General features: G+C 47.3%; 2 protein-coding genes across 5 annotated transcripts; one reads left to right on the top strand and one right to left on the bottom strand.

Annotated features, from left to right (window-relative positions):
- The first annotated feature begins 24849 nt into the window (after nt 1-24849).
- Nucleotides 24850-30557, top strand: ZDHHC22 (zinc finger DHHC-type palmitoyltransferase 22). The gene is made up of 2 exons (XM_063088449.1): nt 24850-25375; nt 30292-30557. Exons 1-2 carry the CDS (start codon nt 24850-24852, stop codon nt 30555-30557), a joined length of 792 nt encoding a protein of 263 aa, XP_062944519.1.
- Nucleotides 30558-52445: 21888 nt separating this feature from the next.
- Nucleotides 52446-69797, bottom strand: CIPC (CLOCK interacting pacemaker). Of its 4 annotated transcripts, none has more exons than XM_063091458.1 (4): nt 69687-69776; nt 62829-63016; nt 58445-58614; nt 52446-54603 (listed from the first exon to the last, which is right to left on the bottom strand). In XM_063091458.1, exons 2-4 carry the CDS (start codon nt 62962-62964, stop codon nt 53710-53712), a joined length of 1200 nt encoding a protein of 399 aa, XP_062947528.1. In that variant the 5' UTR covers nt 62965-63016; nt 69687-69776; the 3' UTR covers nt 52446-53709. The 4 variants fall into 4 exon arrangements, with proteins under 4 accessions (XP_062947528.1, XP_062947527.1, XP_062947529.1 ...); XM_063091457.1 differs by lacking the exon at nt 69687-69776 and adding an exon at nt 69574-69593; XM_063091459.1 differs by lacking the exon at nt 69687-69776 and adding an exon at nt 69308-69344.
- Nucleotides 69798-71026: the final 1229 nt, after the last annotated feature.

Below are 71026 nucleotides of genomic sequence, written 5' to 3'. Positions count from 1 at the left end.
GCCAGACACAAAAGGTCACATATTGTATGATTCCATTTATACAAAATGTCCAAAATAGGCAAATCCACAGAGATAGATAGTGGGTTATTCATTGACAGGGGTTGGGGTATTGGGTAGAGGTGATGGTGGTGGTGGTGGTGGTGGTGGTGGTGGTGGTGGAGGAAATGAGGGTACTTGATGGGTACAAGGTCTCTTTTGGGAGTAATGAAAATGTTCTGTAATTAGATAGTAGAAATGGATGCACAACTCTGAGAATATACTAAAAACCACTGAATTGTACTCTTTAAAATGGTTTAAGTGGTGAATTTTATGTTAATTTTATCTTAATAAAAAAAATCCACCTGGAATTGATTTTTGTGTATATGAAAGATAGGGATCCAATCTCATTTTTTGCCTGTGGATAACTAGCATCAATTACTGAAAAAACCCGTCCTTTCCTGACTTCTCTGCGGTGCCACCTCTGTCACAAGTTAAATGTCTGAATAAGTGGGGTCTGCTTTGGGGCTCTCTGTTCTGTTCTGTTGGTCTATTTGTCTATGCCTGTAACCACTATTACTAAAACTGTTGTAAAACTTAAAATCTGAGGGAACAAGTTCTGCCTTGTTCTACTTCAAGAGTGTTCTGTCCTTTCTTGGCCCTTTGCATTTAGAATCAGCTTATCAAGTTCTGAAAACAAACCTGGTAATACTTTGACTCACATTGGATTAAATCTGTAGTTAATTCTTGGTGAACTGACATCTTTAAATTATTGAATCTTCCAATCCAAGAATATGGTATATTGATTTGCCAAGGATATGGTAAAGTTTTATAATTTTTTCTATAAAGATCTTGTATACCCTTTAAAAAAAAAAAAAAGGTTTCCTGATAACAGCAAGGGCAAGAGTTTGGATTCCAGTACTGACCAGCTGCCAAAAAAATTTTTTTAAAAAGATTTATTTCCAGATTCTGATATTTTTACACCATCTAAATTATACATGAAGAAATTTTCATTTTCAAAATATTTGTTGCTGCTATGTAGAATATAATTGATTTTCACATACTGTTTTTTTATTCAGCAATCTTGCTACACTCTCTTATTAACTGTTATTAATTCTAATAATTCCGAGATTATTTTGGATTTTCTATGTACATGTGTACATAAGCATATAATCTGTATGATAGTTTTGTTTCTTACTTTCCTGTCCTTATAGCTTTTTATTGCCTTTCTGAGCTGGCTAGGATGTTGAGAAAATATGGTAGTGTCTTTGTCTTGTTCCCGAGCTCAAGTGAAAACTTTTATTATTTCACCAATATGCATGATCTTTTCTATTATTTTGTGGATAGCCTTTATCAAATTTAAGATGTATCCTTCTAGTTCTAATCTGGATCATAAATGGATGTTAAATTTTATCACACACTTCTGCCTCCAATAAAATGATCGTTTTTCTCTTTTAGACTGTTAACACAGCAACTTATGTTGACTGCTGTCATTCTTCATAGATTTTAATACTTTTTGTTCCATGCAGATATTTCACACTGGACTTGCACTTCTTTAAAAACAGTATGTATTTCATAGACTGTGATTGAGAATTCTAATGCCTCAAGCCTTTGAATCTGTTTCTGTTGGCTGTTGTTTCTGCTGGTTCTTGCTTACAGTGTCTTGTTTCCTTGTGTGCTTAGTTATCTTTAACTTATTTGTGTGCTATGCAACTGGACATTGCATTTGAAAAAGCATTTGTTGAAATAATTTAAGACCGAAGATGACAAATAATAATTTAATACCTAGGATGACAGTACCTTCCCCCCAAAAGAATTTCCATTTGTTTCTGCCAGATGCTGGGGACTACCAGACTGGAAACACCTTAAATCAAATTAAAGCTTTGAGGTTCTTTTGATCAACCATGTAACAAGACCTCTAACTGCAAATTTATGCAAGAGCTGATTTATTTCTAAATCACTGTTACACTAGAGGACTCGTCCTTCAGGGCCTCAGCTTAAAGTAGGGGAACTCTCAAATTCACTGCCTTCAGTGGCCTGTCAGCCAAAACCACAGCCCAAGTTTGCAGCTTTTTCTTCTAGTCTGGCAGGGTCTGTGGAGCTAAACCAGCGTCTTCACCCTCTTATTAGCTCTTTGATGCCTTTAATTAGAAGGTTTCATTCATTTTCTGTTTTGGGGGTGGGTGGCTACTATGGGGATCCAAACCCTTGACCTTGGTGTTACAACACCCTGCTCCAACCAACTGAGCTAAATGACCATCCCTCATTCATTTACTTTTAAAAAACACCTTTACTGCAACATAATTCACATACCATTACCCATTTAAAGTGTCCAATTCAATTGTTTGTAGTATATTCAAAGAGTTGTGCAATCATCACCATAATCTAATTTTAGAACATTTTTGTCATACGAAAATGAAACCCCATGTGAATTAGCAGTCACTTCAGTTCCCCCACCCCACCTCTCCCCTAGTCCTAGGAAATCACTTCCTGTTTTTACAGGTTTGCGTTTTCTGGACATTTTATATGAATGGAGTTATACAATATGTGGTCTTTTAAGACTTGCTTCTTTTGCTTAGCATAATATTTTCAAGGTTCATCCATGTAATCCATTTACTTTTAATTATTTATATGGCTGGGTTCAAGTCTGCTATCTTGCTATTTTTGTCCTATCTGTCTGATATGTTCTTTGTTCTCTTTTCCTCCTTTCCTGCCTCTCTTGGATTAATTGAGTATTTTTTAAGCATTCCATTTTATCTATGTTTGCTTATTAGTTATTTTTCTCTTTTTCTTTAGTGGTTGCTCTAAAATTTACAATACACATCTTTATCTTCTTACCGTCTACCTTCCAATAATGTTATATACCACTTCATGTCTAACAGAAGAAACTTACAACACTGTAGTTCCTTTTTTTCCCCTCTCATCCTTTATGATTTTGTTGCCATGCATTTTACTTCTTGCATTTGTTATAAATTCCAAAGTACATTGTTATTATTGCTGCACCAAACTCTTATATCAAATTGAGGGGAAAACATCTTTTATTTTTACCGTTTCCAGTATTTATTCCTTCCACTTATTTCTTCTTGGAGATCCAGGTTCCACCTGGTATCATTTTCCTGAAGCCATCAACATTTCTTGTAATGGAGGTCTGCTGGTGATAAATTCTCCCAACTTGATACAGAATTCTTTTTTTACAAGTTTTCTTTTCCTTGTAGTATGCTAAAGATGTAATTCCATTGTCTTCTGACTGACTTGTATTATTTTTAATGAGAAGTCAGAGAATAATCTTTCTTTCTGTATGTCACGTATTTTTCCCCCCCTGGATCCTTTAAATTTTTTCTTTTTATCATTGGTTTTCAGCAAGTTAAATATTATGTGCTTTGGTGTGATTTTCTTTGTGCCTGGCATTCATTCAGATTTTGGATCTGTGGGTTTATATTTTTCATAAAATTAGGAAAAATTTAGCCATTATGTTTTCATATATGTTCCTGCATCCCCTATAGTCTAATTATGTATATATTATTCCAGTTAATATTGTCACAGGTTATCAAGACTGCTCCTTTTTTCAGCCTTTTTATTTTCTTCTTGGTTCTCCTGTAGTTTATTTAGAAGCCATCTACATCCTGCCAGAGAACCCCAAAGTCCTTCACGTCTCTATAAAGCAACCCATCTTTTCTATCAGATTTATTTATGTATTTGAAAAGTAAAGAGTACACGGGCATAATCAACACCAGGATTCAGGAGGGTGGTTACCTGTCATGGGAAGGTAGGAGGAGGTGACAGGAAGTCCACCGGAGACAGTTGCACTGCATTGGCAATGTTTTATTTCTTCAGCTGGTGGCAAGAGCATGGGTTTTGCTGTTTTTAAATATCTTTTGTTTAACTCTTACATATTTTTTAAAAAACACAAGGACATGGATTGCTACATGTTAGTATCTCTGAAAGTGAAAAACAAAAGAATTCGAATAAGATATTTGGGGTCAGAAAAGCTTCAGGGTCTAGATTTGAGCTCCCTGGTACTGTTTCTCCTGTCCCTTGGTTTCCTGAAGTAGCTGAGGGTGGCTCCTGTGGCACAGTGAGCAGGAATAAAGGCTGTGGACACCCATGGGCCACTTGTTAATTCTGGTGTCCCTAAGGTGGCACTACTGGCTTTTGAGCATATTTTACCCCGACTTTATTACCAGCATGTTATTAGTATGTAGAAAAATATGGCTAACAGTAAGTGTCTTTACGCTGCAGTGCATTGACGCATCCCCTCTACCGTCATTTCCTCTTTGGCTGAGCTCTGTTAGGATTAATATTCTCAGCTCTGTCACTGTGTACTCTCATATCTTTCTATTCTCAGCAGAAATCCTCCCTCCCTCTGGTGCCTCGTGTGACGCGCTGGACTCCAGCCAGCTCCCTGTCCCAGCAATTCCCCCACTAGCCTTGCCCCTTGACAAGCTACTTCCAAATAATAACACAACAGTCATGGTGACAGCTAACATTTGTTATACAGGACCTGCGTGAACTTGTCCATTCCTCACTGTGATCCTACAAGGTAAATACTAATACTATAGTTCTTTTTAATCTTCAAAGTGTCTTAGGTAAGGGAGACATCACTGTTATCATCTGGAACACTTTACAGGTGAGGAAACTGATTTTCAATAAGTTGGCCCATGGTCACACGGCAGGAAGTGGCTCAGCTACGACTGAAACCCAGTTTTTCTCTCCCTAGATGCTGCATTTCTTGGGAGTGGTCAGAAGAACTGCCTGGTCAACCCATAGAACAGTGAGAAATACTAAATCATTATTGGTTTAAGCCACTGTGTCTTGGGGTGGTTTGTTACACAGCAGTATGTACCTGATGTAGATGCTGAAAATTAGATAATAGATGAATATTTTCAAGATGATAATATGGTTACAATATTGTGAAGTGTAAAAAAGGAAGCTATAAAGCAATACGTGCAAGAAGATTTCATTGTTGTAAAAAACAAAAGCCCATGATCTAAATCACTCAGTTCCCATTTTGGATCGTGAGTGTTTGGATGTCGAAGGATGCTTATATTTGTAGCAGTAGCTGATTTGTTCAGATTCTATTGCCTGGAAGTTGATGACTGGAAACCAAAGTGGGGTGTGGGGTGTTAGGCATCTTCTGCTCTAAAGAGAGGTGAAAATCACTGTGGAGTGCGGCACCTCCTGGGGCACTGCCAGGCTCCAGAACCAGCTCTGCTACTCACACCGTCACCAGAGCCCCTCCTCTCCTCTCTACAAGCACATGAGGATGGTCAGTGCAGTCAATCACAGGAAAGACCAGCTACATAATTTGAGGGGTCCAGTGTAAAATGAAAATGAGTGGCCAAAATTCAAAAATTTTATTCAAAATTTATGATTTTGAGACAGACCGAGCGTGGGATACTTCTGGGAGTAGAGCCCTGTGCACCTGCACAGGTCACGAGCCATGATGCTGCCCTGTTCTCCAGCTGGGGCAGGAGTGGTCTGGCTCCCCCCACCTCTGTGGAAGTAGGGGATGGGCTTCTGCAGACTTGCTCACAAAGAGTGGGGTGCATCCCATGGCTGACCTCTCCCATGGCCCACGGGAGGCAGGCATGGGAAGGAGAATGGACGGAGGTGGCCTGCATCCCACTTTGTGGCCAGGCGAGGGTGCAGGAGTTTCCCAAGGGTTGAGTAAACAGAGGGGAGGCAGCTGGGGAGGGATTTCAGTAGCCGGCCTCCAGGGGCTAGAGCCATTGGAAGAAATCTAAGTAGAGCAGCCCTCTCCCCAGACAACTCAACCACGCACCCCACTTGGAAGCCTGACCCCAGAAGGTACTGATCAGAGTGCAGTGTTGGCCAAGAGAACAAGACCTGTAGCTGTTCCCCTCCTGCTCTCAGCCCCCACCCCCATCACACGCCCCTTTCAGATCCTGGAGACGAAAGGATGCCCATGAGGGAGGAAAAAAAGAGAAGCCCCTGCCCCCATTCCCAGCCTTGCTCAGCACTGATGGGCACGGGGCGAGGGGGTCATCCTGTAATTGCATGTGATGTGTAACTTTTAGATTGGACTAGGTTAACCTGGATTTTTAATAACTGAAGGTGACCAGAAAGTTAGGAGTCTGCCGGGAATATTGTTCAGTGGCAGCAGAGATTTGACCAAGCAAGTGTGGCTGAAGACTGCGATTAGGGACAAAGCAAAAACGTTTCTTGTTTGAAACTTGTCCAATTTAGAGTTTTCCATAAGCCAGGCCCATGTGAATAGAAATACAGCTGGAAGGGTAGAGAGCAGGCATAGTTGGGTGCTGAGATTTTGTACTAAGACAAAAAATAGCTTTTAATGAAAGGAAGGATGACGTGCCCCATCCAGCCTGCCCCCGAGTCTCTAGCCTCACTCAGCCCTGTCCCCAACCGCTAGGGGACGCGTCTCATAAAAGTCTGTTACATCAAAACACCACGTCAGAGCCAGGAAAGAGTCTATTCCCCTAGAGGGGCCAGGTTGGTGTCACTGGCAGGGGAACAGAGGTGAGGGGGTGGGGGGGACCAGGAGGGAGGTGCTGGGTGAGGATGGGCATGGAGGGGGGAGCATGCAGGTGACCCACTTGTCCCTGAGACCACCTGTCATCCTGGGAAGCCCCTCAGTCCTGGGCCATCCGGGTTGGCTGGCACCCTGGGGGCAGGATTGAGGCTGGACAGAGGAGAAGGAGGCTGGTGGAAATGGGGTGAGGACCAAGAGAGAGGGGTGAGAAATGGCAGCTGGGGATGGGGGTACCAGGAGCTGCCTTTCCTTTGTCTCCACAGCTTTTACATCTTGTGGGGAACAGAGCTTCTCTCAGCAGAAGGGGCTCCTTCTGTGTGTGTGTGTGTGTGAGAGAGAGCCTGTGTGTGTGAGCCTGTGTGTGTGAGCCTGTGTGTGTGTGTGAGCCTCTGTGTGTGAGCCTGTGTGTGTGTGAGCTTGTGTGTGTGTGTGTGTGAGAGCCTGTGTGTGTGAGCCTGTGTGTGTGTGTGAGCCTCTGTGTGTGAGCCTGTGTGTGTGTGAGCCTGTGTGTGTGTGTGTGAGAGAGCCTGTGTGTGTGAGCCTGTGTGTATGAGAGCCTGTGTGTGTGAGCCTGTGTGTGTGAGCCTGTGTGTGTGTGAGCCTCTGTGTGTGAGCCTGTGTGTGTGTGAGCCTGTGTGTGTGTGTGTGAGAGCCTGTGTGTGTGAGCCTGTGTGTGTGTGTGAGCCTCTGTGTGTGAGCCTGTGTGTGTGTGAGCCTGTGTGTGTGTGTGTGAGAGCCTGTGTGTGTGAGCCTGTGTGTGTGTGTGAGCCTCTGTGTGTGTGAGCCTGTGTGTGTGTGTGTGGCATGTGTGTGTGGGAGGGAACCCGTGTGTGTGTGTGGTGTGTGTGTGGGGGGAGCCTGCGTGTGTGTGTGCGTGCGTGTGTGTGTGGGAGCCAGCGTATGTGTATGGGGGGGAGCCTGTGTGTGTGTGTGTATGTGTGTGTGTGTGGGAGCCTCTGTGTGTGTGTGAGCCTGTGTGTGTGTGTGTGTGGTGTGTGTGTGTGTGTGGTGTGTGGTGTGTGTGTGTGTGTGTGGTGTGTGGCATGTGTTGGAGCCTCTGTGTGTGTGTGTATGTGTGTGTGTGCCTGTGTGTGCGTGAGCCTGTGTGTATGTGTGTGTGTGTGTGAGCCTGTGTGTGTGTGTGAGCCTGTGTGTGTGAGCCTGTGTGTGTGTGTGTGAGCCTGTGTGTGTCTGTGAGCCTGTGTGTGTGTAAGCCTGTGTGTGTGAGAGCCTGTGTGTGAGCCTGTGTGTGTTTGAGAGCCTGTGTGTGAGCCCATGTGTGTGTGGCATGTAAGCCTGTGTGTGTGTGTGTGTGTGTGTGTGGCGTGTGTGAGCCTGTGTGTGAGCCAGTGTGTGTGTGGCATGTGTGAGCCTGTGTGTGTGTGTGTGTGAGCCTGTGTGTGTGTGTGTGGCGTGTGTGCGGGGGAGCCTCTGTGTGTGTGTGGCGTGTGTGTGTGGGGGGAGCCTGCGTGTGTGTATGTGTGTGTGTGTGTGTGAGCCTGTGTGTGTGTTTGGCGTGTGTGTGTGGGGGGGAGCCCGCGTGTGTGTGTGTGTGGCGTGTGTGTGTGGGGGGGGGGGGAGCCTGCGTGTGTGTGTGCGTGCGTGTGTGTGGGGGAGCCAGCGTGTGTGTGTATGTGTGTGTGTGTGTGAGCCTGTGTGTGTGTGTGTGTGTGTGTGTGTGGTGTGTGGTGTGTGTTGGAGCCTCTGTGTGTGTGTGTGTGTGTGTGTGAGCCTCTGTGTGTGTGTGTGAGCCTGTGTGTGTGTGTGTGTGTGTGTGTGTGTGTGTGTGTGTGTGTGTGTGGCGTGTGTGGGAGCTCCCGCTCTCTGTCCCTCTCTCTCCCCCTCTCCCGGCTTCCAGGCCCCAGTGGGAGTGACTCAGCGTGAAAGCCAGGCCTCTCCTCTCTCTGGCTGCTCCCTGCGGCTGCTCCCCGCCCCACTTGGCTCCCTGCTTCTTCTCCCTGTGGCGCCCACACTAGCTGGCCCAGAAGCTGAGGCCCCTGCCATCTCACCTTGGTGGCCTTGAAGAGGGAGCTAGTCAGCCTCCCCCAGGCAGCACAGCCCCTCACGCCCCCCCCCCCCTCGTTCCCCAGTCCCTGCAGCGTCTGTCCTCTGTGAGCTGACACGTACACAAAGGTTCCCGCGTGCAGGGCACTGCGGTAGGCGCTCAGCACGCATGATTCATTCATCCTCACCCAGTGAGGTTAGCACAGTGGCTGTTGTCATCACAGATTCAGAAAGTGGGGGATGAGAGCCCAAGTCACTGGACCAGCCACTCATTCATACCCACTTCTGACAGATATGCACACCCACGTGCACTAACGCGTAGGGCAGAGCCACTCACTAAAGAACTGTAGGTAGGGCCGAGCCCGTGGCGCACTCGGGAGAGTGCGGCGCTGGGAGCGCAGCGACGCTCCCGCCGCGGGTTCGGATCCTACATAGGAATGGCCGGTCACTCACTGGCTGAGTGCCAGTCACGAAAAAGACAAAAATAAATAAATAAATAAATAAAAGCAATAGTGTGAAACAAGCAGCTGGGAACAACCCATGCTCACCCAGTAGGACTCATTACATCAGTTACGGTGCATCTGCATGCTGGGTTACCATCCAGCCATTAAGAAGGAGGAGGAGCTCTACTCGCATGTGTGTGCACACGTGCATGTGGAGCAACTGGCCAGGCACATCAGTCGGCAGAGAAAGCAGAGTCCGGAGCAGTGTGCCAGTGTGACACGTCTCCCTCATGTGTGTGTGCATGCACGAATGCACACGCATGCACACGCATGCATGCTGTGGCCCATAGAGGCTCTCATCTGCAGACAGACTCCAGAAGGAGATACAAGGAAATGGTGGCAACGGTCCCCACCACCCCGGGGAACAAGAGACTGGGGCCGGGAGGGGAGAGAAAACACTGCACTATGGCACCTGTGTGTGGTTCAAATCTCAGACAGTGCCTTCTGAAAATGAAAAACTGTTGTTTAAAACCTGTAATGCAGTATGTGAAAGAAAACTCTACATCTGTCTGACTTCGGAGTGCAAACTCTTCACTGTAAGAGCTACTGCCTAGAAGAATTTGGACTAAAGTATGCATGTGAGTGTTTGCGTGATGTGTGTGCATATGTGTGCATGTAGGTGTGTGTATGAGTGTGCATTTGTGTGTTGTGAGTATGAGTGTACATGTGTGTGTGTGTGTTTGTATGTAGGAGCAAGTGTGTACATATAAAATTTCAGAGCCTCCAGCTCCTGGTCCTCAAGTCCTGTTTCCGGGAGGTGGGCCGTGACAGCCTTAACCCCTAACTGTCCTCCCACTTTCTCCCCTTCCCCACTTCCTAGATGGCTGAATGGAACAGGAGGGGTGGGGTTGTGGGGGAATGCTAGCAGGCTGCCCACTCAGGCTTCCTAGGGCAGGACTCTGCAGAGCCAGCCCTGCTGAGGGAAGGCGCCCTTCCCTTTAGGACCCCAGGAAGTCCCCAGCACAACACTGCTCTAGCAGGCCAGGACTGAGGAGCAGGGAGGGGATGGAATTGGAGTAGAGAAGGTGGGGAACCAAGGAGAGGAATGGGGCAACTAAAGGCACGCATGGCCTCCTTTGCTGAGCGGAAAGATGATTTTTCTGGGCTTGGAGAGATTGCAGACGGCAGAGCCAGCATCTTCAAGATCAGGTTTCGGGGTGATGGGGAAACTGCCTGGGGAGTGTGGGGCCAGACAGGGCAGGAGGAGCGGCAGTGGTGCCCATAGCTCCTTGTCCCATAGCTCCCTGTCCCATAGCTCTTTGTCCCATGTGACCACCCAAACCATAGGCCAGGGTATGTGGCTTGCTGCTAACATTACCAGCCGGGGCAGCTTATTTCTCCTTGCTCCAAACTTACCCTTGAAAAGCTAGCGGGGACAGTCAGTGCTGTGTACATTCTCTTGCCCCCAAACATCTCCTCCACAATCTGGCAGCCTGCTTGAAATTCTGCCATTAGAATCCTACCTGGAATGGATAACCCCTGAAGGTGTTGTGGGTTTTAGAGTCAGAAAGCTGGTTCGATCCGAGCTGCCATCTGAGAGCAGGGTGACCAGGACCAACCACCTGGCAGCTCTAAGGCCTGCGGCTGGATCTGTCAAAGGGGCACAAGGGCACCTAAGGTGCAGGGCTGGCGTGAGGGTTCATGGGAAAATACCTGTAAGGCTCAATCAGTGTTAATGCCTCACCCCTCACCCACAGCCTGGGTGCCTCAGGGCTGCAGACCCCCTTCTTACAGGAAGAGGACAGGAGCAGGGAAATGAGTATTTTAAAGGAGAACAAGATGGGACTGAGGGGACTCAGCCCCTGAGAGGTGTCTCCTAAGCAAGAAAGAGAAGGCAGTAGAAGGTCAGGAAAATACATTTAGCAGTATCGTCCTAGAAATCTCTTTGCCCAGCTCACCAAGGCAACCGCTGCCTGTCCCTGCTGTGCAGCTGCCGCTGTCACAGGGCCTCCCCCTCATTCCTCCCCTGGCCTTCACTTTAGTCAAATTTACTCTAGAAAGGGAGGGAGGGAGGCAGTGATGGATGCATGGCAGGGCTTGTCTCAGGGTTGTAGGAGGGGATGCTGTAGATGGACTGGTAGGGACAGGACAGGAGCACAGGTAGTTACAGCGTTGAGTGTTGACAATGGTGATCATTACAACAGAACACGAATGTTATTTATATGCAGAGAAGAAAGTACGCCCTTTACTGTATGTGTATAGGCCTTGTTCTGTGATGTTATGGTTATTGGGTTATTGTCCTGGTTAATTTATGCTGAGGAACCTGCTAGGCAGAGGCGCTCCCTGGAGGCAGGAGGTGGAAACTCATAGACAGGATGTGGTAGGGAATTTTCATGGTTCTGTAACAGCCATTCTCTTCTTCTTCCCTAGGAATTGGACTCACAGTTTTTAGCTAGGCACAGGGCCACCTGGAGTAAAGACTCGTGTCCCAGCCTTCTTTGCCTCTGGATATGGTCATGTGACCAAGTTCTAATCTATAGGAGGCAAATAGAAGCATCACTAGTAACTTCCAGGGTGTGTCCCAAGAAGGCAAACTCTTGCTCATGTCTTCTTTCCTACTTCCTGTGAATGTTGATTTGATGGCTGGAGCTTGAGAAGCCATTCTGGACCATGAGGTGGAAGCTGCACACTAAGAAAGGGGGGGAAACAATTTAGAAGGAGCCTGGATCCTGATTTCTTGAAGGGCTTTGCCAGCCCTGAACTGACATCGCCACCATGAGGTGGACAGCCACGCCTGAGGGATGATGGAACAGAAACCTGGAAAGAGCCCATGTCCCTCCTGACAATGTAGAGTGGCCATATTAGCTCTGGAATGCCTGCTTCTGGACTTCATTTACATAAGAGGGCAATGCATGTCTACCTCATTTAAGCCACTACTACTTTGGGTTTCTTGTCCCTCCACAGCCAAATCAAATCCTAAGTGAATTTGTTCTAGGCTTCCCTGTCCCAGGCTTCTCCCAGTGAAAGAGGCAGGAAAGATCCCAGCTAAGCCTCTCTTTGTCTGGACCTTGGAGGGTATCTGCAGTGGTGGGGGCCAAAGACAGTGTCTAGTGATAAAGTAGCCTAGGAATGAGAAAGGGAGGGACGGGCAATGCCTCTTTCTCCCCAGGGTCCCAGAGGGATGGGATGAAGCCTGACCCAGAAACAAGATGGCAACTACACTAATGTTATTGCTCCTATGAGACTGTAAGCAACTGGAGGGTGGAGACTAGCACAGAGCCCAGCACATAGTAGATGTTCAATAAACATTTGTGGACTGGCGAACTGATGCACTGCACTAAGGAGTTTGGACCAGAGACTGAAGGGGCCAAAGCACCTCCTGGTGGTGGTATAGTGGTAGAGACCCAGGAGAGAAATCCCCTATGAGAAGATGACTCAGGGGTGGGGGGTGTGACAAAGCTGGAGCCACGTGGTCTGCAACTCACCCTTCTCCGATAATGTAGCACATCCTCCCCCGGGCAGCTGGGCAAGTTCTGCATTTTATTGATGGAGGACACTCATGGACAGGGTGGTTTATAGTTAGAACATGGCTATGTTCAGGGTTGTATTTGTTTCTCACAACCCTAAGGGCAGGGATTATTACTGCACTCTTTTCAGAAGAGAAGGGTAGGGCCCAGAACTTTGAGTCACTTATCTGAGACCACTCACTAGGAAATGCAGGAGCTGGGACTTGAACCCAGGGCTTCTGACCACAAACATCACCTTCTTTGGACTAAAGGCTGCAGTTGGGACTTTCTGGCTCTAATGGCACTCTCCTCTGAACTCCCCAGCCCAACGCCAGGGCCCTACGTGGAGTTCAAGAAGCCCTGAAAGGAAGAGGTGAGACAAGAGAAGGGATATCAGGCAACCTCTCAGCAGCTTGGAGGGCTGGTAGGCCGATACACTGATACACCGAGCACTTTGGATAGCCCTAGCCCAAACTGTGCATTTGCACAAACAGGACAAGGTGCCCTTAACTCAAGATGCTTTACTGCCATCTACTGGAAAATTGTCTTAATAATCATTCAAGTATATGATGACAAGTGTGAAAATGATGCCCCCTGGAATTAACTGTAAAGTGCAGAACACGATCAACTGTACAAAGCAGCCCTAAGTGCAACTTCTCTTACCTGAGGGAATGAAAAATGACAGGACCACTGCCAACACGGTGCTCAATTACTGCCCTCTTCTTTTCTGCCTGGGAGTCCCTGGCTCACACAGAGGGTCTGCAGTGGTCTGTATCCTGTAGTTTCACCATCCAGGGCCCTGTAGAATCCATTTATCCTTCTGTCCATTCTATGCACGTGCTCTGAGTATCTCTGGGCCAGATCCTTATTTGAATCCTTCACCATTTACTAGCTGTGAGCTCCTGGACATTTTCCTAAGCCTCTGGCTTCTCTTCTGTATAATGGGGATATTATCTCACCGGGAAGATTGAGACTTACATGAGATAATGTATATAAAGTCCCTGGCTTGTGGTCAATACTTACCCCTTCTCTCCCAGGTTGTCAACTGTCAACTTACTATGGTGGGGGACTCAGTGACCAACAGTCTTGACCTGCTCCTGACACTGTTAGATCTGAGTTTTCACACAGGCAGCTTACCGGGGGAAGATGGGCTCTGGCACATATAACTTCAGAAACAACCAAGGTGCTATGGCCATGAATGCACGTGGAGTCCTAGCACAGAGCCAAGCTCAGAGCAGAGCAGGTTCAGTAGGCACTGGCGTTTCACCTTCTTTTCTACCTCTAAGACCTGGCTGGAACTGATGCAGGCTAGGAGGATTCAGGGTCCCCTTTATCTCCAGGGAGGCTGAACTGTTAAGGCCATGGGGATCAGACCTTGCAGATTTAATTTACCTGTAGGAAAAGACTTGCAGATTGTTGTTTGGCCAGTTCTCTGGAGCCTTCTATTAAGGCTAAAAGCAGGGCCATCCAACTCTTTGAGCTTCAGTTTCCTCATCTATAAAATGAGGCCAGTCATATTTACTTTGTACCATCATTATGAGGATTAAAATGCCAGAAGCACCTAAAGGGTCTACCACAATGTCAGAAACAAGGTAAACACAAAAGAAATTATTGCTGCGATCACAGTGATGGAATCCAGGGGGCGTCTGGAGTGGGCTGAAGGATGCTACTCTACCATCCAACTGCCAACCACCTTAAGGGGTTGAAAATGCAGGTCTCAGAGCTGCTGAGGAGCCAGGATAAAAGTACCTCCCCCTACCCCACTCTTCGTATTGGAGGGAAGCTGGTACAAACTTTCTGGAGGGTGGTTTGGCAACAGGGATCCTTTTGACGCAGCCGCTACACATCTAGGAATTCAGCCAAGGAAGTAATCACAGGGCCCTACAGAATTGTTTGTGCTAGAACATTCATTGCAATGTTGCTAATAATAGTGGGAAATTGGAAATAATCTAAAGTTAGAGATGCACTCAATACATGTGAGGGCTGAACGCCAGATGGTGAAGTGTTAAGATCAGTGTTCGGCTGAGGCCCAGGCCAACGCTCAATATCACCCTCATGGAGCAAATGTCTCTGATAAAAGAGAACACTTAAAATTTTATCAGAGATTATTTGTGATGATAATTTGCTTACTGATGAGTTTAATTGTCAATGTTTAATAGTTTAACATTATAGTGTAAGAAAAATACTTTCTTAGTGTGAACAGTAGCTAGATTGCTCCTGTATTATGTAGTGTGCACATTTGTGCTAATGAATTGATGCTTACTTTTAACTGAAAAGGATGGAGTGTGATACCTCACTTTTTTCTAATAACTTCTTCTTTTCTTCATATTCTTTATATTCTGTATTGGTTAAATATAATTTACTATGATTTTGTCATATATGATCTTAGAGGTTTTCCTCCTTATGCAATTATGAGGTTGGTTAAATTGACATTCTGTTTTTATTTATCTTTACAAGATGTAAAGAATTACAAATAGGGCTTTTTTTTTTTTTAAAGACTCATGGTCCAAATAGAATAAAGTAACTAGAAACTGAATACAGTTTTTAAAGATTATTTTGTTTAATATCATGAATGTTAGTATCCCAAACAATTCTACAAATATTTGAACTCTGATATAATTTTATCTCTATTATTCTGCTTCATATTATTATTTTAATATTTTATTGTTGTTGCCTCAAAAGGTATCTTTTAAAAATATCTAGCTGACATGCTTTCTCAATATTTATTTGTGTTAGCTATCAATATGTCTCCTTCTATATTTAACTACTTGAAAGCTCTTAATAATTAATTCTGTATACGAAAAGGACATTGTTTATAATCATCATGAGTGATTACATCATTTTATGCTTGCAATAATAAATATACATTTTTATTTTAAATGACTGATAAAACTTCAACACATTGAGCATGAAAGAGGATATTCACTACAAGTTACATTTAGAAGATTGTCTATATTTGGGAGTGATTATTAACAGCAAATCCAAATGATATTCCATGTATGTGTAATGGAGGTTATTATGTTTATTGTATGCAAAAGCTGTATAACACAGTCACAGGATCAAGAGCATGCACAAGTCCAAGGAACCCAGAACTGATATTGAAGTCTGAACTTGTCTATTCAGCCTTTCAGAGGCCCAAGTTGAAGAACGTAATTTGACCGGATGCTAAGATCAAAGCCAAATTTTGGTGCATCCTTACTAAATAAACTGTGTCATTTCTGTAAGAGGGACATACTAGTTGTCTATTAAAAATTATATTGGAGAAATGTATTTATGAACATTGGAAGGATTGTCTTACTAATGCTGAATTTTAAAAGCTGGGTATAAAAGAGGATGAAGATGTGAGCCCAAAGTTGTAATTAAGGAGAAAAAAACCTGAATAGATGAAAGATTGAAAGACACATACAAAATGTTAATAATGATTAACTCTAGGTTTCAGATTAAAAGATTTCTGCTTTGCTTTTAACTAATACATTTTTTGGTATCATAATATTCATATAGTTTTTAAAAATAAAAAAATATTTAAGGAGGTGGCCGGTTAGCTCAGTTGGTTAGAGCATGGTGTTGATAACACCAAGGTCAAGACTTCAGATCCCCTTACCGGCCAGCTGTCAAAAAAAAATTTTTTTTTTGAAGTGTGTCTTTTCTGTCTCCCCTTCTCTTTCATCCAGGGTCAGATTTTGAGCCTATTGAGCTGGCCAGATGGTCTGGGTCACTGACCAGAGCCACCTCCAGCGCTCAGTGTTTATGTTCATTTGAGGATTAGGACTTTGGCGGACTGGAGCTGCCTTTCCTGAGCCTGCCTAGAGGAAGGCAAAGATCGGTGGGAGGGTGGGAGCAGGCAGAGGGCAGTAGCCCCATTTGACCAACTGAATGTCAGAAGCTGGAAGTGCCTGAAAAATCCTGCTTCAGTCTTGAGGCCTGGGGATAGATCATGTGAACATGTCTAAATTTTTCCACAGTAGAAGAGCTACAGGGTTGCCCCCCAAATCCATTTTCCTCTGCCTCTTCCCCAATATAACTCACAAATCTTACCTGGTTACATGGTGACCTATAGCTCGGTGTGGCCATGTGAGTAAGTTCTAGCCAACGAGAGAGGTAAGTGCATGTGTTATATGCAACTTCCAGGAAATGTCCTTAAAGAGAGGGGCATGTTCTTTCTCCTTTTCACCTTTTATTCATGGTTGGAATACGGACATGATGGCTGGGACAGAAGCAACCATTCTGGATCACGAAGCAACATGCTCGGGGTGATGGAGCAACAAGGTAGAGTCGAGGTCTGGCATAATCATGGAGCCACCACGCCATTCCTAGATCTTTCCCCTTAAACTTCATTTATGTGAGAGTGAAATAAACGTCCATCTTAGTTTAAACCAGTGTTTTCTTAGGGTTTCTATCACACACCATAAATCTAATCATGACTAATTACAATAGCTATCACTCATTTAGTGCTTACTTTACCAGCCGCTCTTCTAAGTGCTTTACAAATGTTATCTTGTTTAACCTATGCAGCAACCTTACGAGGTGGGAACTCTAATTAACCCTGCTTTATAAACCAGGAAACTGCAACACAGAGAGGTTAACCAGCTTGCTTGAGGTTGTACAACGAGTGACCGGGGACAGCGAGGAGCCAGAATACAAACCTCTCCCCCTCCCCCGCTCTTCATATGGGAGGGAAGCTGGTACAAACTTTCTGGAGGGTGGTTTGGCAATAGGGATCCTTTTGACCCAGCCACTAAAATCTGAACCTAGGTTATTTGACCCTAGAACCTGTCCTCTGAATGCTCTCTGGACCCTCTCATTTGACTTTCTTTTTATCTTCTGATTTTTACCTGACACTTCCATCCCCTACGGCAGGCCTATTTTTGTTAACTCTACTCCCCTGTCCCATCCCACGCCGCTTCTCCAGTAAAAAGCGCATTCCCTCACACCCTGTTTCCCAGGGAAAGGCTCTGACCGCCTAACTCGTGCTAAAGTGTAAGAGACAACATCAACATAATATGTTTCCTCTCCATAAGGAAAATGGGCTACTTATTTCTATGTCGGTGTGAGAGGATTGATGTGTGAGAGACACAGGACCACGCTCTATGAGCCTTGGGCTTTGCAATCAAATGATCTGAACTTTATTTCTGCTGCCAGAAAGCTTTGCAATCTTAGGAAATCTCTTAACCATTCTGAGCCTCCGTTTTTCCCTCTGTAAAAAGGTAGAGTCAGATCTTCATTAGGCAGGGCTACTGTAAGGATTAAATGAAATAACCAAGGTGTAGACACCTGGCCCCCTATCAGTCTGGCACATAGTAGGCATCAGAAAATATGAACTTTTATTTAGTTGAGTCCTGTTTATCCATTGCTCCCCCTAGTCTGTTTTTTAAAGGTAAGGTATTGAGGTACAATTTATTATTTATTTATAATTTTATGTATTAATTGTTTATTCAAATATTTATTGAGCACCCACTGTGCCAGACTCTGTCCTGGGTCTGGAATACAGAAACAAAGGTGACAGGTAAAGTCTCTGCCTGGGAATTTATAGTCTATTGGATGCAGTCAATAAACAAGTAAATAAACACACAAACAAGCAAGGTGAGTATGTGCCATGCAGAAAGCAGGATTATGCAGTTGGTAGACAGGGGCTGCATTGGGTTGAAAGGACGGGAGCTACGAAACTGACAGCCGTGTCATTTAGACGTCACAGCAAACTCTGCAAGTTAGTTAAAATTCTCATTTAATGGAGAGGGAATTTGAGGCTCAGAAGGCTAAGGAACGTGCTCAAGGTCACACAGAAAGTGCATGGGAAAACAGGGATTCAAGCCCAGGTCAAGAGATGCCAAAAGCTTGTGCTATTTTCCTCACACCATGCTGCCTCTCTGCTGGGCCCTGGGTCGTCTCTGTTGGGGCAGGGGGAGGGAGGGAGGGGCAGGAGGGGTCAGGAGTGTGAGGTTTGTGCTGCCTGTTGATCTGTGATAGTAACAACATATCAAAAAGGACTCCAAACAGCCAGGGGCACTGCGGTGACCTCCCCCCACGCCCATCTCATCTCCTTCCTCCTCTAACTGAGATGTCAACTTTCTGCCTCATTCCCTCCCATATTGGACACCTGGCATTGCAAGGCTCTAAGCTGAGACAGCTGGTCTCACCCTGTGCCTCCCGAGCTCCCTCCATCATGAAGACATAAACTGAGGTGTGTCAGACAGAGGAGTGTGCGCTCTCTCACCCCGCCCCCTGTTTCCCTCTTCTCCTTCCTGCTGCCTCCCTCCCTCCTCCTCCCCCTCCCTATCCCCCATCTTTCTCCTTCCTTCTGCCTCCTTGCATGCTCCAAGATGAAAGGCCAATTAATCTTGCTGCCACTAGCACTGCGGAGCTGTGTGCTGGTCCACAAGCATAGGCATTTCTACCAAGACTGCCTAACAGTCCCTGGCGACCATGGCTGACTGGTAAGAGACTGCATTCATTCCTCCACAGCCTGAACACTTCAAAGGGGGCTCTGCCAAGCTAAGCCAAGATTTCCACCCTGACACATCAATCACTAGGGAGACCGCTGGGGTTACCCTCTGGGTGACATTTTGCTGCTCTATCTTGACATGTGGGTTTGGACACAGAGCATCCTTGTCCCCATTATACACACCACAAATGGCAGAGTGCTTGAGAGCATTTGATTAGTGTGCGTCAGGCTTACATGTCTACTTATGCCTGGTATATTCATTCATTCAACCAATATTTATTGAGCACCTACTATGTGCAGACACTGTTATAGGCACTGGGGTTACAGGGGTGAATGAAACAGCCCAAATCCTGCTCTCATGAAGTTGGCATCCTGGTGAGGAGAGACAGATAGTAAACATACATATTATGTCAGATGGTGTTAAGTGTTTTTGAGGACAAATAAAGCAGAGTAGGTGGGATACAGAGTGAAGAGCAAAGCGGTTTTAGATAAAGGGAGATCATGCAGCTCTCTTACTCTGGGGAGTATATGATATAACTGCATCCTTTATGCAAGTAACACGTTCCCAAAAAGTCAAGTATCAATGGGGTTTTTGCATATTAAATCACATTTTAAATTGAACATAGGCAAGGCTTGTAAATTAACATGCAGCAAATCTCTCAACCTCAGTTTCCTCATAAGAAAATTTCTTTAATAATTCTTACCCCAGCTAGCTTACTGGGCTGTTGAGAGACTCATGGAATGGAATTTTAATTTTGTGGATGTACTTTGTAACCTGCAATGCACTTTATTACATTAAAGTAATGTTATTATTAAATTGAAGATGTAGTTGGCAACGTATATTACCACCTCCAAACAGAAATTCTGTGATAATCCAATTTTCATGTATTCAGTAGGCTAAAATGAAGATTACACTTATATGTTTTCCAAATTCTGGCAGGCAGGGATGGCATCTTATTAAGCCTTCTGAGGCTTGGGGAGCACTTTGTGGTTGCCCCTGGCTATGACTTGCTGTCGGCAGTAAAGAGCATCCTTTCAGAGGATGTCTGTAAAGTCTTAATTTCAGAGCACCAGTTAACCTTGAGACCTCAGCCTATCTTCAGCCTTATCTATCTGAAATAAGAGAATGAGGATGAAAGAAAGCCCCCATCAGCCTTCTTAGGTGCAGCTCTTGCATCTTGGAATAGTCTCCATTCAAAACACTTAGGGAGCTGTAGGGCCCGACAGACAACGGGGAGGGTCCTCACCCAGGGCAGAAGCTGCTTGCTTCATGAAGTTTTTCTCTTTGTATACAACATTTTGAGGCAAAGTGTAATGACTGCCATTTGGAAATGAATCCATTTTATGCAAATAACACCGCCAAATAGGAAGATTTATGGCACGTATCTCCAGGAAAGTGCTCGGCAGCAATCAGATGCTTATCTGTGTCCCTGTCCCCTTGGGACTTTCTGCAGATACAGCCATCACTTAACTATAAGAATATGTGACGAGGGCAATGGAGAGTGTGGTTTATAAGTTATTTTCTGACACTGTTTATGGAGAATGAGACATAGTCAGGGTGGGTGGTAGCAGGATGCAATGGCAAGTGTGCCCTCACCAAGCATTTCAAAGGCCTCAGAATATGGGTTTTCCTTTCAGAGAAACCAGTATCAATTCATCCATCAGTACACTTTTTCTCAGTGTCTACTCTGGGCAAATCATCCTATTAGAAGATATGGAGGAGACTCCAAAATATTTCCAACATAGACCAGGAGGTCTCATTTTAGTTGGAAAAATAAGACAGCCCTGTGGATAAAGACAGGAGCCCTCTTGAATGATTAAGAGGAGGTGGGAGAAGCTAACCTTGTTCAATCTCCTGCTGGAACTGAGGCACTTAAATTACATTATCCCATTTGACCATCATCACTACAAAGTAATATCATTACTCCCATTTTACGGATGAGAATATGGAGAACGGAGAAGTTAAATGACTTGCTCAAGTTCACACAGCTGGTACGTGGCAGTAAAATGTTCGTTCTTAGCCTGCTTAACTGATGGGGCCAGAATCAAAGTGAAGCTTCAAAATGACCTCTCTGTTGCTTTTGTCAGGGGTAAGCACCAATGTTACAAAAACAAAACACTTGGCTGTACTTCAGCTCACGCCATTCCTTAAGGAGGGGGCTGAGGAACCACTAGCTTTAGATCTGGAGCTTTAATGTCCTTTTCTTTGATAAACTATATTTCTTTTCTTTCTTTCTTTCTTTTTTTTTTTTTTTTGGTGGCCAGTACAGATAAACTATATTTCACATTTCTATATAGATAATTGTTCTTGTCCATTTGTGTTTCCATGGCCAGGTCTCCTCTTTCCCGGCTGAATACTCCCTTCCTCCACTGACATCTTCCCACGTTCACTTAGCTTCTCTCTCTCTTTCCCTCCCCTCACACACACAAATTCCGACACACACCTTCCCACCACACACCCATATGCAAAATAAAATTAGAAATACCGCCTGACTCCCAAGGTATTTAGGGAATGGAGATCTTCAATCAATATAGCCAAAACCAAGCATGCCAGGCTCCCTCCCTCCCAAGCCAGTGTGAGAGGCTGGCAGAGCTTGTGAAAAGGGCTAGATGGTCATGACTGTGCTACTCTAAGCTGCTCTGAAGGGAAAAGGACATTTGTGCTCCGCAGTGTCTGTCCTGTGGCCACGGGTACTCCCAGGGCTACCAGCTTCTCAGAGGCCACATTGTGGCAGGCTGTTCTTTCACTTGTATGTAGGATCCTTCAGGAACATGAAAAGATTTCCTGGCCACCTTTTTATTTGGATGTACGCTGATAAAATGCAGAGAAAACAGTGTCTGATGATTCAAACATAGAGGCTGAGCTGATAAATGTATGACTCTCATTTCAAGGGATTGCTCTTGTTTTAACCAACTGGTTGAGAAAGCAATAAACATTTATTTTATTTATTATGTTTGCCTTCACCCAGAGGCATGGAACAGGGCAGGTGGATGAGCTGCGACGGCCCAGGAAACTGAGGACAGCCATGGCAGCAGTGTTCCCGCAGTGCTTCGTGTTCTTAAGGCTCTCTCTGCTTCCCTCCCCCGCCCCCCACTTTGCACACACGGGTGTTACTACCCTCCTGGTGCCTCACAGTACCCACCTCGGACGAGTGGAGTCCGGGAAGGGAACAGAAATAGGAACAGGGAGATGGGAATGAGGATCGAAGCAGAAGTTTCCAGGTTCAAGCTCTGTGTCTGGATAACCCCCTCTGTTCTTTCTTCTCTCAAATCCGAGCTGCCCCTGGGTCCCAGCGTGATACTGGGTTGTGTGGAGGCCGGATTCAAATCCAGCCTTTGTCTCTTACCTGCTGTGTGACCTTGAGCACATGACTTAGCTTCTCTGAGCCTCAACCTTCTCATGCCTAGAATGCGGCTCATGGAGCTTCCCAGACCAGGCAGAGAGGACTTAATCAAGCCGTCTTATGCTAAAGGCTTAGCACAGTGCCTGGTACGTAGTAAGGGCCTAATAAGTAGTGTCAATAATTGTGAACTAAGACTCAAACGGTGCTTACCCGGGGCGGGCCCTGTTTAAGGGCTTTATATACATTGCTCTGCAACCCTCACATCTCTGTTTTAGGATGAGGACCCTGGAATCCAAGAGCACGCAGACAGGAGTCCGGGCTGTCCGCCCCTCGTACACAGCCCTACCGAGGAGATGACGCCGGTCTTCATGGGTGTTGCCCTGCAAGCTGAGCTCTCAACCCCGGGTTTCTTTGGGCCGGAGCCGCGAGCAGGGAGGGCGGCCGGAGCATCCGCACGGGGCTGAATCCCCCTCTCCAGCTGGAACGGGCGGCTCGCGGCGGGCAGGGCGCCCCAGTCCGCTCAAGAGGACCTGCGAAGGGAGCGGGGCTGTGGGGCTGTGGGCAAGACCACGACGCCGAGACCGGCGGCCCGAGCACCGCCCCCGGGAGCGGAGGGAGGGGCGGCGGAGCTGGAGGGACCCAGCTGCCACCCCCGCCGCCTCCTGGCTCGCGCTCGCCGGCGCCCAAGTGGGAGGACCGCAGCTGCCCGCTCCCTCCTCCCACAGCGCGCTACCTGCCCAGTCCCCGAGGCGCAGCGCGAGGAGGCTGCGAGCCAGCCGGGCCGAGCCCGCAACTTTGCCTCTTCGGGGCGGGCGGGCGCCGGCGGCCGGGGCCCCTCTTGTCGGCGACCAGAGCTCGGTGAGTTCGTCTCCCCCCACCCTCTGCGGCTGTGCGGCGGCGGCGGCGCGGGGGACGGTCGCCCGGGCGTCCGGGAGGCAGTGGCCGCGAAGCCCGGGGCCGCCCGCGCCGCCTGCCTGGCCAGGGCTCCGGCTGCGCCGCCCTCTGCCGCGGGCGCCGGTGCTGAACGGACAGCTCCCGCGCTCCTCCCGCCGGGGCGGTGTCCGCGGTTCCTGCGCCCGCGGAGGGCCTGGGCTGCGGCCGCCCGCCGAGGGTCCCTCACGCCCGCAGCCGCTGTCCTTCGCCTTCCCAGCGCCGCCGCGCGTCTGGAGACTGCTCCCGCGCCCCCCTGGCGACCGGCGCGGGGAAGACACTTGCTTCGCCAGAGCCCGGGGCCGAGGGCTCTCCGGGGTGGGCGGCGCCGCTGCAGCCCCTCAGCCCCCCGGGGCGCAGGGCTGCGGGCGGGGCTGGGCCCCCAGCGACCCCCCTCAGGCGTGCCCTGCGCTGCGCCCCCGGGGCAGAGGGAGGCCCGCGCTCCCCACAGCGACCGCGGATCCCCGGGGGGCACCGGCACCTACAAAGGGGATTCCAAGGTGACTAGTCGCCCAGTTGGACGGAGGCCCCGTGGCATCCGCCCATCCTGGGTGCATCCGCCTTCCCAGAACTTTCCTCGCGCCTCCGACCGCCCAATTCCTTAGCCCCGGGAAAAGTTCTCACAGGCGAACGGAATCCTGTTTCCCGGTGGCTTCCGAAGCTGGGCAGGAACCCAGGCTGTGGGGGGTGAAGTGGGGTAGAGATGTTGGGGGGCTGCCCTCGGCGGCGGGGGGATCCGGGAAAGGCCGGCCAAGCATCCACTTGTGCGCCCAAGGCGGGCTTGGCATGGAAAGGGTTTCGGCGCCAGGGGGTTGTTTGGGTTTCTCCTGCCAGGAGAGAGGGAGGCGGGAGCGAAGGGACGATTTTAATTTCATCGCCTAAAATGAAGACACTCTTTGCAAAGAAATAGCCAGGGCAGCCAGCGTTGGAGAGATGGGCTGACCGGGACCCGGTGACACAGGTATTCCGGCTGCGCCCGCCGCCCCACCGGTGTGTGAATGTATCCACCGTTTTAATTGATTTCTTTTTGAAGCCAGGTGGCAGCGGCTGCGTGTGTGTCCACACAGCTATACACACACAAAAACAGATACACACGAGGAAACACACACACACACACCACGGGTCCACACGCATGCACACATACCTTCAAAGAGCCTGGGCAACGGGTCAGGTCCCTGAGTATTACCCAACCCTGAGCACTACCCAAGGTGTATGTACGTGTGGGGGGTGAAGGGGTGGAGGACAGGAAGGCGAAGCAGGGCTCCCAGTAGGTCGAATGGTGCGGTCGTCCCCGTCCCCGACCCCAGATCCCTTGCTTTCTTCTCCTGGGGGGTGTCTGAACGAGAAATCTCAAACTTGGGCTCGTTTCCACAACCAAAGAGGAGAGGGCCCTATTCCCCAGCGCCCGCAACCCCTGCAGACTGAGAACAAGTCCCTCCCTCCCTGTGTCGGAACCGGTGGCGCCAGGGCGATCAAAACCCCGAAGGAGCGGTCACCTCGAAATAGGGCGTGGCCCCCGAGGCTGCGGCGGTGTTGTGGTCTCTCGCCTGCTTGGTCCAGGGTTACAGAGGTGGGGAGGGATAACCGAGGGCAGGGGTTGGGGGCGTGGGTTTGCTTGCAGCCATCCCGACGGGCCCTGGACACTGCAGGGAGTAAGTCTTCCTCTCACCCTGGCTCCTTAGGAATGTAATCGAGGATGCTGGCCCTGCGGCTGCTCAACGTGGTGGCCCCCGCCTACTTTCTGTGCATCTCCCTGGTGACCTTCGTGCTGCAGCTGTTCCTTTTCCTGCCCAGCATGTGCGAGGACCCCGCGGCTGCCCCTCTCTTCTCGCCGGCCGTGCTCCACGGGGCGCTCTTCCTATTCCTTTCGGCCAACGCCCTGGGCAACTACGTCCTGGTCATCCAGAACTCCCCGGACGACCTGAGCGCCTGCCAGGGAACCTCGGCCAGCAGGGCTCCGTGGCCCCCGCCCAGCACCCACTTCTGCCGAGTGTGCTCCAGAGTCACCCTGAGACATGACCACCACTGTTTCTTCACCGGCAACTGCATCGGCAGCAGGAACATGCGCAACTTCGTCCTGTTCTGCCTCTACACCTCCCTTGCCTGCCTCTACTCCATGGTGGCCGGCGTGGCCTACATCTCCGCGGTCCTTTCCATCTCCTTCGCCCACCCCCTGGCCTTCCTCACGCTCCTGCCCACCTCCATCAGCCAGTTCTTCTCCGGTGAGTGGGCCTTAGCAGGCAGATTGGCTGGACCCTACACAAAGACCCCCCCACCCAACCCCAAGAGTTGCCAGATTTAGCAAATAAAAATACAGGATGGCCAGCTAAATTAAAATTTCAGATAAACATTACATAATTTTTTAGTGTAGTTATGTCCCCAATATTGCATAAGACATATTTATACTTAAAAGATTTAATGTTGCCTATCTGAAAAAAATTAAATGGACCTGCTGTATTTATCTGGCAACCCCCTCCTCCCCGCATCCTCATTCATCTTACTGTCCATTTGCTCATAGAATTGCAGCATCAAAGCGATAGACCTGCTTTATACCAGGTAGGGCTGGGTGCTGCCATCCCTCTCTGCAGGCCTGTGAGGTACAGCCGTGCTATGGCTTTCCTCTGCCTGGACCCCAGTCCTGCTCACACATTCCCCGAGGACTTTGCCTTGCAGAGGTCTTGCCAACCAACTCGGGGCCAGGCCATTAGCAGGAGGCTAAGTCCCATCTCCTGCTCACTATGTTTGACTCCAGCAGGCTTGCCCAGCCTGTGGATGGATCAGAGCAGGGGACTCTGATGGAAGATGCAGCCATGTTTAGTGTCCCCATCTCCACATTACAGAGCCATAGGCCTGGTGTGGATCTGACCCTCCAGGAGGTCTTTATACCTGTAGAAGCCAGGCATGTAGGCCATCACATCGTGCCCTGCTGGGTGCCCTGGTAAGGACTGCACTTTAAACAGTGTGCACCCAGGAGAGCTGCCTGATACCTGGTCCTAGGGGGTCTTGGCTACTGATAGATGTTCTTATCACTTTATCTGGGCTCGAAATTTGTCCTTCCTCATTTCCTTTCCCTCCCTCCCCACCCTGGCCTTTGACTCTGACTGACTTGGTTCTCCCAGTTGGTAGAGTGCACACATGTGTATAGCATTTCTATTTCTCAGGTGAAGAAACTGAGGCTCAAGTGGGAACAGATGACTTGCCCAGGGTCTTGTTACTCCTGGGTTGCAGTCTCTGGCCTGTCTCCCAGGTCTTTAAACCACAGCCAATGCTCTTCCTCAGCAGCACAGAGAATGGAGCATGTTTCCTCATTCATTGACCTTCCAGGAACAAAGACAGAGCACAGCTACTTCCACTGAGAGCCCAAGATTGGCTTGATGTGTCTGGGTTGAACATTCATAAAAATTCTGCTCCACTCTGGGGGAAGCCATCATTTCGGTCTTTATTGTGGCTGCAGCCCAGTGCTATACAACTACTGTGCCATTTGGCAGTGGGAACACAGAGGTCCAGGGAGGACCCAGCTATGGGGGTTGCCGTGAAGGCAGGTGGCTGAGTTGGGCCCAGAACTCAGAGCTCTTGGGCCTTCTGGAATCTGGTTCTGGCATAAGAGGCTGCTGGGACTGAAATAACCAAGACGGGGGAGGGCAGGTGGGCGGGCTGCGGGGTGGAGTGTGAGCACAGGCAGGTGGGGGGATAAGGAGAGCCAAAGAGCCTGACGGCACTTTGTTTCCAAGTAGTTTCACCAACCATAAAAAATGGATGGTTCCAGAAGGAGGATCTTGAAATGGTTTGATTTGAGATAAGTCTGGGCTTGAGGACTGTCCATATGTGCTAGGTTTGGGAGACGGAAGGAAGGAAGGAAGGAAGGAAGGAAGGAAGGAAGGAAGGAAGGAAGGAAGGAAGGAAGGAAGGAAGGAAGGAAGGAAGGTCCTCCTGATTTGATGTAATGGGAGAATAGAGCCAGTCAGTGCCTTCCTAGGGGCCCAGAAACCCCTGTTCCAGCATATCGATGAACCCCACTTTCACCTCATCATACCTACTAGGAAAAGGAGGCCAAGATTTCTAATCTCCAACTCTCCCATCTCACCTTCTGCCTTTGATGACCTTTCATCTTTCCCTTTACAAACTCCTCTTCTCCCCCCTCCGCCCCCACCAACATAACACCCCACCTGTTCGACTTCCTCCTTCCTATCTCTTCTCTTCTGATTCTCAATCCAAACGATTGAGAGCACATCCTCTCTCATCTGCTCAGGAGGACAGGGAGACAGGAGGCAATAAGAAGTCACAAGTTGTTTAATAGAAGTTGAGCTGTCCCCAACTCTGATACAGATCTGAGTCAGATCTGCCACTAGAGCATGGGATGGCTGTGAGTGTGGGTCCTGAGAGGTAAAAGTGGGAGCATTCTTTTAAAGTGAAGCAGGCTGCTGACCACAGGTCCTAAGCTGATGCCAAAGAGGGCCAGCTAGTTAGGTTTTAGAAATTGTCCTTTCTTGTGGTTTTGTGAGATCAGTACAGGTTGTGCCACCTCTCTCATCTGTGAAATGGAGATGACACCATCTGACATGTATCATGGCATTTGGATAAGTACACCAGCATGGCAGGTGACACTGGAAAGTCCAGCAGGAGGGAATGGGGACTGATGTTTTTTGAGCACCTATCGTGTGCTGTCCACTGTGCACATCTCATTTCATTCAATCCTCACGACACATCTGTGCAGCAGGTGCTATTATATCCATTTTAAAGGAACCAAAAGCTCAGGAACCAAAGGCTCAGCAAGGTTAAGTTGCTTCAAAGCCACACAGCTAGTATGATTCAAACCCAAGATTTGGACTTGGGGCTGCTAGCCTCCAAAGCTCATGCTCTTTCCACTATACCACATTGTCTCTCTGGGGTTGCTTCTCTGAAGCTGTTTCTTGATAAATGAGCCACTGTGGGAGGGAGGGAGCTTCTTGTCCCTGGATGTATTCAAGAAGATGCTGGGTGATGATCTGTCAAAGGTGTTAGAGATGCTTGGTGGGAGGCAGGGGCAAGGAGACTGGATGATGTGACTGTTCAGGCCCTTCAGGAAAATTATGTGATGTTTTAAAAGAAGCATATCTATTATTAAATAGTTAAGAGGAGCTGAAGCAGCTAGGCTAGATAACTTCAAACACTTCAAGAGAAAGTAGGTCCCCAGAATAGCCTTTTGTAGCTGCTGCATGGGGCCAGGAAAAGGCCACAAGGTCTTTTCCTCATGCCTTGATTTAGTGCCAGAAAAAGGCCAATGGGAAACAGCTTCCATCCACCCAGGCTTGTCCCTGGGGCTGACTTGCAAGAAAGGCCCAAGCTTGATGGCTCTGATGTTCTCACATCCCAGCTCGAGGGCCATCTCTGCTCGCCAGCATTCCTTGAGCCCAAAGGGCACCATGGTCCCAGGATCCTCCATCCTGTCCTGTACATGGCTGCTCAAGCTAATCTGTGCTGACAAGGAAGAAGTGGGTCAGGGGATGGCCCAGTCCAATGTGAGCCTTGTCCTGCTGCTGCCCCTGTGCCAGCAGAGGGGCTGCTGTAAATGTCAGCTGGAGCAAGCTTTCTATCCCCTGGGTGGCTGGATCTATTTGTCTCCAACTCTGCAAAGGAAAACCTGCTATGAAATCTCCTAGGGATAAGGGCAAGAAAAGGATGCTAATGAGCAAATCCAGACCGGATCCACATCCTCCCTAGCTGCTGAGTCCCCCACTGCTCGGACTGGACAAGTTTTAAAAGCCAAACTCTCAGGGGTCTGTAAATTGGAGCCTGGGGAAAACCTGGGAAGAGGTGGGCTGGGGCAAGGGAGGCCGGTGGAATATGGTTGAAATTTGCATGAGCAGAACAGGTTGTAAGGTGGGGTCCCTGGAGCAGGTATCCCCACTTCACTAGAGGAGGTTGTGGTGGTGTTGCCCTACAGTGAGAGAAGGGCTAAGGAGGCCTTATAAATTCTCTCCTGGGCCCACTGCCCTGCTGCTGGGCAGGTCAAGGTAGGTGTCTTTACCAGCTGCCACAGTTGCAGCTCAGACAGGACTCTAAGCCTTGGAAAGGAGGAGAAAGCTTGATGGTCTTAGGAATTAAACTTGACCCCTTTTTGGATGTAGTCTCATCTATAAAATGACCCTCAGCAGGGAATGATGCACTACGTGTGAACCAGGATGCTTACCACTTTGTACACAATTTCCTTGAATCATGCAACCCTATGAAGTCATTATTATCACAATACCCATTTTACAGATAAACAAACTGCAGCTCAGAGAGGTTAGCAAGCTTGTGCAAGTCCACACAGCTGGGAGATTCAAACCTAGCATGGATCTACCACCCAGACTCTGAGGAAGAGTGTGTGATCTCTTACTCAGTGGATATTTAAAACCAGTAATAAGAAGTGCTTGATTTAGAGTGGTTTAGGGGAGGTCCTGCCCCATGGCCAGGGGCCCAACTGATGACCTTAGGGGCCTCTTCCAAGCTTAGCAGGCTCTGACTGACAGGATAGCTCTGGACGAATGTTCCAGTGGCCACACCATCCTCCTGCTAACATTAATGCCTGAATTATTCTCTAAGTTGGCACTCTGTGCTACCCTTGAAGCTAAGCTCGTGACTTGTTCTTCGTGATGACTGTGCCCTGTTCTTCATCATGTTGTCACTTTCCTGAGTGCTTCTGGCTCCATAGGGAGGTGGCCCTGCAGTCTAGACAGCTGCCCAGGCGCTGGCTCCCTCCTGAGGGTCCTCAGCTCACCCCTCTCTCCTCCTGAGAAAACCCCCTCCTCCCTGCTTCGATCCCAGACAGAGAAAGCAGAGAGATGGTTATCTCTGACTCTGCAGAAATGTTAACAGTGTCTAAGCACTGCCCTGAGAAGCTGAGGGCTCTCCTAGCTGAGCTCATCAGGCTTCCCCTCCCTCTCCCTCAGGTTCCCAGTTCTCCCTTTTACCCTCAGGAGCCATCAACACTAAGAAGAAGTTAGGGCAACTAGTTCATCCTTCCTCTCCCTCGCTGCAGTGCTGAGATTGCTACAAAATGTGGCTTCAGTCTCATTAATCTCCTTCCCTCCCTTCCAGCGGAAAGCGCCTGCCTGGATGGCATTTCTGTACGTGGCCTGGGTGTAAAGCTGTTCTGGTGTTTCCCCTCCCCCCACAGGAGCTGTCCTCGGTTCTGAAATGTTCGTCATCCTCATGCTGTACCTCTGGTTTGCCATCGGCCTGGCCTGTGCTGGCTTCTGCTGCCACCAGCTGCTGTTGATCCTTCGGGGGCAGACCCGCCACCAGGTGCGAAAGGGGGTGGCAGTGAGGGCCCGGCCCTGGCGCAAGAATTTACAGGAGGTCTTCGGAAAGAGGTGGCTGCTAGGCCTGCTGGTCCCTATGTTCAATGTCGGAAGTGAGAGCTCCAAGCAGCGGGACAAGTAGCAGGCACTGCCATCATTTCTTTGTGTGTGTCAACTCCTCCTGAATGTAAGAACACTGCACCCTTGTCACCACCCACGACCCACCATAACCTCGGGCTGGTAAGGTCTTAGCATGCACCCAGGTCTGCAACCCATAGAGAACAACATCGGCAGGTGACTCATGACAAGGAGGAAGAAGGGCCATCCGGGCATCGCTAGGCCCCTCACGAGCTGGCCAGGTGGCTGCTGGCTGCTAGGATACCTCTGCTTTTGTTTCTTCTCCTTGGGATGCCTGCTTCCCCTCTGCTTGGCTCATTCGCTCTCTACCAAGTCTCATGTCATCACTGCTGACTGCTAGAGCCCTTCCTCCCAGGCTCCATGTTGGGAGTGGGGAGTGGATTCTTGCTGCTGGGTTGAAGTTCCCCAGGACCTGTGGGCTGGCAAGTGATTAAAACTACCATGTGTGAGAGGCAGCCAAGTCAGCCCTGCTAGGGAAGTTGGGAAAGGGTGGGCACATGCCCTCATCTCCTCTGTAGGATTGTGGGCAGCAAAAGGAAAAATAATTCAGTAGCTTGCTGTCCACCCCCAAGGATCAAGGTCCTTTCTCAGAGATAGCAAACAATGGCCTGGTATTTTCAGCTGCTGTTCCCTGCCCACCCTGCCCAGCTGGCCACCCCTGCCCAGCCCAGGACCTGGCTGGATACTGCCTTTCCCAAGCACTCTTTCAGCCTTCCCCCTTGGTCTCCAGTCTTTGGGTCTTTGCCAGATGCTGGAAAGGCAAGGAAGAAGGGAGAGAGAAAGTGGAGTTACTGAAAAATGAGGGAGGCATGTCACTGTATCATAGTATAGAAGGGGACACGTGTGTGTGTGTGTAGCAGGACATAGGTGGAGGCGAGGAATGTTGTTATGAACACAGAGGAAGAATGCTTAGGGGAGGGGGAAATGGGCGGGGGAGGTAGTTCAGTCTATAAAGGACACTCTGGCAGCTAAAGCTGTTCGATGTTTGAATGGCTACCTGCGGAGGTAGTGAGTGCTCCACCATGGTAGGTTTTCCAGCAGGGACTGGGTAGTCATCTGCCAGGCATGCTGTGCAAGGGATTTCTACATGGACTTTCTAGATGAGCTTAGACATCCCTTCCCAAGATTCTAGTGTCCTCTGTGATTGCTGGGCCCAGAGGCAAGATCTTACAGAGATACCTGTGAGTTATTTGCTTTCATAGACAGTAGGGTGGGGATGGAACGGGTCCAAAAATCATGATACAAACTTTCACGATCCAACCAAGCCACTGGGCAGAGAGCCACTGGAGAGACAGAACTACCTGGTTGAGGGGGCTGGTATTTGAGAGCAGTGAGATGGAGCATCATAAGGGTCAGGTGCAGGCAGTGGTGGGGAGAGAAGAGCCAGAAGGTCATGCTCAGCTCTGAGGGGTGAGATTGGGGGAGTTGAGGCTGGGGAGTGGGGATGACCAGAATATAAGGTTGCAATGGCCAGATCATCCCTGGCTCCGGCTGGGGGCCCTGCTATGTGTTCTGGGACCCAGAGGACCAGACTCTTGGGACATATGAAGGAGCTGGGACAACACAAGTGCCCCTTCCTGACTGGATCCCAGGCCAATCCAACATCCATACAGGCAGGAGAGCTAAAGCCCACACCCTGCTGTGTCCAGCAGGTGGCCACAGCCACCCCAAGGGTTTCTGCACAATACCCGGAGTTCTTGAGCAGAGCTTGGGAGGACTTTACCTTGGTCCTACCTTTATGCCTCTAAAGGGCTAATGTAGTAATGGCTTGGCCTGCTCATAGTTCTCCCTCCCACATTAATTCATTAAGTCATTCATTCACCCTACATATATTTATTGAGCACCAACTATGTGCCAAGTCTCTTCCAGGCACTGGCAATACAGTGATGAACAGGACAACAAGATCCCTGCCATCAGTGGTACCTTGCCACTGCTCCCTTGTGCACTGGCTCACACTCCCTGAAAAAAGGCCACTCTGAAATCTCGGTGGTCAGCAGGGCAGGTCACTTGGAGGGAAAGGATGTGGCACAAAGGACTGAAGGACAGCCTAAGCTGCCTCGATGGAGGAATTACTGGGAGTATCTGCACCCCCAATTCTGGCCATACTACTTAAGCAGTGGAAGGGAGAGGGAAGAGGGCTAGGGCAATTCAGGCCTTGGCTCTCTCTTGACCCCAGAGCTCAAGCTTGGAAGCCAGCCCTGCCATTTCCAGTCTCCTGGAGTCTCAGCACAGTGAGAACTGACATCCACAGAGGGGCAAAGAGAGATCTGTGGGGGGAGGGACAGAGGAGGGGTGGGTCAGTTCCTGGCAGACTGGCCAATGGGGGTGATGGTTGCGAGGTTGCCAGGTGTGGGACTTGAGCAGCATTTGTACACATGGCCCTGTATTGGCAATGAAGAACATCAATACAGTATGTGGTTTTAAATTGGATTTGATATGATTGTATGTGGCGCTGTGGTTGGCGGCAGGCTGGCAGGGCTGGAATGAACTGATGCAGTCATATTAGCTTTTCAAATATTTAAATAAGTATTAAAAATATTCTGTCCAAGTTGGTAAGTAAGCATGGCCCAGATTCCCTAAGTAACCCATCCCTGCTGACCTGGCTCCTCCCTGGGGACCCCTGGCTCACTCCACAATCCAGCAACTAAAGGGGTAATACCTGGCCTTGCATGGGGCCCCCAGGACCCTGCTCCAGCCCTCAGCCAGCATCCGTTGTGATTGGCAGGGGCTGTATGGTGACAAATACGTGAATATCAGCCCTGGTTAGCAGCAGGCCTATGGAGCTGGGGTCTGTAGACTCATGGGACGAGGGATGGAATATCTTACCTGAGAACACCTTCCACCGTCTCCTCCTGCTCCTCCTCCTCCTCTCCCTTCCCTCCTCATGACAGATGGCAGGTGGGAAAGAGAATGAAGAGGATAACTCTGAGGATCAGCCAGTGCCCTCTGCCCTCTCAGCCCCTATGACACTTGGAGACCTTGGGCTGCCAGCGTGAGGGCAGCTGGGAGGGGAGTGAGCCCTGCAGGGAGTGGGCACTGAGTAGGTGAATGGCCATGGCCTCTGATGCACCCTAACTGCATGCAGCATGCAGGCCTGGACTGATGGAGGACACACTGCAAAGTGATGATTTTATTTGGGCTCTTGAAGAAACTTCAGCCTAGGCCATATGGTCTGCGTTCCCTGAACACACACCAACAAGCAACCAGCAAGGCAGCCCGCAGATGTGCTAGGGGAGCTGGATGAATGGAGCTGTGGCTAACCATCAGCACATTCAGAGCATGGGCTGTCTACACTCCACAGGGCAGACACCACACCTGCCTTGTTCACCATTGCATACTTGATGCCCAGCAGGAACTAGGCATGTAGTAGGTACTCGATAAGTTTAGGTAAATGAATGCACAGATCTTGTGCTCTTTTGCTTACTCCACATCTCTTATTCCCCTGATGTGCCCAGCACTGTGCTATGCACATTGTGGGGCTTGAAAACAGACAAGACAACTCTGTCCTGAGGAGCTCCCAGCCTCAGAGGAGTGAGAGAGCACATCCAGCTGTCAGGACTAGGGAGCTCCATTTGTGCAGGGCCTGGAAGGATGGATGAGATTTCAGCAGGTGGAGAGGGACGGAGAGGGCTTTCCAGGGAGAAGGAACAGGACTGGAGCCTCGGAGTGTAGGGGACATGATGAAGATGCCCAGGGAGTTAAGGCTGAGGGTCAGGACCCCAGCAAGAGGGCTTTGAATTCCAGGCTAAGGGATCTGGAGTGAATTTCACAGGCAGTAGGGAACCATTGAAGGTTTTGAGCAAGAGAGTGGCATGATCAGAGCTAGATTTCAGAAAAGTAGAGCCTTGGAGGATAGGCTTGAAGTGGAAGAAACTGGAGTTTGAGGGACCTGATAAAAGGCATAGATATTATATCTGAGTGACATGTGACAAGCATCTGAGTGGTAGTATCTGTGGACTGGTAAGGAGGGAAAAGGTATTAAAGACAATTCACAGACAATGGGACATGCTCAGAGGGGTACTGGGGAGAAGACTCAAGATGGCCCTGAAGGTTGAGACAGGGTGACTAGGGTGACCTCAAAGGACAGGCCATCAGGAGCACTGGGATATGGAGAAGATCATGAGGCTGAGGTTCAGGGTTGCCCAAAGCAGTAGCCTCTGTCATTGGCAGTCAATAGTGTCATTCTTAACTCACCACTCTGCAACCTTGTCTGGAGGAAGGGGTTCAGGGGACATCTGCTGGTCATAAAATGCAGCACAACACTCTGACTCCCAAAGCCACAGTAGAACCATCTGCCTGTGGCAATGATCCTCTGGCCCCTACACCCAGTGTCAGATGGAGTGAGACACTTGGCTCTCCAGTACCTCTATATTCTCATCCAGAAAGTGGGTACTCTGCTTTGGCCCATGCCCTCGTGTCAGATCAGGTGAAATAGAAACTGCTTCATTCTAGGCTTCAGGAACCCAAGGAGCTTTGGAAAGAGGACAAACTTGAGGACACTTGAACCCATGTCCCCCTCCACTATAATGTCAGTCCTTAAGTCCCAGGAATCAATCTCTTTCCCTAGGAACATGATTGTCCTTGTCACCATCCATGCATTTGGTCTCCCAAATGCCCTGGCACACTCTGTACCATGCGTCTTTCAACTGGGCTCATTCCTCCTCATGAGATTCCCCCTCAGCTTCCTCCTGCCCTGCCTTGGGGCATCCTCTCAGGGATGCTTGGGAGGCAGCCCCTCCTGCCAGGGAGAGAAGGAGGGATGGGCAGGGAGCAAGGAAGCATTGCTCCTGTCTTATCTGAGAGGCTTTAGAGATGAGACAGAACCATGAACATGCTCACCAGCTCAGATGGTGCCTGCGGGTAGCTCAGCTGTTCCTAATGTTGGCCTCTGTTTCTGCCCTCGTTCCTCTCTCTATGTGTGGTACAGGCCCAGCTACTCCTCTCATTCCTCAAACATTCACTGATGCTGACACCATGCCAGGCATGATGCCAAGAACCAGGAATGCAAAGATGAATGAGACCCAGTAGCTGACCTCAGGAAGCTCACTGGGAAGAGGACAAATTGCAGATCCATGTGATTCAGTAGTATGAGTGCTGGTGGGAGGACAGTGCACTGTGGAGCCTGGAGGAGAGCACTCACTCAGCCATGGGCAGACTAGAAGACTTCTCAGAGGAGGCAACATCCAGGTTGTGCAGGATGAATATGAGTTGGCCAGGCAGAAAAGCAGGACTGTGGGTGGGCGTGGGGGTGGGAGGGACTGTGCAGAGGTAGGGATGCGAGGTGATTTCTAGGAATTCCAAGTCTGCATTTCAGAGTGATGGGTGTAAGTAGGAATCCTGCAGCCAGAGTTGGAGATTCTGTTCTCAGGCCAGGCCACATTCCCCAAGGACCCTGCTCCTCCCTCTGATCACTTCTTATAAAACCCTGACTCATCCAAGCTCTTAGTGTCCCATTTGGATGAGTCAAGCATGAATTAATGTGTCTAGTTTTTCTAAGTGATCCACAGGGTCCTCCCAGTTGGAGACCAAAGGCAGAGGGTTGTGTATTTCCCAGGCAATCAGCCAGAAGCTGCTGGAGAGCTCAACTGGGGACATCAGCGATCTCTAGACCTCTCTCTGCACCCAAAGAAGGGCCTCTGGGAGCTCCCTATCACTCTTGCCTTCCTGCTCAGCCTCAGCACATGGGGTTGGAAGGAAACACTCCTAGTAAGATGGCTTCCAGGAGCTGTAGTAGCATTGGAAAGGCTGGAACCCTAGCATGTAGGAGTGACCTTTCGTAGCATACAATGCCCGCGTCCTGACTGGCAAGGTAGTTCCCTTCGTAGCCCTCTGCACCCAGTGGGCACTTCCTCATAACCTGGTGACCCCAGCATGCCTCCTCCATTAGCCTAGGCCTCTCCCAGCCCCTACACATTGCACTTCTCCATAGGGCCCGTCTTCAACTGTTCTAGCCCCCTGGGGAATCTTCTGTCCCAAACTCCCACTGCCCTCGGCAGCTCTCTGTCACTCTGACTCCCTCCCTGCTGTGGGTTTTGTCTTCCAGTTGTACTGCAAACCCTTGGAGGGCAGGAATGGAGATGGTGGAATCCTTTGGTGTCCCCTAGTACCTAGTATGGTGTAGGGCATGTATTGCTGATACCGTAATTCTACTGCTAGTATTAATGATATTTACCGAGCATTCACTACATGCCAGGCCCTTGTCATACAAACACTTTACCTGTATTAACTCATTTATTGCTCATAGCAACCCTAAGAGGTATGCTTTATCATAACCTCTATTCTCCAGGTAAAGAAATGGAAGCACAGAGAGGTTATGTAGCTTGCCCAACGCCTTGCAGCTAGTAAGTGGCAGAGCTGGGATTCAAACCCAGGCTCCCTGTTCCAGAGTCTATCCTTTTAACACAGACACTAGACTGTCTTTCTATTGTGGACTATTGCAGACACCCAATAAATTCCCTGCTGAAAATTAACAAGGAGTCAAGTTTTCATTCATTAATTCATCGATTCATTCATTCAGCACCTGCTATGTAATAGGCAATGGAAGATACAGAAAAAGGAACTAGGCTCAGCCTCTGCCTTCAGAGGTGACAGTCAGCTGCTTACACTGACTCTACAGGTGAAAACAGGTGTACCTGGGCCTTCCCTAGCCTGAGGATTATGGCAAGTTGCATTAGATGAAGCAGCTTCCTCCAGAGGTGGAGCGTCTGTGGAGGTCTGAGGACAGTCCAGGCTGCAGACCCTGCCCCAGGGCTCAACGATGATGCCTAGCCAGTTAAAAAGGCCTGAGCTCTTTCTGGACTGCCGCCCTCCCAGGCATTGTCAGGGTGCCTACAGGAGGGGACCAGACACTGCCAGTGCACTGAGCATCCACTTCCTGAAGATCAAGGCAGAGGAGGCATAAAAGCTTAAAATGGACTTTGAGGAGAGCATCTGCAGAAGCTCATCTATGACATATGGGAAAGGGGAAGCCTCAGGAGGGGCCGACGGCGTGGCTGGTGAAGTGGGATCACATGTCAGCGTCCTCCCATAAACGGGCAGGTTGGCACAAAGCTCTGTAGGCAGGGAGCAGGCAGGGAGCAGAGTAATGACATGTAACCCAGAGTGGAGCCCAGCCCAGCGGAGCCAAGCTGGCACTGTGCAGTCTGCAAGAGAGGAGGGAGTCCAGTGTGTGGGCTCCTCCCCAGGCTTCCTATCCCTGAATGCCCCCTTTCTGGCTTGCCTGGGACTCCTGAAATCCCCACCATTAATATCTCCTTAAAAATAGCATTTTAGGGCTGGCTGGTTAGCTCATTTGCTTAGAGCATGGTGCTGATAACATGTTTAAGGGTTCAGATCCCCATACCAGCCAGCTGGAAAAAAAAAAAAATGCATTTTGGCCCCCGAAGCCTCTCGTTTCAAATTCTGGGAGGTATTTCCCACTAAACACCTTGAAATGAGGCTACCTTCTTTTCCTGCATGACAGCTAGCTGAGAGGTGGGTGATTTTAGATGGAGGCAGGGGAGAGAGGTGTCCAAGGTACGAAGTGCTCTGTGGGGAAGGAGGTGCTCACACGTTTCTGGAAAGTGACATCCTGGAAAGATCCTTCACTATACTGTGAGTCCAGTGTGCCCAGTAGTTTTGAGTCATTTGAATGACCCCCAAAGGGGCAAGCGGGTTCTACTTTGCCACAGACTCCACCCCTCCCCCTGTCCAACACAGAGATACCCCTTGCTTCTCTTGCCTATTCGTTCCCCTGCACCTAGTATGGTGTAGGCATGAATTGCCCATACCGTAATTCTACTGCTAGCAATAATGACCAACATTTCCTGAGCATTTACTACATGCCAGGCCCCTGTCATACACACATTTTACCTGTATTAACTCATTTATTGCTCATAGCAACCCTAAGAGGTATGCTTTATCATAACCTCTATTTCCCAGGTAAGCTGCAGGAGAGCCGAGTTCTAGTGTTGACTGTGCTCTCCATGTGCTGTGTCACCTTCCGCAAGCCACCTGGCCCAGTCCCGCAAACCTTCCGCCTCTCGTGCTGTGCTGTGGCCGGTGCGGGGAGAGAGGAATAGTGCTTAGGAGAAAAGGCAGTGGGGGGTAGGATTTCAGAGTCGGAAAGACAGGGGAGGTGAAAGGACACAGATTTGATTTTGATGGAGTCCAGGCAGCAGCACGTTCTTGCATTTACTCAAGGACTGTGAGGCTTGCTCTCACCGTCCTGGTGGAAAGAGAGCTCCCGAGGAGACCCCAGCAGGGAAGCTAAGAAGGCGGCCAGTTGAGGGGCAGCGAGGCCCGTCCGTCCCCCCGAGCGCGCCGGGCAGCTGAGGCCAGAATTCGCTCGCATGTGCGGGGTGATTAATAAACAGAGGAGCAGGGGACGGGGTTCCACGGCTCGCCGGAGAGAGGATTTAATTAGCAGCGCTTTCAGGAGAGAAAATTAAATGACAGGAAAACAGTGGTGAACTCCAAGGACGGGGAAACCATTAAACTGATTCTCAGACCCCTGCGCGCGCCAGGGTAGCATTTCCACGGCCCCTGGTCCTGTCCCGTGAGCCAAGGGCCGCGCAGGGCCGGGTGACAGCCGGGGCTCGAGCTGCGCTCCCCGGTCGCGCGGGGACTCCGGGCACCCGCCGGGGCCTGCTGTCGCGGCTCGACGTCACCAGAAGGGGGCGCCACCGGGCCGCCGCGCCCCGCTCTCCCGGCGCCCGCGCCCAGGCTCCGCGGCCGAAGGGGGACGCGGCGAAGCAGCCACGCGACTGGAGCGACATCGAGCCACAGAGGGCTTCAGGGGGAAAGGGCGGGATCTGGGGCCCAGACTCGTGCTGCCAGTAGTACTGTGACCCGAGACTCACTACGCGTCAGTAAACGGGGAGAAGCGGCCTGACCCGGGGAATAGGCATCGGGGGTGCGAGGGCACGGCAGCCTTGTCCACACCCACACCCCGGCCTCCGCGCATCACTGCGTCCCCGAGAGCGCGCTCCACGCCCGAGCCCCTCCTACGTGGCTCCTAGCGCTCGCGACCGCGCTGTCATCCTGCCCCCTTCCCAGGCCCCCTTCCCAGGCGCCACGGTGGAGGCGCGGCGTTCTCCCCACCCCACCTCCTCCCTACCACCTGGTGGCTTTCCATTTGCCACAGCAGCGACCACGAGTAGGATCTGCTATGAGTAGATCCAGACCTGGGGAGTACCCGGCCTAGGGAAGCTTACTGAATCATGACCACAGCCTCGGGCCCTGCGATTATTGGCCCTATTCTGCAGAAGAGGAAAATGGAACTCAGAGAGGCTGAGGAAGGCTCCCAGAAACACACAGCTGGTAAGAGATGATGTTGAGATCCACATCCCACTGGCCTCTGAGCTCTTCCCCACACAGGAGAGCCTGTTCTGACCCCCAGTCCCTAGCACAGAGCCTCTCACACAGGCACTCCGGAAGGACGTGTTGAACAAATGGCAGGCTGTTTCCTTGTTTGTCAAAGGGGGTGCTAATAGCTGAGGGGGTGTGAGGGTTGAATGGGATGGTGTGTGTAAAACACCTAGCACTGCACTTGGACCACCATGAGCATTTAGTAAAAGCCGGTGCCATGCTTCTGAAACTTGACAGTGCTGGCAATCATGGGGGATATCTCCTTCAATTGCATATTCTGAATGAGGGGGGCCTGTGAATCTGCATTTCTAACCAGCTCCCCGGTGATGCTGCTGCTCTGCACTTTGAGGAACTGGCCCCGACTCTCCCCACCCCAACCCCAACTCCAATCCCAAGTCCACACTCGCGAGCCATTGCAGTAGTTTCCAGCTTTGTCTGCACATTGTCGAACACCTGAGGAGCTTTAGAAATTACTGATGGTGGTGTGGTGGGGGGAGATCCCCTCTCCCAGAGTCTGATAGAATTGGTCTGGGGTGTGGTCTGAGCATCAGGATTTTAAAAGTTCTCTAGAGAATTCTGTTAGGCAACCAAGGCTAGAACCACTGCAGTGGAGGGGTCTGAGGAGAGCAGTAATGTGAACAGAGGGGTTTGAGGAAGTTCACCTGATACAGGTGTGGAGGACAGATTGTGCAGGAGATTGGAAGCTGAGTCACCAGCTAGGAAGCTGGGCCAGGTGTGAGATTAATCTGGCTAGGGTGGGGCGGACAATCAATGCTTCTGATGCCTCTGTAGCTCCCCATCTGCCGGCAGTATAGTTCCCAGTATAGGCCTGGGACAGGCTGAGGAGAGCTGGAGAGCATTCTTGGCAGGTATTCTGCAAGGTGTGTACTAAGGAGGGGCTCTGCTCTGAGTGCAGCAGGGTGCCAGAGGCAGGCAGAGAGCTGGGCTGATTTGCTGGTCACTGCCTATAAACATGAAGTGGAAGGCTGGCCTTGGACTGAGGACAGCTCAGCCAGCCCAGTCTTCATTCCTCGAACAGCATTACCTGTGTAATCTATTTTATTTTATTTATTTTACCTGTAGTAATCTTGTGATTACTGTGTATTGAGCACCCAGCACGTAGTGCCACTGTACTCCACACTTGTTGGGAAAAATAGGAAAATGTCAGGGCCCCTTGGATGTTCAGAATCTTGCTGAGCATTTGCTGCAAATATCCTCAGGTGTTCCTTGTTACTACTTAATGTAAATTGTGTATGGGCACCCAGATGTCCAGGGTTGTGGACTTAAGTATAAAAGACTAACAGCTCTGATCCACAGTGCTTCTCAGAACTCTCTGAGAAGCCACTGGGATAGTTGTTCCTAGACCTGAATAAAACCCATTCGTTTTTCTATACCTACGGCTCCCAGAACTTTTTTTTTTTTTTTTTTTTTTTTGCGTAGCTCACCGACCTGCATGTGGAGGGTTTGTAATCCAATCTGTCCAACAGACTTGAGGGGTCTTTAAGCCCTAGCTTTACAATTGGTGTAGTCGGCAGGATATTTGAGCAGGTACAGGAGCCAAAAGCCCCTTGGAGAGGGAGGAAATGTGGCTACTCCTGAATATGTTGTGCCCTCTGGCCACTTTCCTATTGACCGGGATCTGGTTGCTGCTTACTGCTACAAGTCAGCATAGACCAGGCACTCCATGAAGCAGTGAGGCCTCGGAGATCCCCTTGGGAGGGGGAGGAAATGTGGCTATCCTTGAGCATATGGTGCCTAGTGGCCACTTTTCTGCTGACTGGAGCCTGGCTACTGCTCAGAAACAGATTGACATTTAAAGAAGAAAGCGAGCTGTTGGAAGCACGGATAATCTGTCTGGAGGATGATGTGCTGCAACTGGGCACCCCTGCCTCTCATACCTGGAAGAATGACAAACCTAGTGGTGAGTTGGAGGAGACTGTGCATCTCCAGGCACAACCTGTTGTGCACCAGAAACTGAAACATGAACAGCCTATAGGACCAGGTGGACAACTGGAGGGTGAGCCACAGGTGACCGAATTCACTACCTATGTCCCATATACCCAGGTTGAATTAGTTGATTTAGGGAGACAGTTCAGGCAGAAACAGGGAGCCCCTAGCTGCTTGGCTGCTGCAGTTATGGGACCTGGGGGTGGATAGTGTGATGTGCTCTGGTGAGGAGGTGGAAAAATCGGCCTCTATTACCATGCACCTGTCCCTGAGGCAGTGGCTGCAGAATAGCCAGAGGTATGCACAAGGGCAGGTAATCACTCCTTAATGGAATGGGTGAGTGCAGCTGCCCAAACCATGTGGGCAAATGCTGGAGAACTGCCCAAGACTGTGAGTAAATGGCAAACATATACTGACTTGGTTCAAATAATTCGGGAGCTGGGGATGAGACAGTCCATGTTTAATGTGAACACCGTGGCCTGGACGATGAAAATTTTACAGGCAGCATGAGAGACATAGTGTTGTAAAATGTCCCATCAACATCCTTTGGGTCACTGATGGCCATACTGGCCCCATACGTTGGTCATTCTATACATGAGGTAATGACCATGAGAGCCAGCTTGGGTGCAGTAGGGGATAGCAGACAAGCAAAAGGGGTCCGAAAGGTGGCTAAGGCCTAACTCCTAAGAAATGATCAGAATCTTATCCTGAGGGGACCAAACAAGACTAGCCGTAAGCAGATGTGGCTTGACTTGCTTGCAGCAGGGGTTGATAGCCAGAAAATTGACCGGCAGCCCAATGTGGTCCTGTTTGCCTTGTGGCAGCAATTACGCCCTGAACAGCATTTCACTAAATGTCCAGAAACAGGTAGCAAAGTGCACTTGGTGGACTTAAATGGGGAGCATATATAGAACAAAGATAGCACTGTGTCAGTGAGTCCTCTGTCTGAAGAGTTGCAAGCTGTGCTAGGCCCTGTAGAGGCTGTGGAGGAAACTTTGACACGACCCTTACCCACGGAGGTGGAGGCTACACCTTTCCATGAGGGACAGGGACCTATCACAGAACAAGCTTGGTATACAGATGGCTTTAGCATGGGACTCTCAACATCATGGACAGCTGTTGCTGTCCAACCCTTAACAGACACCATGTGGTATGAAAATGGTACAGGGCAAAGCAGTCAATTGGCAGAATTGAGAGCTGTTTGGATGGTAAAAAATGAGCCTGGGCCATTAACCATCTGTACTGACAGCTGGGCTGTGTACAAAGGTTTTAACCATTTGGATTTCTACTTGGAAATACCAACAGTGGATGGTAGGCCACCAGCCCCTGTAGGGACGAGGCATGTGGCAAGAGTTACGGGAATTGGGGCATGAGAAAGAAGTAACCCTTTTTCATGTCACAGGACATTTCCCCCCTAGCCAGTCCAGGAAGTGTTGAAGCTGATACCTTGGCATTGGTAGATACAGGTGCAGAATGTAGCCTGATATATGACAATCGAGGTAAGATGGCTGGAGAGAGCCCCAGCTACTGATGTAGCCCAGTGGTTACATCGATGAATGCAGCATGCTGGCAGCAAAACCACGTGGATGGTGGCTCAATGATGGACCCTGCCTATAAAATGGGAAGATGTAGTTAATGCCTGTCATGCTTGTCCAGTATGTGCTCAAGAGAGTCCACACCCCTGGTGGGTACCCCATATAAATGGACAAATTACTTAAGGAAGGGTGCCCCTGACTTGATGGCAAGTGGGCTTTGTCAGACCACTGCCAAGGTCAGAGAATTTCAGATACATCTTCACTGCTGTTGATACAGCTACTTGTCTTCTGTTTGTATGGCCTTGTAAGGCCCCAGACCAGGTAAACACTGTGAAGGCATTGAATAGCCTTACAGCCATGTATGGCCAGCCTACAGTCATAGAGAGTGACAATGGAACCCACTTTACTGGACATGAGGTTCAGAAGTGGGCTTCCCAGTTGTCTATTCAGTGGAAGTTACATATACCATATCATCCCGAGGCAGCAGGGATGATTGAACGATACAATGGTCTTTTAAAAAAGGGGTTAAAGCTATCTGCCCAACCCCCATCCCTGAAGGGGTGGCGGACACAGTGGTTATGGCCAACAGTCAGGATTCTAAATGAGGGACCCTGCAAGTGTGGGCCCTCTCCAGTGGAAGGTCTGTTGCATAGGGCTACAACACCTATATAACTGCAAGTCACTACTAGAGATGAGCTTTCGAAGCCAGGATATGGCAAGAATGGAAATATTCTCTTACCAGCCCCAACCTGCTTACAACAGGGACATACAGTATAATGGGAATGGCCTTGGAAAATAGAAGCCCCCCATATACACTGGGTAGGCCTAAAAGGGCCTTGGGGGAAAGGATTAGAAGAAGACTTGCAAATTTCACCTTGGGTGACAAGTACTTGGCCTCCTTGAGTAAAGGTAACATGGCCTGGAACAGATAAGTGCTCTATTCCAAAGGGCACATTTGTATTGTCATTATGGCCAGTTATGAGTTCCCCTAAACTGGTACATGTAGAACCTACAGATCCAACAGTGTTAGCAGATAATGTATGGTATCATAAACCAGGTAAGATACCTATTCCTGCAACCATCCATTTCCAGGATGGCAAATTAGCATGTATCTTACCAGAGGGGCAAGAACTCCCCCTATTGGTACCCTTCTGTCTTTTCGCCCATAGTGTTCTGGCTGCGGGCACCAGAGTCAACTGGATACAGATACACATACATTCATGTGAATGATGTGTTGGCTTATTGAATATACACTGAACTTCATACCAATGATGCTTACTAACCGGACATGTGCGGCTAATAATTGAAAGAACAAAACTACAGGACAAACCTTAAGGACAAGCCTTAAGGCATATCAGACAGATGATAGGTTGTATGAATGTAAGGGTCACTAATCCTTGCTAAGGGGACATCGCTGAAGATTCTGAACGCGTAGATTGTACGGTGAGGGACCCTGAAGGGGTGGATTGTTGGGAAAAATAGGAAAATGTCAGGGCCCCTTGGATGTTCAGAATCTTGCCGAGCATTTGCTGCAAATGTCCTCAGGTGTTCCCTGTTACAACTTAATGTAAGTTGTGTATGGGCACCCAGGTGTCCAGGGTTGTGGACTTAAGTATAAAAGACTAACAGCTCTGATCCACAGTGCTTCTCAGAACTCTCAGAGAAGCCACAGGGTAGTTGCTCCTAGATCTGAATAAAACCCATTTGTTTTTCTATATCTACGGCTCCCAGAACCTTTTTTTTTAAAAACCTAGCTCACAGACCTGCATGTGGAGGGTTTGTAACCCAATCTGTGCCACAGACTCGAGGCGTCTTTAAGCCCTAGCTTTACAACACTATACAACAGCCTTTTAAAGTTGATAGTAAGTAACTTAACGAATGAGGAAACAAGGCCCAGAGAGGCTATATAACTTGCCAGGATGACACAGAAAACAGACCAAGATCTGGAGCCATATTTCTATCTCACCATGATGCCTCTACCATGCTCTTTCCTTTGGCTAAAATGCTGTTCTCTCCCTCTCCATTTATCTAAACTCCATCATATGCCAAGGCTGAGCTCAGGTCTCAACTTGCCTTGAGTTCCTCTTGAGGCCTTGGGCAGCCCCTGCAGCTCTGTGCTGTAATTCACCTTGAGCACCAGGCACTGCCTTGCATCACCACTTTTCCTGTGGGTCACAACTCCTGGCTCAGACGCCAGGGCTCCAAAGCCAGGGACTACATATCTTTCAGTAGGCCCTGGGCCTCGGCAAGTGTTTGGTGCTGCCATGCCTGGGACTAGGGTGAGGCGAGTGAGGGGTCATATGGGTGCTTCTGCCAGCAGCAGCTGGGGGAGCCCAAGGAAAGCGGACACTGCTGCTGCTGTGGGTGAGCTCAGAAGTCTCAAAGTGAGTCGCCGAACAGGATGATCCACTTCTGAGAACTCTGTCCTAGTGTGCTTGGGTGGTGTTGGGGTGTACTTGTCAATTAATTTATTGTGCTGTAAGGAAAATGAAACAAATGGTCAGGCTCCCTCAGATGTTCGGAATCTTGCTGAGCATGACCTAGCCTGTTTAATGTAAATGTTAATTGCGCACGTGCACCAGGTGTTCCCTCGTTATTGTCTGTAACTGCACACATGCTCCCAGGTGTTCCTTGGTTATTTGACTCAACCCAGGTGTCCCTGGGTTATCTGACTTAAGTATAAAGGACAAACGGCTCTGACCCACGGTGCCCCCAGGAGGTCCCGGGAGGTCATCAGGTAGCTGCTGGATCTGCTGTAAGCTGCTGCTGGGGCAGGGGCTGAGCTCACATCTGAATGAAGCATGTTAACTTTGCCAACTGCTCCCAGGATCTTTTCCAATTACCTAGCTTGTGACCCACATATGAGCGGCCTGCGACCCAGTTTGTGCACAATAGGTTTGAAGGGTCTGTGAACCCTAGCCCAACATATGACTATCATAACACTTCTGTTCTCAACTTAATAGTTTGACATTAAAGACTCTTGTCCTAAAGCCAAGCTAAAGAGGGAGCTAAAGCCAATTATCAAAGCATTGATCTCTGAAATGAAAGTAGAAATGAGTAGGACACATCACCTTGCCCAGGCTTACACAACTAACTTTGGATATATAAGACCTAGTGAGACCCAGACCATTGTTGATTTGGGGGCTCAAAACAGTACCCCGAAGTATGGTGCTTTGGCATGCTGAGTACTTTAAAGGAGAGTGGAAGGCCTCAGAAACAAACAAACTCTCTCTCTCTGGGCTTCTCCTGCCCTGATGTCTCCCACTCCCCTTTCTTCTCCAAGGCAGGGCATAGAAACTAGAATTCCTCTTCTCCAAGGTGGGTCATAGAAACTAAAAATATTACTCTCACCTTACACTGCCTTTCTGTGTAGGAGCTGGCATAAAGAAATTTTCTGACCCACCTTGTCTGATAGATCATAAGGCCCTCATTTCAGAAGGGGTCCAGCACTATTTTCGGGGGCTGGAGGGGGTGGGGAGGAATGCCACACAGAGAGGCTAAGAAGAATCCATACAGACAGGACTTGCTGGGTTCCCCCTCAGTCTACCACCACTCGATCACACCCTTTTGTCCAATCACATTTCTACACAGCTGTTTCAGTCTTCACCAGACCCAAGCATTAAAAGTTTTCCCTGAGTCTTTGGGTCTGCATTTCTGAGGGTTCCCCTGTCACATAAATCTTTGACTAAATCAATCTATTATGTTTTTCTCTTGTTAACCTGTCTTTTGTCATAGGAGTGGTGGCTGTGACCCTTATGATAGAGAGCAAAGGTATCACACCTTTTCTGCTCCTACACTATCAAAGGGGCCATTTGACTAACTGATAACCATTGCTGTCTAGAAGCAGGGACCATGTCTGTCTCAGTCACCATTTTACACCCTATAGCTAGGTCAGCACCTGGAAAAAAAATGTGTTGACAGTTGAACGTACTTGTTACCCTGGAGAAATAAGGACAATGCTTCACAGGTAAGCTTTGGGAATCATTACAACTTTCAGAAGTGGAAATGATAAGGGTTTTAGAATACAAATTGGGGTTGGGGGGTGGAGAGAGGTGAAAAATTGAGTGACGAGGACCACATGTCTGAGGCTTTCTAAAGGTCACCAAAGTGCGCCATACCCTGGGGCTGACCTACGCTGTCTGGTGCCTGCTCATCTCCAACCCTGTGGGTCCCAAGCACTTTTTTCCCTTGATTAAAAAAAAAATCAGTGTGGCAGAGACATTTACCATTTAATGCATGCTCTCCCACATTTTCTAATCCCCCTGTAGTTGGCGGGGCCAGGAGGCCAGTCCTGACCATAGGCTGAGAAGTGACATCTTCACTGCAGTCCAACCTGACTAGTACAACCAGCAACATTAGTAATTTACAAGCTAGGGGCTTCACAGCACAAGATTCTTATAAAATGCTTCCAGAATAAAATCAGCACAGGCTGGAAAGCACAATACTTGTAAACACACCTTGATTAGGCAGTGTCGACTTGGAGATCCTTTAACAATAGACCTTCACCTTAAAGTTATCCTGGCCCTCTTGGCCTGCTGGAGTGCAGGGAGCCACTACTAAAAACATACTGTGTAAAGTATGCCTGTCACTGTGTGGTCAGGCTGCGGGCACCTTCGGCTGTTTGTGGTGGCAGCTCACTGTCCTTCCTCTGTGTGTTTTCCTTAGGTGGACACTTGTCTGCGTTTCCTGAGCTGCCCAGTGACAAGTGAGGAGAGGCCCGGAAGCCTTGCTGGAGAACAGAGGGGAATCAGAATTAAACGTTCACCAGGAGGATCACCAGGCCTCAGGAGCCAGGTTTTCCTGCATGTTTTAAAGATGATGCAGAACCTGTTGAGGGTGCCGGGTTCTATTTGTGTGTAACTTCCTGAAGCTTCTTCTCTTGCCCTGATTTTGGGGCAATGTATTCATTTGTATGAGGGGTGAGTGGAGATGGCGATTTCAACCCAGCCTCTGTGGAGATGTTACTGTGGCTTACCATCCGTGAATAGTAGCAGATCCTGATTTTCCAGGGCTTCTGGTTTTCCACTCTCACCCCCAAATGAAGGGCAGGTTCTGGGCCAAGCACTCCCATCTGCCCAGCCAGTGGGTAAATCTTGTGGGCTGTTCCCAGAGAACAGAGGCTCTGCCTCTCATCTGTTGTGTATAAAGGCATTGACCAGAAAGAATGAGCACCCTTCCACTGCAATTCCTGAGATAAAGTGAGTCTTTAGGACAATTAAAGGCAGCTATTTTTACTCTCGTGCTCTCAAGCCACTCTGAAGCCCTCATGCAAACTCTAATCATTCTACCTGACTAGGGCCCTCACGCAGGCTGGCCTCGGGATCCTACTTTGTTTTCATTCCCTTTCATTTCCTAACACCTTCCACCCACTCACTGTGTTAACTTCATACTCCATGGGCTCTTCTCTCCTTCTTACCCATCTCCAGCTGCTGTAATTGGAAGCAAGAATCACACAGACTGTTCTTTCAAGCAATTCTCTAATGTCTTGCATAACCATCCTTCAGAAAGAGACAGGAAAGCCACGTGTTCTAAGAAGGAAAGAGGGATCTGAGAGGAAGAGGCCAAAGTAGTCACATGTGAATCCACAGAACAGCTCCTTTCAGGAAGCCTGTCAAAGAATAAACGCCCTGGGTTGATATTTACAGCTAATGGGAATAAAGCAAATGAGGTTTTTGGAGAAGACAGTCTTAATTATGCCAAGCAACAAACAACCCTTAAGAGGCTGAATACCATCACTTGAATTCCATCTCTGGGTTTGTGTGCAGGGAGACTGCCTTGCTCTGTAGAGTCATTTTAAAACACTTTCGAGACATCCTTTTTTTGCACTGCACCATAATCTCAGGATGTCAAGTGTACAGCAAGACTACTTCCCTCCTCTTTTGACAAAGGAAACAGAGATAAAGAGTGACAGAGCAGGACACATCATTGCTTCTTGCTGCCTCTTTCTCTCAGCAACTCTGATCACGCTGCATCACCCAGGCAGACCTCTTCTCTCTCTCTCTTCTGGTGTGGATGAAAGGTGGCACCAAAGGCTAGGACCAGAATAAAAACCTCACAAAGTACCACCGCATCTGTGTAGTCTCTGACCATTGACAGTGAAAATAATGTTAAATCAACCCAACAGACTCCTTATAACACATGCAGAAACATCATCCCTGCTTTGGGGAGAGAAGTCTGAAAGGAAATAAAAAGCTAACTGACATACTCTCCAAAATATTAAACAGTACGTCCTTCATCTCAACTGAAAGGGAAGGGCTCTTTACAGGTGGCTGACTGGGAAAGGACATGATTTGACTTAACCCCAATTATTCTCCTTTTGGGCTAATAAGAATTCTTTGTTTGAGAGCAGTTTTTCTTGTTGTTTTTAATGGGATTTAGTGAATCCATGTTAGCTACAACCAGGTAATAAGAAAGACAGAACAACGCAGACCGGCAAAACACTTCTCCAAGTTACGTATAAGAAGTTGCAAATCCGATAGAACATTGTAATATAAAATCATCTACCAGAGCACTAGGAACCTCTTTTCTAAGTACCCCATGTTTCTTTTAAAATTTAATCTATTAATTTTATGGCTGACCTGTAACATAGCTATAGATCTTACAAAAGGTCAGCACTGGGAAGAACCTTAGAGATGAGTAGGTCAAATTCTTTACTATTCAGCTGAGAGGAGTGACATCGAGAAAGATTAAGTCACCCAGTTAATGAGTAATAGATCTGACACATGGATGCAGGTCTTTAGACCCCACCGCACCCGGCTGCAATCTGTGATGATGCCATAAAAGATGTGGATTAAACAGACATATTTGCAAACAGGCAGTCCCAGATGGGCAAGAATTTCCATACCCAGGAATCAGGCTATCAGGCGTAGAGCTACAAACTCAAATCACCGGGCTCTCCTAAGCCTTGAGTGATCTACTTTTTGTGCTCTCACACTTCTCTGGATTCCACTTCTTAAGGAAAGACTCTTTTCAGGGTTGGCCTTCTCTAGCCATCTCTACCCATTTTTATTTCATTTTTGTGGCCTTATGGCCATATTTTTAAAACTCACTTAGACAATTGTGTAGGAGAGAAATAATGTTATAAGAATTACACTGTGACAACCCTCCAGGCCTTTTAATGAGAATAAATTTTTTGTTTTTCCAATGTCTTTAAAATCCTGGGAAGGGGTCCTGATTGGTATGGGAAGCAGGTAGGACTCCTTATGTCTCCCTGTGGAGACTGTCTAGGTGAACCTTGAGGAGGAGCAGAGCTTAGGAAGCATGGAGGAAGGCCTGGAGATGTACATGCTAAGGACCTCTCTGTTGTACAAAGAACTTCACTTAGTGTGGCTTTAGTTTAGTCCAGTATACAGCTGTAGTAGTTTGTCATTTGAAAGCATCAGATCAGATGGAAGAAATCACTGTACTGTATTCTCCTCACACTCTTCCCAATCTATCCAGCATAAACCTCCAAGACTCTACAGAACAGTGGGCTACTCATTTGTCTTGAGACTGTCTGCATTTATTTCCTTTTAAGTTCACACCAGTGAAAATCTGAACAATGAATTTCTACAAGTTCAGTAGCTAACCCCAATATTCCCAAAAGACATGAGTACCTATGTTTGAAACTTAATTCAATTCAAATATTTGCTCTAGATTTCACTTAGTATTTTTAAGCAGTTATAAAGCAAAAAGGCCAAATAGTTTTCAAGTAAGTGACTTTTATTTTTCTCTGACATTTCACAGTCAATTTCTACAAAACTTCATACTTTCTCAAAAGAATTCACATTTGGTAAATAAATTTCTACCCTACAGAATTCATCTCTGGAAAACCACTTCAATATATGCACGAGATTTACTTTTCTGCTGAAGAAATCATAGTAGAGAAGAAAACTCAAATAATACTATAATCAATAAAAAGCAATGAGTGTGTAATAAATTACAAATGTCATTAAACTCCATTCCAATAACCAATCAGCAACTTTTTTTAGATATGTTTCAATTTTGCCAATAAAATCTGTCAAAAGTTCTCTAAAGGGATGTTCTGAGCTAAAAATGGCTTCTCACTTTCAGAAAGCAGTAGTAGCTCTGCCACAGTACTTCAGAGCAAATTACATCATGCATCAGTAAGATCCTTGCTACTTACAGCCTTGCACAACCAACGGAGATCTTGCTGGTCAACTCTGAGGTTCCTCCACTTGCTGATCTGGCTTCTGGCCACAAATGTCTGCTGGCCTCAATGGGTCTCTGCTTCCAAGATCCAGCTTCTCTGTTTGGGTTCATCTGCCCTCAGCTCCACAGGGGAAAGAACACCCATGCTAATGGCCTAAAGAGACTTTCAGCACTGTGACAAGATCAAAGAGCCAGGGCGTGGTGCTGCTTCTCCCTGCCACTGAGCTGTGAGGACCGATGATGGCTTTCAACATTTTTTACCATGATGGGAAGAGAAATGCAAACCTTAATCTAGGAAGAAGAGTCCAAGAGGCTTATAGCTCCACAGAGGGTTTTTCCAATGGAATGAATTTGGTTATCAGCAAGTGCTTCCAGATTTTTGACACTCAGTAAGACTCATAACTGGTGCCCAGGCTGTTCTGAATGCACCTGTCTCTATAGCTTGCTGCCAAACATATCCTGCTAAAAAGGAAGCTTCCTAGCATGGTGCACAGAGTAGAGCTGCGATCGTACCATACAGATTCAGGGGAGGCAAAGAGAGTGGGCCAAAAAAAAAAAAATAGTAAGGGAGCCGAGCCTTCTTTTAGCTCTAATTTTTGAAATTCTTTCAGAAAGCAAATGGCAAGTAATAATTCTGTTGATCAGAAGAGTCTAGCGATTATACCAAGTTGATTATTTTTAAACTGGTCATATCTAAATCATACATGTTTGTGAACAAAGTACAGGCAATCTGATGCCTTACAATTTTTAAAGTTTGTTAGAGTTACAGTTACCTAGTAATTATGATCACTAACTTCTGGTCCTGGTAAAACTTCAAGAATATTTAAAAGATAAATTCAGTCACATGGAACTTCTTATTTAGGTAATTTGTAAAACAAAGATTTTCAAGAGGATGAAATTTTTAAATAAGATAAATTTTTAAAAAAATTTACTCTTAGAAATCTAGTTACCGATACAACGAAGCTGAAACGAATGTGTATCATCTGGAAACTCACATTCTCCATTTTGAGATGAACTTCATATAACCAACGTTACACCTTTGGATTTGTTGCCAATATCCAACCCGTGAAAGAAACACAGAGGACTGTGCTCCATAATCATTCCCTGTCACCATAACATGGGAAAAATGAAAACTTGGGATGTGAAAAGAAAATGGATAAGAATGTTTTCTAATTCTTTGTGAACTTATCACAATCTCCGGATGATTTCATTTAATTCAAAGTTTATCAAGCCTAATAATCACTTCTTTCCTCTTTTATGAAAACAAAGGGGGGGGGGAGCCCAGGGTGGCTGCAGAAGGTTGACTTATACTGCACCCTCAGGAACGACTGAAGCTATCCTTAAGGTTTTTAGACATAAAACAAGTTGAACTGTTTCAAGAGAAAAAAAAAGCATAAGTTACCAGAATCTTCTGGCCCCTGGCCAAGAGATACTGGCCATGTCTATTTTCTTCAGTCTCTAAATAAAAAAAGGAATTCATCAACTACAATTCCAAAGAATACTGAATCCATGCTATACCTTAAAAATCTCATTTTGCCTAATCATTTAAGTGAAATCTGGCTTGTGATTAAAGTGAATGAGTCAAATGGTCCTACCCTTTTCCCTTAACTTTCAAGTTTAAGAAAACAAAGCTTTAAGTGATTAAGTGCTTACAATCAGGCACAACCTGTGCCCAGAGCATTTTATGTTTCACCCAACTGGCACAATGCCTTGTAGAATGCAAACACACCTCCTCCGTTTTTCTAAGATACTCAGGGGAAGGGATCCTTATGTCACCTACTCCCTGGCTCAACAGGTGTCACTCTGTACACTCATCTGTATTATTGCACCCTTGATCCCGGTGAGTGGGACATGGGAGGTGGCAGCTAGAAGAGCCCCCCACAGTCACCTTTCCTGCTTTGCCCCATGACCCATCGGAGAGCCTGCAAGCTAAGGAAGAGGAACTCAAGGACACTCTGAATCAGAGGTCCTCAGTGGAACGGAGAAATGCATAACCTGTGCACAGACCACAGGTTGAGACAGCAGCCAGCTACTGGCACGTGGCTTTATAAGTGAACTGCTAAACAGTAGAGGTTTAAAAGGAAAAGCTCTTACATAAACTTTAGGAAACAGAAATAGGTAAGAGTAAAATATTTCAAAGAACTACTCAAGTAACAGGAAAATATGCCGTCTGTGCTATATGTCTGGGCGATCAGAGAATGCTTCTAGGTCACTGCCAGTATGACTGGACCCAGATGTTAAAGATGCCTGCAGCTTGGCCCAAGCCTGAGGAGCCCTGCTCTTGGTGGCCTCTATGAACAACTGGGTTTGCTCCTTTAGCTGGTCTAGTTCCACCTGAGTCGCCTGGTTCTGACGAATCAACTCCTTGGTTTTCAAAGTGATCTCCAGCAAACCAGATCTGTGTAGCACTACCAGGGTATTCTGAAAGCGCCTATGCTTGCTCTGGCGCTGCTCTGAAAAGGAATCTGGGCTGTGGCAGAGGTGCTCTGCTGCCCATAAGGGTGACTTATGATTAGCTGACAATGGTGAGAGGGGAGAGTTGCTCTCTAACCCATGTAGAGTACTGTCTGAGGCACAGACAGGACTAGCGGGGGAAGCAAAGGTCAGACTGGGAGCTTTAGCCACGTGGCTGCTGGATACTGGCTGAAGAGTCTGTGGACTTCCCCCTGCCACTAGGGAGGGCACACCCTGCAGAGCTGAGTCCTCGGCAAGTTTGGCACTGGGTGGTGCTGCAGTCGAGGGTCTGGATGGTACAGCACCGGTCTTGGTTGGCTCACTGGAAGACAAGCTTGGCCCAAGTCTCTCAGTGCAGATTTTCTTTTGCATTCCACTTGCTCCTCTTTCTTCTGGTCTGAGGGAAAGGCCCCTTTTGCCTGGGTGTGGGGCTATTTTGGTGTAAGAATTTAGAATGGGCAGGTAGTTCCTGGCATCTGACTTTTTCTCGCCCGCATGACAGGGACTGACAGGAGATGGTACAGGTGGATGAAGGAATAAGAGCTGTGGCTGTGCTGAGATCACTTCAAAGGAGGGCTGGACAGTCCATGACTGTAGCTGGGATGAGCTGCTGCCCTGAAAACAAAGGAAGAGAGAAGCATACTACTCATTACCTGCTGAAAGGACAGATGAGTGACACTTCTGCCAAAGGGCCAAGGCAGATACTCAGATATGTGTAACCATTTCAAGTACAGAGATTCCCTCACATCCACAGTGGCTCTTATCAAGAACATGACTGGAAAAGGGGCTTGAAAATCCACTTGTGTCTGATATCACAAATTCTTTTTTAACTTTTCCTAAGGGAAAACTGGAGAAAATATCTATTTTTATTCAAGTGCTATCACTCAGAAAAAGAAATTATAGGTAGGTGAAGTAATGACATAGTTAAGGTCTCTACTGAAGAAATAAAAATATGGACAGTACAATTTCTGGGCATAGTTAAAACATGCAAATCTCAAGACTACGAATGTGACTTTACATAAAAGTCTATCTTCATTTAGTTATAATCGGAACCTCTCTTTACTTGAAAACAACTTATGATTAGAAAGTTACATATGGTCAGGAGTCTACAGGCCCCTGTTTTTAAGGCAGTGACACCTAACAATCATAAAACCATTCAAAATACAGTAATAAGAGCTACCAAGTAGTGCTGCTTACCACAGGCTGGCACTGTGCGCGATATTTTACGTGGGTTATCCCACCTAATCCCCACAACAAACCCGTGAGGTAGTTATAATTCCCTTCATAAATAGGAAAGTGGGGCTTATAAAGTTGAAATAACTTGCTTTAAGTCATCAAGTACTAAGTGCTACAGCTAGAATTTCATCCTCTCACTCTAAAACCCATCTTAACCACTCTGCTATACTGCCTTTGTTATATTACTCCTCAATTACACATTTTTATTTTTAATTAAAATACTGATTCAGATGAAATCTAATAAGGCAGGACATGGCTACTTGTCTTCAACATTTGAAAGCCTGTCCAGTTCCAACCCGGTCCCAAAGACACGAGTGTAGGTGAAGCTAGGCAGAGAGCAAGCCTGACAGAAGTGCTCATGCTTAGTGGGGTCGTGTGGGGACATTTGATTTATCTGAAGAACACATGGACTATCTTCCCACATGTTTGCACACACACCATTTTGCACACATTTGTTTCTTGGATGCCAGGCTAGGAACTTCAGGCCAACTATAATTCATCTCCTGTGCAAAGGCAGGGATGATCTAGAGAGTCCATTCTGCAGCCCTCTTGGTGTTCAGATATACTCTAGATGTACGAAGGCAAGCAATGCTAGGCCCAGAAACCACATTTCCCTGTCAGAGAAGATCCAAGATCAGGAGTCTTTCAAAGTAGAGATCAGCCTAGTCCAGCTCAGTTAGAAACAAAACTTCAGGCTATCTCCCAAACTGACCATGCCCTAAGGGTTGACCTACAAGGCAAATGGATGCAGAAAATATCTAATGTGTTGCTTTCCCAAGATCATTTTACTGGACTGTTCTTTCTAATGGTGCTGTTCTGCCCACTGTCCTAAACAGATACTTAGCTTATTTGTTCCAATTATTAGATTTTACAAATTGTATTATTTGTGTTGAAATCATCTGGGGAAATACAGAATAAAACTTTAGACTTGGACAGGATCTCAAGAATCATTTCACATAAAGCCTTCATGTTAAAGATGAAGAAAAGGAAGTCCATGGTGGTTAATTAATTGTGTGCAAGTGAAGGAAAGCAAAATATTTCAGCCCAAAATATACTTCTTTGACATATTTAAAGACAGCTCTTCAGAGGGACTAGAAAAATAAGAATGGCTAAAAAGCTGCCTTTTGTGGAGGACATCTGCATGTGTAGAAAAAAATGTGCATTGGTGAAGTAAACAGCCAGGCTTTCTCTGAGGTGCCCCTCCCTTGTCTACGTCTGTTCTGAGTGCAGCTCCGGCAATCACCTGAAATACTTTCATCTGCATACATAACAAGCCAGCTTTTGCCTGACTTGCTTTCCACGCTTCACCTGTGATGCTCCCTGCCCCAGAGTTCAGAAAAACTTGGTCCCAGGCCATTGTTCTTTGGGCTCATTGATTTCCCCTGAACATCATTTACTCCTACACCCCCCACCCCAATGAAGAAAAGTATATAAGCTTCTGTAGCCATTGGGATATTGGGCAATCACTGTCCTGTGATTTCCCTCCGCATAATCCATCCCCTACCACTGCTGAGCATGTTAAAATAAAATTTGTCATGCCCTTTCTCCTATTAATCTGCCTGTCAGTCCACTTTCAGTGAACCTTCAAGGGGTAAAGGGGAAGTATTCCCTTGGCCCCTATGCAAGATCACACTGTCTAGGGGCAGAAATGAAGTCAGACCCCCCAAAAGAAAAATACCTAAAACCAAGCAGCAATAATCAAGACATTACACAACATGCAGAGGTTTTAAAAAGCATATTATTATTTTATTAATTTTATAATGTGCTGGATTCTACCATGTTTCAAAAAACAAAACAAAACTCATAGACTACTCCAGAAGGTCAGCTTGTCCCCAAGTCTCCTATTTCCTGATCAAGCCCAGCGGCCTTCCCAGCGGGTCTCTGTCCTGAAGAATGCAACTGTGCTAGAAAAGCCTACTCACTCCTTAACTGAGGGCTGCTCTCAGCCTTCTAGAGCTGCCAGCCTACCCTACAACAAAGAAGGGATATAAATACAGGCACACAAGAAAGAGTGACAAGGAAGCCAGAGAAAAAGGCAGGGACAAAAAGAGCCAGGAGAAAGGAGGCTCAGGAGCAGCACTGGGCAGCACCGGTGGGGTCAGGACAATGTCATTTGGGCTCCATTTCCTGTCTTCATTCTCTCTCTTCATTTCAATAAGAACAGCTGTGCTTCTAGCGGAGATGTGATTCAACAAGCAAAAATTCTTTTTCAGAACTCACCAGGCTACCTTGCTGAAAATCAGTTTGTGTTCTTCAGAAATAACTAGATAATAGTTAAGACATTAAGGTCTCCTCTCAGGTTCCAGCCATGTTCTTCTAACCTTTGACCTACGGTGGGAAGGTCAACTACGAAAGCCAGATTTCAAATGTCATTATCTTCAAGTGGCCTCATTAATGAACCCATGTGGGAACTGTGATTTATTTTCAGATTAAGGTAGGGTAAGGTTAAATTTCTTTGGCTTAAATCAATCATTTCTGTTTCTCAGGCTTCTCTATTCTAACTTGACCAAGTTTCATAATTGAGTTCTCAGCTTCAAACACTGGGGCTTAATTTAGATTTTCATATAAATCTTTTCTTTCATATGTAGAAAATAATCACATAATACGTATAGTAATGTAATATAGCCCCAAACAGGATATTTTTCAACTCTGCAACAATGCTGTGTGGACTCTGTGGGTAAAGCCATACCTAAACAAAAGAGCTGCTTTGTCACTAATGACATAGCCCTGGCTGATTACTAACAAAATGCTCAGAATGATATAAGAAACATGGAAATTGCCTCTATTTGTGAAACAAATAAATGCATTCTGCATTTCTAAATTCCCAGGGCAATTCAAATCACAAAGAGATTCTTTTGTCTCTACCCTAAACTCTGCCGTGTGTTAGAATACACCACTGAAGTGATGACATTTCTGCTTAGTTCCTTTATATATGACTAAAGTAGTTCAGGGTCCCTTTGGACAAACTACAACGAATACAGAAATAAAATAGTCTGTCTCAAAAGTAAGAACCCACATCATAATTCTTGTATAGCTTTTCAAAACAGTGTCCGTGGTTGAAAGGTAACATCCTCTCCCCAGGACAGAAAGTACACTTTAGAGTGGTTCTTTCTAGTGGTCCGTTTCTAAAATCTCTTCTTGGTAGAGGGAGAGTCTTTGTACACAGGAAACTCAGACACTTTCATTTGCAAAGACTTTAGGAGATATTAGTCCACCTCACCTGTTTGACCAGCACATTCTTCATGACAACCATGGGGGACAGGGTAGGGAAGGCGTTGTTTGCAGTTTTGGAGTTCTGCCTTGGCCTGTCTTCTCTGCTCCAGCCTAAGGCGCTCAGCATGTCCTCGGACTCCATCTGCTCTGCTGAGCTCAGACATTCCGAGCTCCCATCTGGTGGGCAGAAGAATGGTCAGTTCACTCAGGCTTTAGGCTAAGGGTTCTTAACCCAGCTCCTAGGGAGCCTTGGGCCCCTTGAAATTAAATGGAACATTTGTGATAAGTGTTTTTGTGAAATTTTTTGAGAGAAGGTCTTTGGTTTTCATTGGATTTTCAATGGAATCTATAATTATCCCATCCTACCTCAAAAGATTAAGAATCACTGCCCTAGGCAGCTTGACTTCCTTTCTAAATCTCTTACAGACAAGACCTGCATAATTATCACCACTCTACAGGGGAAATGAGTTGAAGCCTTCAAAGTTGGCTCATCACTTTCAAGAATCTGTTACTGAGAAGGGAGGGGTATGTGCAGCCAGATGCAGGAGTAAGACCTTGAGAGGCTCTAGGCACCACAAGATGTAATTATAATAAGGAAAACAAAAACAATCTGTAAACCTCAAAACTTATATCCATGTTGAAATTAAAAAAGCTTCTTCCTAAATTATCTAATTGTAAAATCCTGGGTAATTTCATCAAAGCTGAGGTTTAAATGTTCCTCTTTTCGTTGGCCTCCTCTACCCTATTAAGCACTTCCCTTATTAGTGTCCTAAGTACATGCTGAGAGTGCCTATTGGGGACCCTGCACAATGAGTGTTAGAAAGATGCTCTCCAAGGCAAAGAAAATAAGGTTGCCCTATATGCATCCCACACAAAATGTATGAAATTAGATACCTGCTGGAGTAAACCAAACAGCTGTTGTGCCCTGCTACCGAGGAGTCTGGAATAGCCTAAATGTTCATCATGAATCTCAGTAATCCGGACAAGGCAGGACTGAAACGTGACTTTAATTTAAATGAATGCAAATGTCAACAACTGCATTTTCTCTAGCTTGGAGATTGTGTGACCACAAGGACATTCATCAATAGAGACAAGATATACCTGGTGCCCAGGTAGGTGTATTTTCATTAAGTACAAGTAATCCAAATGTGCGCCTCTAGTTAAGAATCATTAGGCCAGAAACAAATGATCCCAGAAGTAATGTACATATCTAGTGCCCAGATCTTATTTTCTAAATGTCATTCTGCACATATAGGAAACCAGGGCTCCTTGGACAAATAGCTGATTCCAAGTCTTTGGCAGTGAGTGTACAGCTGCTTGTCCCAGAAAACAAGGAAGTATTTAAACACTAACTGGGATGTGTCAGAAAGAGACAGGAGCTACCTAGAAGGGACCCCCAGTGGCCAAATTTGGGACAATTTGAGTATCAAAAATAATGATGTTAATGAATTGACAAACTGAATTACAAAAGGAATCCATGTAGCCACAGTGATATTCAAAAGAGGGGGTGGAACAGGGAACACGCTTCTTTACAGAAGAACGTCAGCTAAGAAGGTACAAAGAATGACAGAATTATAAGATCACCACTTTGAAACCACGAATGTAGTAACTGATAGGCAAGTATCATAAATGAATACTAACTCTGATCAAGAGTTTGTTGGGGAACAGAACAATCACATGATCTTAAAGTATCATCCCATAAATTACTTATTAATTACAAAGAGAAAAGGGTACTTTTACAGTAAAGAAATCTGGTACACACTACCCTAACCAAGTGATCGACCAGAGCATCACCAAAACTAAGACCAACTTACAAGTCTCCTTCTGTGTTGCAATGGAAAGGATACAACATCAACAATGTAGTATTTTGGTCAAAAATGTGTATCCTGATTCTAATAATGAGGAAACTACTAGAAGATCCACAATGTGGGACATCCCACAAAACAACAGGCCTAACTCATTCAAAGATATCAATGTCATCAGGAAGGAAAAGAAAGGGCTGGTCCGTGGCTCACTCGGGAGAGCGTGGTGCTGACAACACCAAGTCAAGGGTTAAGATCCCTTTACTGATCATCTTTTATTAAAAAAAAAAAGAAGGAAAAGAAAGGAGGGGAAGAGGGAAGAAGGAAGAGGGAAGAGAGGAAAGGAGAAAGGAAAGGAAAGGAAAGGAAAAGAAAGGAAAGATGGGGGAGCTGTTCTACATTAAATAAGACCAAACAGACAGGACAACTAAATGCAATGCACAATCCTCAACTGAATCCTGGATCCAAAACAAATAGACAAAAGGACAAACAGCTATAAAGGACATTAGTAGAACAATGGGGAAAATCTAAGTCTGGACTGTAGCTAATGATAACTGTATCAGTGTTAAGGGTATGACATTACAATTATATAGAAAAATGTCCTAGTTTTTAGGAGATCATTCTGAAGTATTTAGGGGTGAAATGTCAAGTGCTTACAACTCCTATTTTAAGATAGTTCAGCTAGTGTACATGTGTGCATGCATGTGTGTATAGAGAGATAAAGCAAATATGGAAAAATGATAATACCCAGTGGATCTAAAAGAAAAGTAAGGTATTCATTCATTTTTGTACAGATTTGAAATTTTCAAAATATAAAATTAGAAAAAATCGTTAAAATGGAAAAAACTATCTTCATTTTGCAAATTTCACCACAGTCCAAGGTAACTCGAATGATAACTCAGACAGTAACAAAATCACAGGCACCTGGCCCAGGAGTGACTGGAGGCATTCACTGGGGCCACTTCCTGGGACAAAATTAGTTTGGTCATTTTCAATACCATTTTATGTCTGAAGGGCACAATATTTCTTAAACAACTAGCCTCACAAAGTTGAAGTTGTTGGAAGGAGAAGTGCCAAAATGTCAACAGTACTGGGAATAACAAATGGTAGGATTATGAATAATGTTCATTTTCTTCTTTGCACTTTTCCAAATTTCTAAGCTTTTACAACGAGCATGTATTACCTTCATGATATGAAAAACAGACAAAAAGCAAACATGAACGTTAAAAGAAAAAGAGACACAAGACCTATTTCCCAAACCTGTCTGATCATACGAGACACTTGTTAAAAAAAAACACAAAGAAACAAGTGTCTCTGTTCCATATACTAGGCCCTCCCACAGACTCTTTACAGAGTCTCCAGGAGAGGGGTCTGGTGACCAGTATTTTTAATAAATGTCTCAGGCGAGCCTTATAATAAGGCAAGCCTGGGAACCACTGCTAAGAAATAGAGAAGAAAAATCCCAAGGGCTACAGGTTGGCCTGCCCCTCCCTGGACTGTCCTGGCCCTGGGTAGGGCAACTAATTCCTCTTACTCTAATCCCTTGGTCAGTGCTCTGTTCCTCTCTGAGCAACAGTCTATTTATAATTCAGCTTCTCACGCAGCATGCCTACAGGGAGAAGATACACCAATCTAAGAATGAGGGGGGTTCTGGTTTTCCTAACAGCTGCATTTCTCACCATAAATTAATCAACAAAACGGCTCAATTTGTCTTTGTGAGCTTGGATAACATGTCTTCCTCTAGAGAACGCTTCACTCTCAGGATGCTGACTTAGCCAGAATCCCCTGGCATCACCCCTGTGCATTACCTGGGCCCAAAATGTTGACACTAGAGCTTTATATAAGCCACTACTCTCAGACCTGGAAATAAAAAAGAGCCTCAGCACAAAATTAATATTCACTGAGGATGCAGCTAGCCTGTTCAGGTAAGGTTTAAGACAAACTAGTAAAGAAAACTGTTCTACTTTCTTGTCTCTAATAGATATTCAAGTTTAGAACGGGGCCAGGTGACTCAAGAGTCCAAATATACAACACACAGATATTTTATATCTGGGGAGGTATGGAGGGAGGGAGGTTTAAACACAGCAAAATTACTTTCTTAGCAAAAAAGTTATCTTTTTTTTTTTCATTTGATGGGCAGCTGGCCGGTAAGGGGATCCGAACTCCTGACCTTGGTGTTACAAAAAAGTTATCTTAACAAATTATACACTACTTTTAACTGGCAGTCTTCAAATTTGTTACATGGTAGCAACATGCAGTAGTATTTTTTCCCCTATAATGCAACTATTCCCATGAAAAAAAGCTAAAACAACAGAATTATGAGTATTTAAATATTTTTTCCAGTAACCACTTGCAACAGTTGGACATGTAAGATTTAAAGTTGAGAAAAGATGTCAAATCATTCTTTCAGAACTAACCCCACAATGGGTACCCTGCCGTATGGCATCAGAATTGCCATTTGAAGAAATCAGGTAGTTACTTGTTCTGTGTGTGAAAGCTTCCCATCCTTATCAGGCAAATGAATTTTAGGTAGAAACTTTTTCAGACAAACCATTCCTTACAATGCAGAAAGGATAAGATATTTTAAACCTGAAAATCCAGAGTCCTTATCTGACTCGGCAGCCGCCATGCCAAGTTGACGAGCCACTTTTTTCATCTCTGTGCCTTTGCCTAGTTTGGCTGAGAGTCTTCTGGGGCTCTCTCTGGATGGGTTTTTCCTCTCCATTTCTTACTAGGCTGGCAGCAGGTTCATCGGTACTCTTTTCAACCAGATTGCCCTATGAAAAACAACAATTACATAAGAAGTCAGTGCCCAGAGAGCTGAAACAGGTGACTCAAATAGGGAACAGAGCAAGGGCAAAGGACACCGGCCTCGCCCACACCAGCTATATTTTCTCAGACGTCTCAATTGACAAAAGCTTCAAGCTTACTGAACAGAATGGTTTCCACCCAAAAGGAGATTCGCAATCCTCTGGCTGCCCTCTAATTCCATTACAAATTCAAGACACACACACCATATTCAGTGGAAACTTTGTAAACCACTAACAAAGGCACATTTGATTAGGCTTTTTGGAATGGGTAACCAAATCAACTGACCCTTATCCCTGGGGAGAGGGGGGAGGGGAGGAGACACCTACCAACAAGGCTTGCTTTCCCAGTATACATTTGCAGGCTCATGACCTAGTGTCACCTCCCATAGTGTAGATTTTCTCAAAATAACCTCTCGGTTCTTTGGATGAGGTATTAAGCAGAGTAAGGGCTGGCCAGTGGCTCACTCGGGAGAGTGTGGTGCTGGTAACACCAAGGCCCCGGGTTCGGATCCCATATAGGGATGGCCGGTTAGCTCACTGGGTGAGCGTGGTGCTGACAAGACCAAGTCAAGGGTTAAGATCCCCTTACCAGTCATCTTTAAAAAAAAAAAAGAGTAAAAATAACTCCTTACATATGCATGCCACTTTTTGGCTTAAAAAACTTTTATGCATAAATAAGATCACATATGATAAAATGCTTGTATAGAAGTCCATAACATTTATTGCTATTAGTGTTCTCTCACTTGAGCCTTATAATGTCCTCTTCAGTTGCTATTTGTAAGGAAAACTGGAATATAAATGCTCAGGATCCCTCAGATGTTCAGAATCTTGCCAAGCATGACCTAACCTGTTTAACGTAAATATGTGCATGTGTGCTCAGGAGTTCCTTGGTTATCTGACTCGTGAAGTATAAAGGACATGCTGCTCTGACCCCCAGCATCCTCAGTACACCCCGGGAGGCCACTAGGGCGGCTGCTGCTAGGTACCTGAGCTTGCATCAGAATAAAGCCTATTAACTTTTACCCACGGCTCCCAGGACCTTTTCCCTATTACCTAGCCCGTGGACCTGCAAGTGAGGGGTTTGTGACCCAGTCTGTACAACGGGTTTGAAGGGTCTGTGAGCCCTAGCCCAACACTATCCCACTTTACAGAGGAGGAAGTTGAGGCTCAGATAAGTTTATGTTCAGTCATTTAAAAGTATTTATTGGGTGCTCACTGTGAATCAGGCATTGTGCTAGGACTGGGGATATAGAGTGAACAGAATAGTCAAGATTACCTCCTTCTTGGAGCTTGTGATCTAGAAAGAGAGGCAGATATTAATGAAGTAATTACAAAACTAATGACTATTTTGATAAGAGCTATGAAGGGGAGGGGTAATAGACTGAGGAAGTGCCACGTAGCTGGAATCTGGAGGATGAGTAGTTAGTAGGAGTTAGGTGATGGATGGGGTATGCAGGTGTGTTCCAGGCAGTGTGAAGGCCCTAATGGAGCACGGAGCTTGGCACATTCAAAGAAAGGCCGGGGAGGCAGGACAGTGCAGAGGAGTAGAATACCATGCCCTGACGCTAGGTGGGTAGTGGGGGACAGACAGGCAGTGCCTTGGAATCCATGCTGGAAAGACTGAATATTAAGAGCAATAGGAAGCCACAGAAGGATTTTAACCAGAAGACCAACATGATCAGATTTGTATTTTAAAAGCATTTCGGATGCTGGACTGGTACTAAGGGGGAAAGAGGTGACAGTGGCATTGAGATTGTTCAGATGCTACCATAGCAGTCCAGGTGAATTAAGATGGTGGCAGTGGAGCTGGGAAGAAGTGTAACATGGCAGCTGACCTGATGGGACTTGGTTATTGTATGGGAGTTGGGGGTAGATGGTGGTACTATTCCCGAAGCTAGGGAGCCCAAGAAGAGCATAGAAAGGAGTTGAGTGGGGTGGGACAGGGTGGTGTGGCTAGTTCAATTTTGGTCTTGTAACTGAGGTGACTATTAGTCATCCAAGTGGAGATGCTGGGGAGGCAGTCACATGTAACACTGGGACCCAGGAGAGAAGTCTAGATTCACTCCCGTGACACAGTCCATAGCAGATCCAGACCTAGGCTAACAGTGCAAGAATGAGACAAATCAGCCCTTCAAAGGGCCAACAGAGGCTGAGAACTTTTCATCATGGTAAGAACACAAAGGATACTGCAGGGATAAAGAGAATAGGGATCCAGCAAGGAAAACGATCATAATAATAAAACTGGGTAGGTATAAGCAAAGTCTGGTGATGTTTTAACTTACAATCCACTCGTGACTCCATCCTGTTGTCCTGAGTGGGAGAGAAACATGAGCTCCCTACCAAAGAGCACTGCATCTGGAATATCCTGAAGTGCCAAGTCTGAACATTTGTGCTAATACAGGATCTAGTGAAGAACAACTATTCAAGAGAGGAAGGATTCAAAATAAAATTAAATAGAACACAAGGATGCTTTTGAGCATCCTTGAGCAATCCTCCTGCTCATACTTTGCATACAGTAGAAGTGGACTAAAGGGAACACAAACTGGTCTGAATGAGAGTGAACTTTAAACAATTTCAAGAAAAAAAAATTTTTTTTTGCCCCATATCTGACTCATTTAAGGGAGCTGGCTTCCTCATTCATTTAATGTCAAATCAAACACTTTTCTTCCACAGGTCACACATTTAATCCTATGTGCATAAAAGATAAACAATGTCACTGTCACATCTCACAGAGCACTATGCAAAAGCAACGTCTATTTGATGGCTATGACATCTGACAGCACAGACAGCCCCATCTAAAAAGTAGACTTAAATGTAAAACTATCTCTAATTAAATCAGGATCCTTTTGTGTGAAACTCAACAAATGTACATAGCGTAGTTTTCCTAAAATAATACTGTCCAAAAATGAATGGGAGCCTTCTTCAGAATGGAAGTAGCTTGTGGATGGGCATTCACACTAATTCAAGTCTGACCAGGCTGTTGATTTAGATTAGGAAGGTAGCTTGTGCTAGTTGCAACCGATTAAGAACCTGACAAAGTTTTACATTATCTTACTAAACATGAATTATTTATTATCTTTCATTTTAGATAAAGCATCCCAGTTTAGTCATCTACAATCCTTGTGACAAGACAATGAAAAAGGCTTGCTATTATTATTAAAGTGTAGTTAACAGAGCTACAGAAAATACCCAGGAGTTTATTCTGGCTTATTGAAAATTTGCAGGGCAACACTGATCATGGAATCAAAATACTGAAATACTAAGAAATTGGTTGTTGGGGCTCAGAAAACAATACCTCAAAGTACAGAGCTTTGGCATGCTGAGTACTTTGAACTAAAGAACATTGGAAGTGCCTCAGAAGCAAAGTCTCTGTCTACCTTCTCCTGTCCTTCTATCTCCTATGTCCCTTTCTCCCCTAAGACAGGCCATAGAAACTAGAATTCCTCTTCCCCAAGGTGGGTCACAGAAACTAGACATATTACCCTAAACTTCCTCTGCCATTCTGCGTAGGAGCTGGCCATAACGAACTTCTCTGACCTACCCTGTCTGATAGTAAATCATAAACCCTCATTTCAGAAAGGGTCCTGCCTTATACTGGGGAAGAAGGAATGCCACACAAGAGAGGCCAACAAAAATCTGAACACACAGGTCTTGCTGGGTTTCCCCTCAGTCAATTACCATTAGATCATACCCTTTTTGTACAATCACATTTCTACACACCTGTCCATTCCTCATCAAACCTGAACATAGGGCCGAACCCGTGGCGCACTCGGGAGAGTGCAGCTCTGGGAGCGCAGCAGTGCTCCCGCCGCCGGTTCGGATCCTATATACCGACGGCCGGTGTGCTCACTGGATGAGCACGGTACAGCCGGTCACAAAAAAAAGACAAAAAAACAAAAAAACCTGAACATAAAAATAATTTTCCCTAAGTGTTTGGATCATTTCTGAAGGCTCTCATATCACATAAAACTTTACTAAATAAATCTGGTATGCCTTTGTCTTGTTAACCTGTCTTTTGTTATGGGAATGTTGGCTGTGATCCTTATGACGGGTGACAAAAGGTACCACACCTTTCTGCCCCTATACAGTTAAAAGGAGAACAGATGCTAAAATTTTAGATCCTAGGGAGCTGGTGGCAGTTGGAAATAAAGAATGCATAATTGAATTTAGAATGGTAAATTGACTATTTTGGGTGTAAAAATGATTAAAAATATAAAAGCCTCTGTCCTCAGTAAAGCTCAGGGAGGCTCACGTGGATGGAGAATGAAGGCCTACATCCCTCTCCAACCTTTCTTCTTTGAAAGGAGCAGCACCTCCTTCCTGGGAGTGGGCTGAGGCTGTTAATTAGTCATGAACAATAGACCCGCTCATACACAGCACCATATGAAGTCCTCGACAGGGCTGAAACAGGCAGAGTGATGGCATTTACTACCGGCGCTCTCAAACTCAAGGCCACGCAAATGACAAAGTCTGAAAACCTCAAGAAGTTGTTTGATTTTTTTTTTCCTCTCTAGTATTGTTTTACAATAAAGTTAGGTGCTAACAAGCTGACCAGGAGTTGAAAATGGGTTACTCAGCTCTTACCCAATGTGTCATCTCTGCTTCCTGGCACAGACTGGAAGACACTAACAATGCTTTACAAATGTCTCGGACCCCATGTACCTCACTCCACATTAGAAGGACTAATTTAAGCTTCAAAATGGTTAGAATTGGCCCTAATTGAGCCTTTCATGCATGTATACGTAACACATCACATCATCGAAAAGTTTCACGGAGAGGATAGTACACACTAAAACTCAAAAGTTGGGCTGGCCAGTTAGCTAAATTGGTTAGAGCACAGCCTTGTAACACCAAGGTCAAGGATTCAGATCCCCCATACTGGCCAGCTGCCCTAACAAACAAACAAACATAACACTCATAATAGAAAGAGAATCAATAAATATATAGGTTTATATAAATAGGTATAAGAAAATTCTAGCAAGTGCTCCACAGCACTTGACTCTTTTGTTTTTATACTTCTTACATTTGGGTCTAATTATTTGTCACCTGCCATGGTCACCTCAAGATCTAACTTGCAGGTCTGGTGCACTGCAGAAAACAGATAATTGATCTACATCTTATTCTAAAAATGAAACCTCAGGGACAAATCCACCATCCAAATTAAACGTTGATCTAATCCACAGTCTGTGGAGATTTGAGCTTGCAGTGAAAAGGAGACCCAAGGGTTACAAGGAAAGCACCTGAAATACTGCTTTTAGATCTCTCATTTTATGGATTCTTGGCAACATTCCTGAGAGTTCAAGATCCCTTTAAAATGTGTCACGTGTACAACATGCATGCCTGGACAGAGGTGTGAGGCAGAAGCCCAAGCAGAGGCTTAAATACAATAAAGTGATAAGGCCACAGAAAACAAAGACTTTACCACCCAGAAAACCATTAGTAATACCAGTTAGAACTATAAACACATTACTAGGTTTTCTCTGAAGTCATTTTCTTTTGGTCTGCATATTCAAAGATACCATTTTGGGAGAATGTCTGTGTATTTTAACAGTGGAAAAACCCCATCCATCTAAATCTCCAACGTTCATCTTCCCCATCACATTCATTCCATTCTCCAACTTGGCAGAAAATTCAAGTCAAAGATCCTGAACCCCGATTCCAAACAATTTCCTAAGTTTAAAACCAGGTATGGCTCTCTCCATTCTCACCTTTCCAAGGGGAGATCAGATTAGAGAACTTTCTCAAATCCCCCACTGCAAAGAGTTCACAGTGACAGTGCCCACCTACCCATTCGCACCAGCCCACGCTGCATCTGTGTCAGACAGCATGTGCACCCTCCAGGAATCCACCAGCCTGCCAGCTCAGCAGGGAAGAACTGGGCAGACCCTAGTACTGTGCTGTGACTGGCATACCACCAGCCTTCCAGGGCAAATGCCCAGGCAACACGTACTGCCAGGACTTGGGCAATAACAGAGTCTGGCTCTGGCCTGTACCTGGGCCCGGATCAGAGCTCCCCCCAACCCACCCACTAACCCCTAACCCCTTACCTGGCACTTCTCACCTTCTCTCCCACACCCCTATCTCTGGCACCACTCCTGGCGAGCTGGCACTCAGGGCAAATAACAAGCAAAGTGGATGACGGCCGGTCTCGAGAAAAGACAGCACACCTGTGCCCCGGGCCCAGAACAGGGCACTCCCCCAGCCCCAAACTGAAGGCCCAAGACCCTCACCAGGTCCTCAGATCTCGCGCCCACTCACCTGCCCATTCCCTGGCCCCCTGCTCACAGCCTGGCTGGCCTCCAGGCTCTCTCCCCACCCAGACGCCCAGCTGGCTGTTGTCCCCACGGCTAGACCAGGGCCCACTCGCTCCTCACACCGCCCCCTCCTCACCCGCGACTGCCTGTCCCACGCAGGCCCCACCTATCACGGCAAAACCGATTAGCTGGGGGAGGGGCGCACCACCCTCTGCCCCCACAATTTGGTGCTCCGTCCCCCCGAAAGTCTCGGTGCTCCCTCTCGCCTACCTCGCTCCCCTTCTTCTCTCCTCTATGCCCACTCCCTTCCCCACGGTCCTCGCCCAAACCCTCTCCCGCCGCGCCATCTCTACTCCCCTCAGGCCCGGCCCTCTCTTTCTCACCCAGGGCCGGGGTCGCAGCTCCACGACCGGCCCCGCAGGTCAGGTAGCGCATGCGCGAGCCCGGCCCCGCGGCTCCATGACAACCCCGTGGTCGCCGGGTGTCCAGCTATCCCCCGGCCTCCCGCCCATTTCTCCTCCCTCCTCCCCAGCGACGGCTTTCACCAGTCACGTGACTCAGCTCGGATGACCCGGCACCACGGAGACTGCGTGAGGCTTTCCTAGAAGGGCCCTTAGAGACGCACCCTTCCCCCACCTCCAGCGGAAGCGAGGCCGGGGCGGGGCGGGGCGGACGCTAAGAGGCCTGCGCTCTGTCTGTGGCAGGCGGACTCTCTATGGTTGGTTCCTGAGGCCCGCCGCCATTTTGTACCGGGACCCTTGAGCTGGGAACTGCTGGGCCACGGTTTCGGGGAGCCGGGGGTGGCTGGTTTGGGGCCCATAAGGCAGGAGGACTGATTCTCTTGGGGGAGTGGGGGGGGTGTTGCTGTCCTGGCCTGTACCGCCGGGACGCCATTAGGTGTGGAGCACGTGAGCCTGTGACGGCTGCGGCTGGCGTGACGGGGGCGGTCACCACCACCCGCGCGGTCACGTTTTTGCCACCTGTCGCATGGTTTGTTTGCTTTCCCGTCAACCCTCGAGACTGTGTCCACGGAGCAGAGACGCAATGAATTATTTTAGTGGGATGATTTTGTGGACCTGAACCCCTCCCGAGTTCTCTGATAATCAGGTTGTGGTGCCCGTGGCAGGGGCGCGTCAGTGTTTTGGTTTTTGTTTGTCTGGTTGCGTGTGTGTTGGGACTGATGACTTTCTGGGGACGACATGGGGCAGACTGTCTTGACCCCTTTAAATCTAACTCTGAAATACTGGACTGACATGAAGGCCAGGGCTCATAATCTGTCTGTATAGGTTAAAAGGATAAATGGGCAACTCTTTGTTCTTCAGAGTGGCCAACTTTCCAACTCGGGTGGCCCGCCAAAGGCTCCTTATCTCTACCGCTGATCACGGCGGTAAAGAGAAAAATTTTTGGTTTCAATTCTAAGAGTCACCCAGATCAGGTCCCTTATATCATAGTCTGGGAAGATCTGGTCACAGACCCTCCTCCGTGGGTCCGTCCCTTTGTTCCCCTAACAGGTCCATCGGCTGTGTTTGCTCTTAAAGAGATGGGAAAGAAACCGGAGGTCCTACCTCCCACCGAATCAGACTTGCTTCTCCTAGACCCTCCTCCTCCTCCTTATTTTCCCTCCCTCTGCCCTCAGGCAGTCTGCCTGTCAGCTCCACCAGAGGACCCACAAGGAGCAAGGGAGGGACCTGCGCAGGGGATACGTAGTAGGCGAGCAGCCCCT

This window comes from Cynocephalus volans, chromosome 3, assembly GCF_027409185.1.
Source record: "Cynocephalus volans isolate mCynVol1 chromosome 3, mCynVol1.pri, whole genome shotgun sequence".
In the NCBI taxonomy this organism is placed as follows: domain Eukaryota; kingdom Metazoa; phylum Chordata; class Mammalia; order Dermoptera; family Cynocephalidae; genus Cynocephalus; species Cynocephalus volans.
Note: the sequence above shows the minus strand (reverse complement) of the source record. Positions and strands in the feature narration are given on the sequence as shown.

What these genes read in the sequence shown, in the direction of transcription:
- CIPC (XM_063091458.1), bottom strand. Translation starts at nt 62,964, where the DNA reads ATGGAGAGGAAAAACCCATCCAGAGAGAGCCCCAGAAGACTCTCAGCC. An exon ending in TAAGGACTCTGGATTTTCAG is followed by an intron (nt 58,615 to 62,828) that starts GTTTAAAATATC and finishes TCTGCCCACCAG; the next exon opens with ATGGGAGCTCGGAATGTCTG. An exon ending in AGAATGTGCTGGTCAAACAG is followed by an intron (nt 54,604 to 58,444) that starts GTGAGGTGGACT and finishes CTTTGTTTTCAG; the next exon opens with GGCAGCAGCTCATCCCAGCT.
- ZDHHC22 (XM_063088449.1), top strand. Translation starts at nt 24,850, where the DNA reads ATGCTGGCCCTGCGGCTGCTCAACGTGGTGGCCCCCGCCTACTTTCTG. An exon ending in CATCAGCCAGTTCTTCTCCG is followed by an intron (nt 25,376 to 30,291) that starts GTGAGTGGGCCT and finishes CTCCCCCCACAG; the next exon opens with GAGCTGTCCTCGGTTCTGAA.